The sequence below is a fragment of the Phoenix dactylifera genome, chromosome 17 (assembly GCF_009389715.1).
Source record: "Phoenix dactylifera cultivar Barhee BC4 chromosome 17, palm_55x_up_171113_PBpolish2nd_filt_p, whole genome shotgun sequence".
NCBI classification, from domain to species: Eukaryota; Viridiplantae; Streptophyta; class Magnoliopsida; order Arecales; family Arecaceae; genus Phoenix; species Phoenix dactylifera.
Genome location: NC_052408.1, coordinates 7,614,429 through 7,686,517, shown reverse-complemented (window position 1 = coordinate 7,686,517; position 72,089 = coordinate 7,614,429). Strand labels below are relative to the sequence as shown.

General features: G+C 41.5%; 3 long non-coding RNA genes and 2 pseudogenes across 6 annotated transcripts in view; 2 read left to right on the top strand and 3 right to left on the bottom strand.

The window, feature by feature from the left end:
• Nucleotides 1–23,130: 23,130 nt before the first annotated feature.
• LOC103720876 lies at nucleotides 23,131–25,261 on the bottom strand (annotated as a pseudogene).
• A 2,480-nt stretch (nucleotides 25,262–27,741) lies between these two features.
• Nucleotides 27,742–30,925, top strand: LOC120104196. 3 transcript variants are annotated; one of them, XR_005506656.1, is made up of 5 exons: nucleotides 27,742–28,122; nucleotides 28,203–28,374; nucleotides 28,460–29,321; nucleotides 30,428–30,512; nucleotides 30,626–30,925. It is a non-coding gene; the product is annotated as an uncharacterized LOC120104196 (long non-coding RNA). The 3 variants fall into 3 exon arrangements; XR_005506655.1 differs by having other exon boundaries at nucleotides 27,744–28,374; nucleotides 30,439–30,512; XR_005506654.1 differs by having other exon boundaries at nucleotides 27,744–28,374.
• A 6,398-nt stretch (nucleotides 30,926–37,323) lies between these two features.
• Nucleotides 37,324–50,536, bottom strand: LOC103697853 (annotated as a pseudogene).
• An 18,894-nt stretch (nucleotides 50,537–69,430) lies between these two features.
• Nucleotides 69,431–72,089, bottom strand: part of LOC120104195 — a 6,077-nt gene continuing 3,418 nt past the window's right edge. The window contains exons 2-3 of one of the 2 annotated variants that reach the window (XR_005506652.1): nucleotides 69,895–69,974; nucleotides 69,431–69,796 (exon numbers count right to left, since the gene is read on the bottom strand). This is a non-coding gene — a long non-coding RNA (uncharacterized LOC120104195). Of the gene's footprint in view, nucleotides 69,797–69,894; nucleotides 69,975–70,076; nucleotides 70,237–72,089 lie in introns of those variants that run through there. The other variant, XR_005506653.1, reaches the window with a different exon arrangement.
• LOC103699139 overlaps nucleotides 70,232–72,089 on the top strand; it is a 2,712-nt gene continuing 854 nt past the window's right edge. Inside the window, exon 1 of the long non-coding RNA XR_602827.4 lies at nucleotides 70,232–72,089. This exon is cut by the window's right edge and continues 272 nt beyond it. This is a non-coding gene — a long non-coding RNA (uncharacterized LOC103699139).

Below are 72,089 nucleotides of genomic sequence, written 5' to 3'. Positions count from 1 at the left end.
CCGCTTGGAGCCCGCCAGGCGAAGGGATCGGATAGCCGATCCTCCGGTAGGCCGGGTCGGAGTGCATCTGGAATCGCTCTGGGCCGGCCTCCGATTTCCTCTTCACGGCTTCGTGAATGAGTTGCTGACGGTGTGCCAGTTGGTTCCGGCGCAACTCACTCCGAACGCCTGGAGGACAGTGGTCGGTTTCCTATCGCTGTGCTTACTGCAGGGGATTCCGACCTCTGTCAACGTTTTCCGGCAACTTTTTATCTTTAAGTCGAATCCGGGAGATGGAGAGTGGCTGTATATCGCCCTTCGGGCGGGTCGGCAACTTTTCCATGGTGCCCCCTCATCCATTCATGGCTGGAAGGAGAAATTCTTCTTCCTTGGTTCTGCACAGTCCTAGGGGTTTGACCCCAGGTGGGGGCCGGCTCAGCTCAAGTCCATCAACAAACCCCCCAGACTTTCTCCACGTGAGCAGGGGATCTTCGACGCCATCCGCAGCCTCGGGGACGGCATCTTACTGAACGGCCTCATATGTGAGGACGCTTTGGTGAATGTGGGCTTGAGCTCGGCGCGTCCCCACGGTAAGAATAATTACAAGGTGTATTTATTTCCTTACTATTCTAATGTTCTAATCCTTTTTGCCTTTGCAGATATCGCAAAGATGGTGACGAAAAGCGAAGTCCTCTACGCCCGCTTCCAGAAGAGGGCAGCCGAGCTCTCGGGCGAGCCCACTGAGCCGAGAAAGAAGCAGAAGGTCTCGGCGACCTCAGCGACCCCGGTGACAACAGTGGCCGAGGCGGGTTCTTCTCGCCCCGCGCATTCCGAGGCGGGGCCTTCTCGCCCCGCGCACCCCGATGCTGGTCAGAGGGAGGGCGCGGATTCCAGGGGCTCGGGCTCCCGGGGAGCTTCGGCGGCGCTCCCATGCCCGACGCCCTTGGCGCAAATTCCTGGTCGGCAGGACGCTCCAGTTGCCGACCAGGAGAGGAGTTCCGCAGGTCCCGCGCTTGCGCGTCCTGCTCCAGTCGTGCGGCAGTCAGATCGGCCGCTTGCCCGACCCCAGCCCCCTAGCTCCGAGCCAGGGAGCAGTCAGGGAGCCTCGGGGTCGGCTCCGCCGAGGCCAGCCGATGCTGGCCTTCCGGGCCCATCAGGCTCAAGAGAGCGAGTGCCTCTTGCACTCACCTGGTCGGTATTCGAGGGCGATTCAGCCCTCGAAAACCCTCGAGTGGCGCGCGAAGTATTTCGAGTCGCGCTGCTCCCGGCCGACCGGGCCCTGATACAGTCCATGAGCTACAATGCTTTCATGGACTCTACCCGCTGCAGCGCCGTCCGGGTATGTAAAATTTTTCATCTGTGTAATTTGTAAAATTTTTACTCGCAGCGCCTTATGTTTTTCTTTTCATCTCTTTTACAGCATTTGCACGAGACGGAGATGCTGATGCACATCACCCACGACTACCGGGAGCGGGCCCGGAGGTATCAGCGTGGGTATGACGAGGCCCAAGCGAGGTACCTGGCCGCCGAGGCGAGGTACCAGGCCTCCGAGGCCGAACGTCAGGTGCTCCAGGAAAAAGTAAGAGCATCTGAGGAAAGGGTTCGAGCTCTCACCGCCGAGCTCGACGAAGAAAAGGGCGCGCATACGTTGGCGAGGTCCGAACTGCGCGCCGCGGAAGCTCGTCTGGCTGCCGCCGAGCTGGCGCTGGCCTCCCGCGAGCAGGAGGTGGAGAACGCCCGCCTTCGCCACTTAGAGCTCGAGCGGGGATTGAATAACCTCGAGCGGAAGGCCGCATATCATGAGGCTCGGGAGCTCGAGGCCCGGGAGCAAGCTCAGAACGCAGTGAGGCTCTTCCGCGAGTCGGAGGAGTTTCACGACCTCCTAGCAGAGGAGGGCGTGAATGGGCTAATCCAAGGCTTCCGGGATTTCCGCAATCAATTGCAGCGGCTCCTCCCGGATTTTGACGTGAACCTGCTCCAACCGGGAGCAGGGGTCGAGAGGTGATGCGGCCGAGGCGATCCCCGAAGTCACCGAGGTCGCCTCCGAGGTCGCTCCTGCTGCTGCCGAGGCCGCCGAAGAGGCCCCGACTGGTGAGCCAGCTACTCCTGGTGCTGTTGGAGCCGAAGTAGTCGAGCTCGAGACTTGATGTAATTTTTGTTATTTTTTGTGAAGTCGGGATGGCCCCCCATACTTGTAAGAGCCAAACCCGAATTTTTGTACTTAGCCTACGGGCCTTTTTTGAAATGAATATACTTTCTTGGAAGCTCGTCTGTTGTAGTCCAAGTTTCTCTGCTCGGATCCATTTTAGGTTCCGAGGATATGGGCTCTAGGGCCTCAGCTTTACCCGCCACAGGGTTTGGTTTTAGGTTCGTCTTGCCGAGCTCCATTGCTCGGCCCTTCGACCAGTGGTATAGCAACGCTTGTGCTTAAGGGATTTGGGCTCGGAGAGTCTTTCCGAGCCTAGCCCAGAATTCGACCAAGCTCTAAAGCGGTCACTGGGACTTAAACTTTTTAGCAAAGTTAGTAAACTTTGGGTCCGAGCCCCACATCGCCGGGGCGGGTCGGATTCTTTTCCAATGAATGGATTGAATACTCGTCAGCTCGTGACGGGGATTCACCGGGCTTAGTATAATTGTGCTGGTGTCGTGAGCACCCCTTCACCGAGGTGATTGAAAATGCTCCTCTGCTCGGTGTCCGTTCTTTTGAGGACGTCGGCAGAGAGAAATCCAAAAGCAGAATAGATAATGTAAAAATATTAAATAAATGGGTACCTTGTACCGTGTGCGTCCTTGCGCCGAGGCGACTGAAGACGCTTCTCTGCTCGGACTCCGTTCTTTGGGGACGTCGGCAGAGAAATCCAAGAATAGAATAGACAATATAGAGACATTAATGTAGAAACATTAAGTAAATGGGTACCTTGTACCGTGTGCGTCCTGGCGCCGAGGCGACTGAAGACGCTTCTCTGCTCGGACTCCGTTTTTTGGGGACGTCGGCAGAGAAATCCAATAATAGAATAGACAATATAGAGACATTAACGTAGAAACATTAAGTAAATGGGTACCTTGTACCGTGTGCGTCCTGGCGCCGAGGCGACTGAAGACGCTTCTCTGCTCGGACTCCGTTTTTTGGGGACGTCGGCAGAGAAATCCAGCGATGGAGAGCGAGCCGAGCTCGTTGGCTGAAGCCGGCGGACAACGAGCCGAGCTCGTCTTGGTCAATGAAGACCGCATCCCAACGCATCGGGGCATCCGATAAATCGGGGCATCTCGACGTCTCGAGGCATCCCGGCCGAGGTCGGGGTAGGAGAACGAGCCGAGCTCGTTGGCCGATGGAGCACGAGCCGAGCTCGTCGGTGGAAGTCGATGGAGAACGAGCCGAGCTCGTCTGGTCAGAGAGGACCGCAACTCATATCTCGACGTCTCGAGCTTCCCTATAGCCGGGGCATCCCGACGTCTCGGGGCATCCTGACCGTGGCCAGGGTAGGAGAACGAGCCGAGCTCGTTGGCTGATGGAGCACGAGCCGAGCTCGTCGGTGGAAGTCGATGGAGAACGAGCCGAGCTCGTCTGGTCAGAGAGGACCGCAACTCATATCTCGACGTCTCGAGCTTCCCTATAGCCGGGGCATCCCGACGTCTCGGGGCATCCCGACGGATCGGGGCATCTCGACGTCTCGAGGCGTCCTGACCGTGGTCAGGGTAGGAGAACGAGCCGAGCTCGTCTGGTCAGAGAGGACCACAACTCATAGTCGATGGAGCACGAGCCGAGCTCGTCGGTGGAAGTCGATGGAGAACGAGCCGAGCTCGTCTGGTCACTTAAGACCGCACCCCGACGTCTCGGGCCATCCCGACGGATCGGGGCATCCCGTTGTGGCAGGGCATCCCAATATATTGGGGCATCCTGACGTCTCAGGGCATCCGAAGTTCGGGGCGTCCCGACGTCTCGGGGCATCCTGACCGTGGTCAGGGTAGGAGAACGAGCCGAGCTCGTCTGGTCAGAGAGGACCGCAACTCATAGTCGGTGGAGCACGAGCCGAGCTCGTCGGTTGGAAGTCGATGGAGAACGAGCCGAGCTCGTCTGGTCACTTAAGACCGCACCCCGACGTCTCGGGCCATCCCGACGGATCGGGGCATCCCGTTGTGGCGGGGCATCCTGACCGTGGTCAGGGTAGGAGAACGAGCCGAGCTCGTTGGTCGATGGAGAGCGCACCACGAACTCACGAACATCTTCAGGGAGTCCACGCAGGTACTCCATCATCCCGAGGCATCGGGGCATCCCAACCGTGGTCAGGGGAGGAGAAATAAACCTGACACCATAAGATAATCAGGAGTGTCGGTGAGCTCAAAATAAGTATGCAGACCATCATAAAATGAAATTCACAGAATGAAATTCATAGTTGAACAATGGGGGACCCCTTGGGGTTTTATTGATGGTACACGCGGAGATTTTCAGAGTTCCAGCTCCGCGGAATGGGAGTCCCATCTAGAGACTCCAATTGATAAGTTCCGGATCGGCGGATGCGCGTGACTCGGTATGGTCCTTCCCAGTTCGGGGCCAGCTTTCCTTGCTCAGTTGGTCGGAAGGCTTCAGCTCTTCTGAGGACAAGGTCCCCCGGTCTGAAAGATTTGACTTTGACCCTGGCGTTGTAGTACTGAGCTGTCCTTTGCTGGTACCTCGCCATACGAACTCGGGCGGCCTCCCTTGTTTCTTCGATCAGGTCGAGGTTGCTTCTGAGCCGCGAAGAGTTGGAGCTGGCGTCGTGGTGCTCGACTCTTGGAGAGGGAAGCCCAATCTCTAGTGGAATGACGGCCTCCGTCCCATATATTGGTTGAAGGGAGTCTCGCCAGTGGGGACGCGGAACATGGTCCGGTAAGCCCACAGAACATTGTATAGGTCTTCGACCCATTGTCCTTTGGATTTGTCGAGCCTGGCTTTGAGACCCTGCAAAATAGTACGATTTGTTACCTCGGTTTCTCTGTTCGTCTGAGGGTGCGCGACTGAGGTGAAGCGATGGTCAATGCCAAGCTCGGAGCAGAACTCTCTGAAGTGGATGTTGTCGAACTGGCGACCGTTGTCAGAGATAAGGATGCGGGGAAGCCCGAATCTGCAGATAATGGACTTCCAGACGAAATCCCGCATCTTCTGCTCGGTGATCCGGGCGAGGGGCTCGGCTTCTACCCACTTTGTGAAGTAGTCGATGGAGACGACCAGGAACTTTCTTTGCCCGGTGGCCAGTGGAAATGGCCCGAGGATGTCAATTCTCCACTGGGCAAAAGGCCAAGGGGAGCTGATAGAAGTCAAAGGAGCCGAGGGCCGGCGCTGAACATTGGCGTTCCTTTGGCACCGGTCACATCTTTGGACGAAGTCCATAGCATCCTTCTGGAGTGTCGGCCAATAGTATCCTTGGCGTAGAATTTTGTGGGCCAACGCTCGTCCTCCCAGATGATTTCCACAGATCCCTTCATGGACTTCGCGCATGGCGTAATCAACCTCCGTTGGGCGGAGGCATCTAAGGAGGGGAGAAGTGAAGGATCTTCGGTAGAGCTTTCCCTCGTATAGTACGTACCGGGTGGCGAGGCGCTTGATTCGGCGAGCCTCTTGTTCATCAGTGGGGAGGACTTCGTCTTGCAGATAGCTGATGAGTTCGTCCATCCAGCTTGGCTCGAACTCAGTGCAGAGGGTCTGCTCGGACTCGTCTGTGCTGGGCTTTTGGAGATATTCCAGTACTGCCTCTTTGGAAAGCTCGCTCATGCGAGAGGACGCCAGCTTTGATAGCTGGTCGGCCCTGAGATTCTCCGACCTGGCAACATGTTGAATGTAAAAAGAGTCCAAGGTCGAGGCGAGATTCCGTACCTTCTGAAGATACTTCTGCATGGTCGGGTCTCTGACTTCGAAGTCGCCCACAATTTGGTTGACGACGAGCTGAGAATCACTGAAGGCCTTCAAGTCCTTCACTCCTAGCTCCTTGGCTAGCTTGAGCCCGGCGACGAGCGCTTCATACTCCGCCATATTATTGGAAGCAGGAAACTCGAGGCGTAAGGCTTGCTCGGCGACCACCCCCTCTGGGCTGGTGAGGATGAGCCCTGCTCCGCTACCCCCCGAGTATGAAGATCCATCGACATGCAGAGTCCATGTCAAACTCGGGGTCTGCTCCACCGGTGGCTCAGGTTCGGGTTCGACCTCATCCGGTATGGTGCACTCGACTATAAAGTCTGCGAGTGCTTGTGCTTTGATCGCCGGTCTGGGCCGGTACTCAATGTCGAATTTCCCGAGCTCAATGGCCCATTTGGTGATCCGACCCGCACGATCTGATCTCTGCAGGATCTGCTTGACCGGCTGGTCGGTCAGCACAGCCACTGTATGAGCTTGGAAGTAGGGTCGGAGCCTCCGAGCCGAGATGACCAAAGCATAGGCAGTCTTCTCAAGCTTGGAGTATCGGGTCTCGGCGTCCCTCAAGACCCGGCTGGTGTAGTATACTGGCTTTTGGAGTTTGCCCTCCTCTCGGACCAGGACCGAGCTTACTGCTACAGGGGAGACAACTAGATACAAGTAGAGGAGCTCACCCTATTGAGGTCTTACGAGCAGGGGAGGGGAAGCCAGGAGATGCTTTAGTTCTTCAAAAAATTGCTGGCACTCGTTCGACCACAAAAAGTTCTTCGGCTTCTTGAGGGCTGCAAAGAATGGAAGGCAGCGCTCGGCCGAGCGGGAGATGAATCTCCCGAGGGCTGCGACTCGGCCTGTGAGCCATTGTACCTCCTTGACCGTCCTGGGAGGCGTCATCTCTTGGAGGGCTCGGATCTTCTCTGGATTGGCCTCAATTCCTCGTTGTGTAATGATGAAGCCGAGAAATTTGCCGAAGGTGACCCCGAATGCACATTTAGCTGGATTGAGCTTCATCTGGTACTTTCGGAGTGTGGAGAATGCTTCATTGAGGTCGGCTATGTGGTCTTGCGCCACCTTGCTTTTCACCAGCATGTCATCCATGTAGACCTCCATGTTTCGGCCTATTTGGTCTTTGAAGATTCGGCTGACCAGCCTTTGATAAGTTGCCCCGGCATTTTTCAAGCCGAATGGCATTACCTTGTAGCAGTAGGTTCCCCCGTCGGTGATGAAGGCTGTCTTATCCTCATCTTCTGGCGCCATGCGGATCTGGTTGTATCCGGAAAAGGCGTCCATGAATGCCAGCAGCTCGTGACCCGAGGTGGAGTCCACGAGCTGGTCGATGCTGGAGAGTGGGAAGCTGTCCTTCGGGCAGGCTTTATTCAGGTCGGTGTAGTCCACGCACATACGCCACTTTCCGCTGGCTTTCTTGACGAGGACCACATTGGCGAGCCATTCCGGGTAGGATATCTCCCGGATGAAGCCGGCTTCAAGGAGCTTGCCGACCTCCTCGGCTGCTGCTCGTTGTCGTTCAGGGGCGGCGCCTCGCTTCTTTTGTCGCACGGGCTTGCAGGTCGGCTTCACCTGAAGCCGGTGGACCATGACCTCCGGATCTATCCCCGGCATGTCTGCAGGCGACCACGCGAAGACATCCATATTGTCCCGTAGGAAGTTGACGAGGCGACTCCTCTCATGTTCGCCAAGGCCAGAGCCGACCTGCACGGTTAGCTCGGGAAAGTTCTCTCGTAAGGGAACTTGAATTAACAACTCACCAGGCTCTACCCGCTCTTTCTGGGGGTTGACCCGTGCCTCCATAACTTCAGTTGAGGGCTGGTCAGTTGTTGGGGCAGGCACCTCGGCTGGTCGTCTTGCCTCGTGGGTCGCTAGGTAGCATCGCCTTGCCACCATTTGGTCCCCTCGAACTTCACCGACTCCCTGGCTGGTGGGGAATCGCATCAGCAGGTGGTGAGTCGAGACCACTGCTCGGAGGGCGTTGAGTCCTGGCCTTCCGAGGATGGCGTTGTAAACCGAGGGCAGGCGTATTACAAGAAAGCTCATACCCACGGTACTTTCACGAGGGGCGAGCCCGGCTGTGACCAGAAGGTCGATCTCGCCCTCTACTGAGACTGAATCCCCAGTGAATCCAACTAACGGAGCATTCATCCTCCGTAGTTGCTCTTTTGTCATCCCCATTTTACAATAAGCACCAAAATACAAAACATTCGCCGAGCTTCCATTATCAACCAGGATGCGTTTTACATCAAATTTATTTATGATCATGGAGATGACCACGGCATCATCATGGGGAGTTTCGACTCCCTCTAGATCATCATCTGAGAAGGAGACGGCTTCAGAGGTGCGCGGGCGCTTCGAGGAGGCTTCTTCCCCTGAGGCTTCCCCAGCCGAGGTCCCGCCTCGGATAGTGTTGATGACGCCGGCGATGGGCCTGTTGGCATTTGAACCTTCAGGCGGTGCTGCTCCTTCGGCTAGCTTCTTCCCTTCACGCCGGCCTTGCACAAACCGATCGAGCACCCCTCGGCGGATGAGTGCTTCGATCTCATTTCGGAGCTGGTAACACTCCTCGGTATCATGGCCGTGATCCCAGTGGAAACGGCAATACTTCCGGAGATCACGCCGGATTCTGGTGTCTGGCTTCGGAGGTGGGAGCCGGATGCAATCCCGACTCTCAATCTCCATGAGGATTTCAGCCCGAGGAGCGTTAAGGGGAGTGTATCTTTCATACCTCCCTTCGGGCGTGTGGGCCCGCTGTGGGAACCTCTGCTGTGGTGGTCCCCTCAACCGGGGTGGACTCTTCGGGCGGGGCGGATTCTTAGCTCGTCGCGGAGATGAGCTTCTGGGCTGGCCGCGCTCCTCGCGGCGTCTCTTCTTGGGGTTCTGCTCGGCCCCGCCCCGCCTAACGGCCACGGCTTCCTCAGCCTTGGCGTACTTCCGCGCCCGGGCGAACATCTCGGTGAGGTCCGCAGGGAAATTCTTCTCAATCGAGAAGAAGAATCTGTAAGACCGGGCTCCAGTCTTCAACGCCGACATGGCGATTGACTGGTCAAGCTCCCGGACCTCCCATGTTGCGGCGGTGAACCGATCCAAATACTCTTTGAAGGACTCTCCCTCCTTCTGCTTAATGTCCAAGAGGGAGTCAGACGTCCGTCGCTGGGGCTGGCTGGCGGCGAAGTTGCCAGCAAATTGTCTGCCGAGCTGCTCAAAGGATGAGACAGTACTCGGCTTCAGCCCGGCAAACCACAGCCGGGCTGGTCCTCGGAGTGTCGCCGGAAAAAGCTTTGCACATCATGGCCTCCGAGGCTCCTTGTAGGGCCATTAAGATCCGGTAACTCTCCAGGTGGTCAAGGGGATCAGCGTTGCCGTTGTAAGGCTCCACCTGGAGCATCTTGAACCGTAGTGGAAACCGGTTCATCTTCAATCTCCGGGGAGAAGGGCGACTTCGTATTGAACTCGAAGTCGCCGTCACGTCCTGATTTCCTCCCGTGGAGTGCCTGGATTTGGCGCTCCAGCTTCTCGACCTTCTTGTCGAGTTCGCCATTCTGGAGGATCGCTGCAGCGGTTCGTTCGAGCGCAGGTTGCCCTGGAACCGACTCAGCTTCTGAAGGCTGTGGCCAGCCTCCGTGGCCTCTGGCTGGGTGCTCTCTCCAGAGGGAGGCCTGGACTTGGGAGTCCTGACCTCGAAGGGGAAGTCCGCTTGTAGGGGGCTCCGGTTGAACTGGAGCCGGAGGAGGCGTGCCGTTGGGATGCCCCTGGGCCTGCAGGCTTTGGACAGCGGTAGCCAGGGCCTGCACCTGTTGCACCAGGGCATCAAACTGCTCCGGCCGAACTTGATGAACTGACTCAGCCGGAGGTGGTGAGTTTCGGACGGAATGCTCAGGACTGGGTGGAGGACGTCGAGAGGCGTTGGAAGCCCCTTTGCTTCTTAGCTTCATGGCAGCGAACTCGGGCCCTTCCTCTAGCGCCAACTGTTGCTGGAAATTGGACCCGGGGGCCGCCACGAAGCCGGGGAGGAGGAGCTCCGCTGCCGGAAGGGCGGACGGCGGTAAGCCGGCCGGCCGCGTCCTCCTGGAGGTGAGCGGGAGTGGGGTCGTGAGCGACGAAGAGGGCGTCCTGTCCTGTCCTGCAAAAAGAAGCCGGTGGCCGGCTCCCCGGCGCCGGCCCTCCGATGCTTATGTCAGAGGGAGCCAATATGTGGAGAGAGCAAGAAAGAGAGTATATTGGAGAAAGCAGCAAGAATATTTGGATAAGATGAAGAGGATGATGTCCTCAATTGTGTCTGTGTTTGTTTTCTCTTATCCCGGTCCCGTCCCGTCCCCCCTCCCTTTTCCCCCAGGTTTCTTTTATAAAAGGATTTTTGTTACCTGGAAGGTGACAGGAGGTTTGTCCTGTTTTGTAATAATTGGGCACGATTTGGCCCATTAATGCGTAGTGAGAGAATAAGGCCGAATCGGACCGGAGTCAGGGAGTTGTCAAGGTCGATCGGACCTGTTGGAGTGGTTAACCGCCGGCCGTGGTGGGCCTGGGGTCCGTGGATGTAAGTGCATTTATTACCGAGTGAACCGGCGTCAGGGAGAGCCATACGCTCTGATGGTTCAGTGATCCGGAGATCGTCTTGGGCTGTGTTCATTAAATGACTGAGTGCATCGGAGACTTGAGGGGGTCTCATGCATTAATGGCAGGTCGTGCCGAATACCTGCGGAGATCTTATGCCTTGATGGCTTGGAGATAGTGGCAGGTCGTAGTGGAGTCGCGTGTATAGCCGCCAGACCTTTCGAGAAGGTTAGGCAAGGCAGGGGTGCCGAGCCGAGCTGGTCGCCCAGAGGGGCGCCCTGTGGCGGGGTTGCTTCTAGTACTTCTGCTCGGGGCCCTTTGGCGAGCGTCTTGCGCTCTTCGGTTGGTTTCCTGGTCGGCGCTTTCTGGTCGACTCTTTCTAGCCGAGCATCCTTACTTGGTCATTTTGGTTGGGCGCCTTGTTGCCCAGATAGACAACCCAAGAGGGGGGGTGAATTGGGTTTTAAAATAATCTTACAATTTAAAACGATGTGGATGACTAATTAAAGCTATTGCAAGTTGTTCGAATTAATTGCTATGTGCTGTGAGTGATGATGAGAGTAAGAGAAAGAGACAATCAATCACAAACACAAGTTTTATAGTGGTTCGGAGCTAACCCTTGCTCCTACGTCCACTCCCCAAGTCTCACTTGGGAATTCACTATAACCCCTTGGATTACAGCCGGTTGTTTTCCAAGCTCACAACCAAACTTGTTGTTTTACGAGCTCACAACGAACTCGGTCGGTTTTCCCAGGCTCACCGACTAGAACCAACCCCGATTGTTTTCCGGGATCACAATCGAACCCTTACACGTTGGTTTTACACTCGGCTCACCAACCAACCTCTATACCCTTGATTCAATCCCCCGATTGAACCAAGCAAAGACAATGTGTAGATGAAAAGAACAAACAGAAAAATACAGCTTCTCAAAAGCAGATAAATGGCAATATGAACAATAACGAAGTTAAGAGCCCTCAAACGCTTTTAAGTTGGAGAAGAGGAAGGCTTCTTGAACTTCGGTCTCCTCTTGAATGTGTAGTCGACTTGAATGCAGGAGGAGGCTCTTTCAATGTTGGGAAGAAGTAGGTGGATGCAGTTAATGCTGCTCTTCCCTCTTTTTCGTTGAAGAACAAGTTGCAGAGATTGAAAGCTTGATTACTTGGAGTGGAATGGTTGTTCTCCTTGCTACAGTCCTCTGTGGCTATTTAAGCCAACCCCCACGGAAACTAGCCGTTAGAGCTTTTTCTGCCCGTTCTGCACACTCTGCACCTGACAATATGTCCGTTGGTGGGTTGGAGTCGACTCGCGCGACTCAGCGGGAGTCGACTCAAGCTTTTCCGGAGTCGACTCGGCAACTGTTCCAAATTTGAATTAAAGTTGCCTCAGACTGGGAGTCGACTCGTCTTGACCTGGAGTCGACTCGCCAACTTCTGGAGCTGACTTGGCTTTTCGGAGTCGGCTCATCCATGAAGTCCGTGGATCCATTTTGAATTTGTCCACTCGAGTCGACTCGACTGTCCTGGGAGTCGACTCGGCTCAGAGCCCGAACTCCCATCTTCTGTCTTTTGCTCGTCCAGTCTTGGAGTCGACTCGAACTTCCCGGAGTCGACTCGGCTCTCAGTTTCCGAAACACTGTCTTCTGCTTTTTGATGTGAGCTGCTTGGAGTCGACTCGAGCTGTCTGGGAGTCGACTCGAATCTCAGAGGCAGTAAATTGGTCTTCTGTCTTCTTTGTGGTCGCGGAGTCTCGGAGTCGACTCGCGTATTGCGGGAGTCGACTCGAATCTCAGAGTCGAAAAACGTCTCTGACTTTTTCTTGTGTTCCTCTGAGAGTCGACTCTCTTTCTTTGGAGTCGACTTGCCAACCATCGGAGTCGACTCGCGTTCCACTGGAGTCGACTCGAATCTCAGACCCGAAAACTGCTCTCTGACTTTTCTGCCTGTGGCTCCTTGGAGTCGACTCTTGCTACCCTGGAGTCGACTCGGTGAACATCGGAGTCGACTCGCGCACTTCAGGAGTCGACTCGTTGACAGGTTTGAGTTGATGCTTTCTGTTCTTCTGTCTGTTCTAGTCGGAGTCGACTCGTACTATCTGGAGTCGACTCGAGCTCGTGCCAGTGAACTTGATACGCTTGGAGTCGACTCGTGATACTCTGGAGTCGACTCGAGTCTCAGACTTTGGTTCAGGCTGACTTCTTAACTTATCCAAAATATTATGAACCAAGTCTAGAGACACTTAGACAGATTTTCACTGAAACACTTAATTGAATTCATTAGTAAACAAGAGATATACTCAAATGCTTTGAGCTCATCAAAATCAAATGGGTTTTAATCAATCACTCCACAATCTCCCCCTTTTTGATGATGACAAAACATTGAGTATATGTAAAATGAATTGCTCAATAAACAATGAAATAAAATCCATAAATGAATTCAAATGTCTGGTAATTCAATTTATCCAAGCTTGAAAGGAGTGAAACAATAAATTTCGGAGTTAAAGCTCCCCCTTTCATTTGGAATTATATAAGCCTTCATATTATGCAATCAATTGTTTGGCTTATATATTAATGATTTAGCTTGATTAAAATTCAGATTCTCCCCCTCAACATATGCATTCAACTATGTTTTGATTCTCTGAATTTCCTTTTAATGCTTTGAAGTTTTTGAACTGAATTTTTTGTTTTTAGAGGGAAAATCTGTCAATTTGTTCTTGAGTAGGATTCAGCTAATCTCCGAATATCCCTTGAATAGATTCTGGAGATTACTCCATTAGGAGCCCCAAAAGAGAGATAATGAGCCTCGAGGTACCGAATCCACTTAGAACAAATTTTGTGTGTTTTAACAGTTTTCTTTTGATTTTCATTGATTCCTTTTACATATTTTATACATATTTCTCCCCCTTTTTGTCATCATATCAAAAAAGGTAATCACACACAATCAATGGCACAACCAATCAATCATCAAATGGCACAGAATTGAAGAAAATATGGCTACTCATTGTATTGATTTGATGTAAATACATTTGAGATACAAAAAATAAGCAAAACAATACAGTCAAAACAAACACAAAAAGTAGCTATGGTCTCCTCGAGGATGAGCTCCCTCTCGAGGATGTATCTCCTCCTCTCGAGGAGTGGCTCCTCCTCTCGAGGATGTCTCCTCCTCTGAGGACGTGGCTCCTCCTCTCGAGGATGTGCTCCTCCTCTCAATCGCTCTGCTCCATGAGGAGGGTGACTGCATCTGTAACATGCCCGAGCTGAGTGATAATGGACGAGTGGCTCTGCTATGTGTAGTGAGAGCTCAGTCACCGACGTCTGAAGTGCGTCCAGCTTGTCGATGAGCACATTCGACAAGCGCTCGGCCCCCGGTGTGGTGTGCATGTCACGACCGATGTCCTCCCTCATCTGTCGAGTGGTGCTCGTGACCTCACTCATGCTGGAACTGGGCCTGGACAAACTCCTCATTGTAGATCTCTTCCCGCACATGAGCCGTCATGTCAGTCACGGCTGTCAGGAAGGGACCAACTGAAGATACGGGAGAGGGAGCAGGCACCGACCTCGGAGCTCCCGAAGCAACTCATCCCTCAGATCTCGGACTATCTCCTGCCGCAGCTCCCGGAGCTGCTCAGGATCAATGCGGACCTCCATGGATGGTGGAGCCGAGGAGGAGGTCCGGCGGAGGTGGTAGGAGCAGGAAGTGGATGGAAGTCTGGTAAGGTCTGGAAGGTCAGAGTCTGGCTCAGGACTGGGGAAGGTCTGGTGGTCTGTGTGGTGAGGAGACTTCCTAACCCATGTCCCCTCTCTCTTCCGAAACCCCATCCTGTGTAGGGTCCCTGCACGCGTGCGATCAGTCCATCGCAATGCGCGAAAGGGTTCCCCCTCAGGAATGGAATCTCGTACTCCCTAAAAGAAAGGTGAAGACATGCCGTAGGGAGGGTGAGCCTAGGTCTATCTAGGGGCTCACACATGTATCGATATATGAGTTTGGGAAGTTGATTGGGGTGTCATGAAGCATATAGAACATAGAGCTAGGTCTCTCTCATTTACAAAATCAAATCTCCCGTCTTAGGGAAGATGGACCTAGACAATATACTCAGAGGATCCGCATCTCAATCGGAAGTGAGCTAGCGGATACCTCGTCTAAGGGTGACTGGGGTGGATGCCCTAGAACGGCCGTAAGGGCCTCAACCCTGTCCTCGGGATGTGTGGGAGCCACCCCTACTAGTGGAAGGTGGAGGATGTGGGCAATAAGATCCTCCGTAATGAACAGAGGGACACCGGCTACTGTGCCCTCGATACCCCCATCTCCCCGATGGACGGTACCGTAAAACTCTCTAATGAGCCCTGGATATGTGGGGAGATCTAAGTGAGGAACTCTAAGCCCTGGGCCCTAAGTCTATCACCTATGGTGAACCCTTCCCGGGAGAGATAGTCGAAGTCGACATATCTCCCGGTGGTGACGGCCTTCCCGGCCAATGGCCTCGCGGGAACCGCCCTAGGCGGGGAACGAGCCGGAGGTTGTGCCTCGCGGGATCGTGCCGCGCCTTGGAGCGCCGCTCGGGACCGGCCTCGGGTCGGGACCTCTTCCGGACTACGGTCTTACGCGGCATAATGACCTAAACGGATGAAAACCTAAAGGACGGTGAAAGGTCGACGGAGAAGCTTGGGACGACCGGGACGACCTAGGAAGGAGAAAACCCTAAGGCGGTGAAAAATCGACGGAAAAAGGTTGGGACGATCGGGGACGACCTAGGAGTCGGCTCTAGGGCTTTGAACAGTGGCGGCTTGAGAAAGAAGTGTTTTCGAAACGACAAATTAGGGTTAAAAAGTCGGATCCCGACTGCGAGTCGACTCCACTGAGTCGCGAGTCGACTCGACCTCGAGTCGACTCCAGAATATGCGCGAGTCGACTCTCCTTATGCGCCTGTAGACCTCGAGTCGACTCCCGACTATATGCGAGTCGACTCCCCCTCTGCTGCCATCTTTGCGAGTCGACTCCCGCAAATGCGCGAGTCGACTCCCCCTTAGGAGCCGACTCTGAAACTTACTCGAGTCGTCTCTAACTTTGGCACGCACCTAAAAATCATGCTATAATCGTGCCAAATGAGGGAAAATCACTAATTATGATCTGATTTGATGATCATTGAAAAGAAACTCTATTTTAACCACAATCTAATCATCAAAATCAATGAATCTAGTGGAAACTACCACTAGGATGGATCAATCACTCCTAATCCCCTCCTAAGCACACTAAACCTCTCTTCACTTAGGGGTTTTGTAAAAATGTCTGCTAATTGATTATCAGTACAAACAAATTGGAGTGTCACATCACCATTCAATACATGATCTCTTATGAAGTGATGTCTTATCTCAATGTGTTTAGTTCTTGAATGTGAATTGGATTTTTAGTTAGATTAATGGCACTTGTATTATCACAATTAATGGAATTTTATCTTGTTTAATGCCATAATCTTCTAATTGTTGTTTAATCCACAAGATTTGAGCACAACAACTCCCGGCTGCAACATATTCAGCTTCAGCAGTAGATAATGCAACCGAGTTTTGTTTCTTGCTAAACCATGAGATAAGGTTTTCTCCTAGAAATTGACACAAGACCCGCTGGTACTTTTTCTATCAAGCTTACATCCAGCGAAGTCTGAATCTGTGTATCCTATTAAGTTTAGGCTAGATTCTTTAGAGTACCATAGCCCTATATTCTTAGTTCCTATTAAGTATTTAAAAATTCTCTTAACTGCAACTAGATGTGATTCTTTAGGATTAGCCTGATATCTAGCACACATGCACACACTAAACATAATATCAGGTCTACTTGCAGTAAGATACAATAAAGATCCTATCATACCTCTATAAGTTTTGATCTACAGATTTACCTGATTCATCTTGGTCTAATTTGCATGATGAGCTCATGGGGGTGCTGATTGACTTGTTTCCCTCCATATCAAACTTCTTGAGCATCTCCTTGATATATTTGGCTTGATTGATGAAGATGCCTCCTTCAGACTGTTTGATTTGAAGCCCGAGGAAGTAGTTCAGCTCTCCCATCATGCTCATCTCAAATCACTCTGCATCAAATCAGCAAATTCTTCGCAGAGGCGATTGTTAGTAGCACCGAAAATGATATCATCAACATAAATCTGTACTAATAACATATCTTGTTTTTCTTTTTCAGAAATAATGTTGTATCTACATTACCCCTAGAGAATTCATGTTCTAATAGGAATTTGCTAAGCCTCTCATACCATGCTCTAGGTGCTTGTTTTAAACCATAAAGTGCTTTGTTCAGTTTATATACATGATTAGGGTATTGATGATTTTCAAAACCAGGAGGTTGTTCTACATATACCTCCTCATTATATACCCATTTAAAAATGCACTTTTTACATCCATTTGAAATAGTTTGAAGTCCTTAGAGCATGCATATGCTAATAATAATCTAATAGCCTCAAGTCTAGCTACGGAGCAAAGGTTTCATCAAAATCTATACCTTCTTCTTGATTATAACCCTTTGCTACTAGTCTAGCCTTATTCCTTATAACAATTCCATTTTCATCAAGTTTATTTTTATAATCCATTTAGTACCTATAATTGGATATTCAGAAGGTCTCTCTACTAGATTCCACACTTTGTTTCTAGTAAATTGGTTTAGTTCTTCTTGCATTGCATTTATCCAATTTACATCATTTTCGGCTTCTTCTATATGTTTGGGCTCAAAGTGTGAGACAAAAGCTAGATGGTTATTTAAATTCCTAAGGATGCTCTAGTCCTAACCGGTTGAGATGGATCATCTAGAATTAGTTCCTTAGGATGCCCGTGAGCATACCTCCAAGCTTTAGTTAGCCCATGATCCACAATAGCCTCTTGGCTTGATGATGCTCCTTCAATCAATTTTTGATTATCATCTTGTAATGTCATCTCATCTATCTTTTTCTTCAAGAATTTCAGCATCATCATCAAAGTTAACTTTCTTACTAGAGGAGATGTCACTAGAATCATCAAATACAACATGTATAGATTCTTCTATAACTAAGGTTCTTTTATTAAAGACTCTATAGGCTTTACTAGTTGTAGAGTAACCTAAGAATATTCCCTCATCAGATTTAGAGTCAATTACCTAGATTATCTTTTCCATTATTATGAACAAAACACCTACATCCAAAAACATGAAAGTAATTAACTTTTGGTTTTCTGTTTTTCCAAAGTTCATAAGGTGTTTTCTTTATGATGGGTCTCAATAGAACTCTATTTAATATATGACAAGAAGTATTAATGGCTTCTCCCCAAAAGTACTTAGGGAGGTTACTTTCACATAACATAGTTCTAGCCATTTCCTCTAGAGTTCTATTTTTCCTCTCCACAACTCCATTTTGTTGTGGTGTCCTAGGTGCAGAAAATTATGGGTTATCCCCTTTTACTACAAAACTCATCAAATGACTGATTTTCGAATTCGGTACCATGGTCACTTCTAATGGCTATTACTGAAGTATCTCTAGCATTGGTTACTTCCTTATGAAACTTTTTAAATACTGAAAAAGCTTGATCTTTATGTGCTAAGAACATAACCCAAGTGTATCTAGAATAGTCATCTACAATACTAGACCATATTTATTTCCACCTAGGCTAGTGGTTCTAGTTGGTCCGAATAGGTCCATGTGTAATAATTCTAGAGGTCTAGATGTAGAGACACATTTTATGGATTTAAATGAGTTCCTAGATTGTTTGCCAAATTGACATGCTTCACATATTTTGTTCTTCTCAAATTTTAATTTTGGCAAACCTATCACGGAATCTCTTTTAACTAGTTTAGTTATTGTGTCCATGCTTGCATGACCTAACTTACGGTGCCATAACCAGCTAGCATCATTATCCTTAGTTTCATTAACAACTAGACATTGGTTATGTTTGGCAAGATCTTCAAGGTCTACAACATACACATTCCCACGTCTAATTTCTTTAAAAACTAAACTATTGTCATTAGGGTTTGTTATAATGCATAGTGATGGTTTAAACATAACATCATACCCTTTATCACATAATTGACTAATGCTTAATAAGTTATGCTTAGACCATCAACATATCTAACATTATCAATAAAAGTAGAAGGGGTAATTTGAACTTTACCAATACCAATGATGTGACCTTGATTGTTGTCTCCAAAAGTCACAGCACCTCCCTTCTTAGGCTTCAAGGGTGAAAAAATTGATCCTTGTCACCCGTCATGTGTCTTGAGCAGCCACTATCCAAATACCAGCAGTTTTGTTGACCTTGGCTGCAAGACACTCCTACACAAGCAAATCATATCATCTTAGGTACCCAAGTTTTCTTGGGTCCTTCATGGTTAGTCAAGTTGGTTCCTTTTGGAACCCATACCCTTTTAATTTTCCTTTTTGTTTTACCTTTCCTAAAATTACACACATTTGCTTTATGACCTATAGTTCCACAACAAAAGCAGGTTATTTTCTTAGTTTTACTTTCCCCAGCTTTAACAAAGAAGTTACTAAGAAGTTTTTGTTTATTTCTTGGTTTATATCCTAAACCCGCTTTATTAAATACTGCTCGTTGACTATTTAGTATCATATTTAACTTTTCAGAACTATATGTAAATTTTTCAACCAAAGATTTGTATTTGTTAAGTTCTTTAGTTAGTGTTTGATTTTCTGGCTTTTAGATCATTTAGTTCTTTTGTGAGATCCTTGTTTAAGATTTGTTTTATGGTTTTTAAGTTCTGAAAATTCCTTAGTTAGTTCTTCGTTATCTTTACTTAAGGTGTTAGTTTTCTTAATTAAGAGTTGGTTGCTTGTCTTAAGTTCTAGATTTTCTATGGTGATACCAGTCCTTATCCTTAACTAGTTTATCGCATTTAAGTATGTATGATTGTTTAGCTATTTTTAGTTCTTTATTCTTAAGATTTATGGCCTTATATTCTATCATTAATTCATTAAATGCATGCATAAAGTTCATCAAAAGAAAAATTCGAGATGTGATTCAGATGTTACCTCATTTTCATTGGCCATGAAGCACAAATTGGCCTTTTCTTCTTGTTCTTCATCCGATGATGAAAGATGATGCGTCGGAGTCCGATAAGGTGGTGACGAGGGCTTTCTTCTTCTTGTACTTGTTGCCCTTCTTTAGTAAGGGACACTCAGCTCTGATGTGTCCCGGTTTTTTACACTCATAGCAGCCAATCCCCTCATTTTCCCTTTCCTTACCTTTGTCCTTGCGGTAGGAATTTGAGGGGCCTCTCCTTTGATGATAGGACTTCTTGTGGTTGATGAATTTTCTGAATTTGCGCACAAGAAGAGCCTCACCATCATCTTCCTCATGTTCTTCTTCTTCACTGCTGCTACTGCAAGACAAGTCCTTGTTTAGATGAAGTAGATTTAAGGAGCTATTACCTTTTTCTTATGGGAGGACTCTTCCTCGTTGTGTTGCTCATGGTTGCTCGTGCGTCATTAGGATCCAGAAGCTCCTCAAGTGGTAACTTGTTCAAGTCCTTGGCTTACTTGGATTGCCGTCACTTTAGCTTCCCATGACCTTGGTAGACAACGAAGGATTTTCCTGACAAGCTCACTGTTAGTATAGTTCTTGCCAAGGCTTTTTAGGCCATTGACAATGTCAGTAAACTAGTGAACATGCATGTGATTGTTTCATTAGAATCCATTTTAAATAGTTCATACTTATGAACAAATATTTATTTTGGATTCTTTGACTTGATTCGTGCCCTCATGGTCACTTCAAGTCTGTCCCAAATCTCTTTTGCAGAATTGCAAGTTGAGACCCTATTGAATTCATTTCTATCTAAGGCACAATAAAGCACATTCATAGCTTTAGAGTTTAGTTGTGCCTTTCTCATGTCATGTTCATCCCAATCCTTTCTAGTTTGGGTACCGTGACACCCTCTATATATATGGATGGGATGTATGGCCCATTTACTACAATGGTCCACATCTCATAGTCTTGGGCTTTGGATGAATATTCTCATCCTAGTCTTCCAATATGAGTAGTCGGATCCATTAAAGAATGGGGGTCTTTGGGTGGACTGACCCTCAATGTGGGAAGATCCAAATGGGGTTGTCATTTCGATCTTTTACTCTTGGGTGGAAGAGTTTAGGCTCTGATACCACTTGTTGCCCAGATAGACAACCCAAGAGGGGGGGGTGAATTGGGTTTTAAAATAATCTTACAATTTAAAACGATGTGGATGACTAATTAAAGCTATTGCAAGTTGTTCGATTAATTGCTATGTGCTGTGAGTGATATGAGAGTAAGAGAAAGAGAGGACAATCATCACAAACACCAAGTTTTATAGTGGTTCGGAGCTAACCTTGCTCTACGTCCACTTCCCAAGTCCTCACTTGGGAATTCACTATAACCCCTTGGATTACAGCCGGTTGTTTTCCAAGCTCACAACCAAACTTGTTGTTTTACGAGCTCACAACGAACTCGTCGGTTTTCCCAGGCTCACCGACTAGAACCACCCCCGATTGTTTTCCGGGATCACAATCGAACCCTTACACGTTGGTTTTACACTCGGCTCACCAACCAACCTCTATACCCTTGATTCAATCCCCCGATTGAGCCAAGCAAGACAATGTGGTAGATGAAAAGAAACAAACAAAAAAAAATACAGCTTCTCAAAAGCAGATAAATGGCAATATGAACAATAACGAAGTTAAGAGCCCTCAAACGCTTTTAAGTTGGAGAAGAGGAAGGGCTTCTTGAACTTCGGGTCTCCTCTTGAATGTGTGTCGACCTTGAATGCAGGAGGAGGCTCTTTCAATGTTGGAAGAAGTAGGTGGATGCAGTTAATGCTGCTCTTCCTCTTTTTCGTTGAAGAACAAGTTGCAGAGATTGAAAGCTTGATTACTTGGAGTGGAATGGTTGATCTCTGTCTTGCTACAGTCTTCTGTGGCTATTTAAGCCTCCCCCATGAAACTAGCCGTTAGAGACCTTTTTCTGCCCGTTCTGCCACACTCTGCACACCCTGACAATATGTCCGTTGGTGGGTTGGAGTCGACTCGCGCGATCAGGAGTCGACTCGGCTGTAGCAGGAGTCGACTCAAGCTTTTCTGGAGTCGACTCGCAACTGTTTCCGGATTTGAATTAAAGTGCCTCTTAGACTGGGAGTCGACTCGTCTTGACCTGGAGTTCGACTCGCCAACTTCTGGAGCTGACTTGGCTTTCTCGGAGTCGGCTCATCCCATGGAGTCCGTGGATCTATTTTTGAATTTGTCCACACTCGAGTCGACTCGACAATCCTGGGAGTCGACTCGGCGCTCAGAGCCCGAACTCCCTATCTTCTGTCTTTTGCCTCGTCCAGTCTTGGAGTCGACTCGAACTTCCCCGGAGTCGACCGGCTCTCAGTTTCCGAAACACTGTCTTCTGTCTTTTTGATGTAGAGCTGCCTTGGAGTCGACTCTAGCTGTCTGGGAGTCGACTCGAATCTCAGAGACAGTAAATTAGTCTTCTGTCTTCTTTGTGGTCGCGGAGTCTCGGAGTCGACTCGCGTATTGCGGGAGTCGACTCGAATCTTAGAGTTCGAAAAAACGTTCTCTGACTTTTTTCCTTGTGTTCCTCTGAAGAGTCGACTCTCACTTTCTTTGAAGTCGACTTGCCAACCATCGGAGTCGACTCGCGTTCCACTGGAGTCGACTCGAATCTCAGACCCGAAAACTGCTCTCTTGACTTTTCTGCCTGTGGCTCCTTGGAGTCGACTCTTGCTACGCCTAGAGTCGACTCGGTGAACGTCGGAGTCGACTCGCGCACTTCAGGAGTCGACTCGGCTGACGAGGTTTGAGTTGATGCTTTCTGTTCGTCTGTCTGTTCTAAGTCGGAGTCGACTCGTACTTATCCGGAGTCGACTCGAGCCCGTGCTAGTGAACTTGATACGCTTGGAGTCGACTCGTGATACTCTGGAGTCGACTCGAGTCTCAGACTTTGGTTCAGGCTGACTTCTTAACTTATCCAAAAATATTATGAACTAAGTCTAGAGACACTTAGACAAGATTTTCACTGAAACACTTAAATTGAATTCATTAGTAAAACAAGAGATATACTCAAATGCTTTGAGCCTCATCAAAATTCAAATAGGGTTTTAATCAATCACTCCACACGCCTCTTCTTGGCGCTCTCTCTGGTCGGCGCTCTCTAGCCGAGCACCCTGCTGGTCGGCACTCTTCGGTCGAGCGCCTTTCCGGTCGGCACTCTTTGGCCGAGCATCTTCCTGGTCGGGCGCTCTTTGGCCGAGCGCTTTCCGGTCGGCGCTCTTTGGCCGAGCGCCTCCGTGGCGGTATGACTTGGGGTTTTTCCCCCAACAGCTTTGATGGTCAGAATGCGGGTTAAAAAACAAAAAAAACAATTCTTCTACGATGAAGACCGAAGAGATCAACAAATAAACCCAACAACAAATCTAAACATGATCACGGAGGATGCAGTAGCGTTGTAGAAATTTCAGCAAAGCATTGACCTTCAGAGTAGCTCAATCCAAACTACTTGTACACGTACATATCTAGCATACGTAGATACACATATCCGATATGACAAGGTGAGGAAAAAGAGTCAAAAGCCAAAAGAAAAGAAAAGAAAATCAAACATAAAATTAACCAACCAACAAGACGTACCATACCTCAGATGCATCTACTACCATCAGATACATAAAGATGCAGAACCAATTAGCCTGAAAGAACGTCTAGAAGCACTTCCTGTGAACAATAGCTGGTCCAGATTCATCATACTCTGCTTCGATATCCACATCTGCAATGCATTCAAAAAAAAAGCCGCAAGCAAATAGAATCATCAGAGGAGAAAGAAAATAAGGCACCAAGGCAGATCTAAAATTGGGGGAGAGAAGACAAATGATGATGGCTTACCTCCTGGAATGTGCTTAGAGAAGCCAAGATGGAACCTCCAACCCAGCCACTATACTTATATTCAGGTGGTGCCACCACCTTGATCTTCATGCTGCTAGGAGCAAGCGCAGTGGTCTCTTTGCTCATATGGTCGGCAATGCCTAGGAACATGATGGACCCTCCACTAAGCACAATGTTCCCATACAAGTCTTTCCTGATATCCACGTCGCACTTCATTATAGAATTGTAGGTAGTCTCGTGGATACCAGGGGTTTCCATACCAACGAGAGCAGGCTGGAAGGGCATCTCAGGGCACCTGAAGCGCTCGGCCCCAATGGTGATGACCTGGCCATCAGGTAGCTCATAGCTTTTCTCAACCGCCGAGCTGCTTTTGGCAGTCTTGTGAGGATCCATGCAGGCATGTGTTTAGTCCCACATCGGTTATTCGCTGGGTAGATCTTGGATATTTATACAGGATCAAGGAACCCAAATAGTAACTTCTGGCTAGTTATTTTGGGTGAGGTCCTAAGTTGTTACAAATGGTGTCAGAGCGGATCCGGCCCATAATTTATGTGGACTAGGGGACACTGCAGCATGGATCCATTGGGGCTAACCATGAGCCAATCGTGGTGTTTGTGATTAGATTTGAATGGATTTGAACCCTTAGCCTGACGAGGACGTCAGGGCTTGAACGGGGGAAGTATGTGAGGATCCGTGCGGGCGTGTATTTAGTCTCACATCGGTTATTCACTGGGTAGATCTTGGGTATTTATACAGGATCAGGGAACCCAAATAGTAACTTCCGGCTAGCCATTTTGAGTGAAATCCTGGGTTGTCACAAGTCTCGAGCTCTTGCTCGTAATCAAGAGCTACATAAGCAAGCTCCTCTTTAATGTCACGAAACAATTTCCCGCTCGGCTGTGGTAATGAAGGAGTACCCCCTCTCAGTCAAAATTTTCATCAGAGCGTACCATGCCATACCAATTCGGTATGGTACATAATATGGATGGTATACCGACATTTGGTACGTCGAAAAAATTTCGTACCATATTGTATCGATAATGTGCTAGCGTGGAACTGGTATGGGTCTAGTACCGATACGATTAAGTCTTGGTGACAAAGGTAGCAACAACAAAAGAGAGGAAAAAATGTTGATGCTTAGGGCTTTTTCTTTTTTTGTTTTGGTAAACAATCTTGACCAGTTCTTGGGTAAAAGCATATACAGATGCTCAAAAGACTTTGATAATCCACATAATCATATATCACAACTAAACAGAATAAATTAAAATTGGCAGACACAAAAAAGAAACCTACGTCCAAGTACCTTAACAGAGGAGATTCAATAACATAACATTCAAATAAAGCATATGACTAAACATACCTGTGGTACGTCCACTGGCGTAAAGGGAGAGGACAGCTTGAATGGCAACATACATGGCAGGAGCATTAAACGTCTCAAACATTATTTGTGTCATCTTTTCCCTGTTGGCCTTCGGGTTCAGAGGGGCTTCTGTGAGAACAACTGGATGTTCTTCAGGTGCTACGCGGAGCTCATTGTAGAAGGTATGATGCCAGATCTTCTCCATATCATCCCAATTACTGACAATTTCAAAGTCAGAATACCTCTCTTGGACTGGGCCTCGTCACCAACATAGGCATATTTCTGTCCCCTCCCAACCATGACATCAGTGTGGCGGGGCCGACCAACAATACTTGGAAAAACAGCTCGGGGGGCATCATCTCCAGCAAATCCAGCCTATTGCAATGAAGGATTCAAGGTATTTACACTACGTGAGAACATTAGATGCAACTTCCTCCATTCTTTCCTAAATGTCAGCCCTACAATATGATATCAAACATATTTCTCACCTTCACCATCCCTGTTCCATTGTCACAGACAAGGGGTTGAATGTCCTCGGCATCAGCCATACTTTACGTTAAACCTGCACACATGACGCAGGCGTCCCCTCCAAATCTCCTACCTACGATCTTATCCGCATCTAGTTTGGAGAATCCAGCCAAAGAAGGAAAGGCCAACCAAGGCATCCACTCCAAATCTCCTACCCGTGATCTCAATCCCACCTAGTTTGGAGAATCCAGCCAAAGAAGGAAAGGCCAACCAAGGCGTCCACTCCAAATCTCCTACCTGCGATCTTAGCCGCACCTAGTTTGGAGAATTCAGCCAAAGAAGGAAAAACCAATTAACCCATTGAATCTTTTTAGTATTTTTTAGAATTATTGCCCTAAAATTTTGCTTTATTTTTTTGTCTTTCTACTTATGTGTGGCTCGCCCTTATAATATAAAGGCCACACTCCCTTGTATTGGATTCGTTGAAGTTTTGAGTAAAAAAAATTGTTCCACAAGTTCCCTTTTGGCGCGATCACAAGAGAGTAACGAGCTTGCTCTTCCCCTTCCATCCTTCTTCGAAGGCGACGTGCTCGCCTCAACCCGCTTCCCTACGTCAAGTGGCAAGGCGCTCTCCCTCCAATGCCCGGTGCCACCAACGGGTCGGGGGGCTCTAACTCCGCGGACGGTGCTCCAGGAGTGCTAACCGTTGATTCCTTAGTGTGGCTCAATGAAAGATGCAACAAGACTTGGAGAAGTTCCAGAAAGCTTTGGTGATGATAACCCAAGCCCTTAGACTTGCCCAAACCCATGACGATAGCTGTACTCCAGCACCTACTCCTAACACCGGAAGACAAGTTCATCACGAGGATCCAACTCCTAATGTTGGACGCAGAGAACGAGATGAACCTCCCCTTCCTCCTCTTGGCCTACTTCGCCCTAGGCTCGCGGCTCGTCCTCTTCCGCGCACACCCTACGACGACTCCTCTAGCGATGAGGAACCCCTACACAATCCCTACAGTGGTGAAAACCACTTTGGGGATGGAGGCAACCACTATGGTGATGGTAATCGCTATGGTGGCGGCAACCCTTACGGAGGTGGTGACCGCTATGGAGGCCGCAATGAGAGGAACTACTGCATGAAGGTAGATCTCCCACCCTTCAATGGCCATCTACTCATCGAGGACTTCCTCGATTGGCTTGCCGAGGTCGAATGCTTCTTCGACTACATGGAGACCCCGAAGAAAAAGAAGGTCAAGCTTGTAGTTTACAAGCTTAAAGGAGGTGCTTCGGCATGGTGGGAGCAACTACAAATCTCCCACACGTGACAAGGCAAAGGATCCATACGTTCCTGGCCACGAATGAAAAAGATGCCGCGAGCCTGATTTCTTCCCCTTGACTATGACCAAGTCCTTTTCTAGAAATATCAAAATTGCCAACAAGGATCAGGATCTGTCAATGACTACACCGCCGAGTTCTACAGGCTCTCTACTCGTAACAACTTGGAGGAGACAGAAGCACAACAAGTTGCTCGGTTCGTGGGTGGACTACGACTTCCTATCTAGGATAGGGTCTACCTCCAATCGGTCTACAGTCTCCACGACGCAATCCAACTAGTTACAAGGGCCGAAAAGCAGTTGGAGCGAGCTACTCAAAAGGGCCCCACCTACGGACGAGGCGCCCCAACCACTTCAACAAGCGAGCTCACCCCGAACAAAGGAAAATCTCCTCTTCGAGAGGCTTCACCCGTTGTGAACAAAGAGGCTGGCAATTACCAATCCAAGTTGACCGGAGGAAACAACGCGATATGGGTTCCTTCCACCAACATGTATGCTCTATCGCGAGGAACCAAATGCTACCGGTGCAATCAATCAGGGCACCTATCCAACCAATGCCCAAAACGAGTGAAGATCAATCTCACCGAAGCCGACGACATTGACGAGGGACATGACGATGCATTAGATAAGGAAGGCTATGACAATGAGGCCATCACCTACGAGGATGAAGGGGAAGCTCTCTCCCTCGTGGTGCAACAATTGATGTACGCACCATGCTAGGAACTTGACTCCCAGCGGCATCGCATCTTCCGAATCAGGTGCACCATCAACCAGAAGGTGTACGACCTCATCATCGATGGCGGAAGCAGTGAAAACATTGATCCCAAGTCCATGGTGGAGAAGCTCCAACTCCCTACAGAGACGCACCCGACACCCTACAAAATCGGGTGGCTTAAAGATATTGGTGAAATCAAGGTAACTTTGCGCTGTAGAGTTTCCCTTTCTATTGGGAAACATTATGAAGATGAGATATTATGTGATATAGTGGATATGAATGCCTGCCATATTCTACTAGGTAGACCTTGGCAGTTCGATATGAACGCCATACATAGGGGTCGAGACAATACTTATGCCTTCACCAAAAATGGGCATAAGATTGTCCTTGGACTTATGCAAGAAGGAACTCGTCCCAAGCCTTCCAAAGTGGAGGGACGATCCTTCCTAGTTACAAGGCCGGCCCAAGCCTTAGGCGACCTAGGCGGTCGCCTAAGGCCCCGGCCTAAAGGAAGGCCCCCGCCCAAACTCGTATCTACAATCTACAGTGAGTGAAGCGCAGTCGCAGAGCAACGGCTACCTCAACAAGACGTGGGAAAATGAGGGTCAGAGGGCGCCGTTCGCCCATCCCAATCCCATCGCCACAGTGAAAAGCTATAAACCTACGCCTCTGGCTCCTCTGGCTCTACCTCTTCAACTCTCATGTATCTTCCTTCTCCGCTCCTTGTCTCCTCATCGTCCTCCTCTTCTGCAGTTCTGCTTCACCATCTTCGCCTTCGTCGGGATCAACAAGGGCGCCAGCGAGCAGGCGAGGTCATCTCCGGCCGGCCGCCGGGGTTCCAACTTACAAGAAGTACTGCCGACCGTGGCTAGTCCTCACCTCATCGTCCTCCTCTTCTACTTCTGTGCTTCACCGCACTGTGTTCACCTTCATCGTGAGTCCACTCTATACCATAAATCCTAAATCCCTAATCCTATTACATATTGGAAATGGAAGATCTCTCCGTGGATTTAGATCTGGTCTCGTTGGAAAATGGAAAGCTGATGTGTTCGGAGTATAGCTCAGAGCCTCAGATCGTTCGAGCTTTAGCTTTCTTGATAGTTTTGTTCGGAAATATTTTTTTGCTTTGGAGAGCCCATGTGGGGCATTTTAATACTCGTTCTCCCGGGAGAGAGAGCTCAGAGAGGTGGGTAGCTGCTGGGAAAGTTTATTCATAGAAAAATAAATGGGTTGAACATCTATATTTGGGTTTTAATTCTTTGACTGTACAGTGACGAAGACTCTGAACAGGGGCATCTCCGAGTTTGTTGTGATGGCGGCGGATACAGAGCCACTTGAAATTCTTCTACATCTTCCTCAGCTTTCAGAGGATAAGGTATGCATTTTCTCTGATAGCTTATTAATTGAAGATTATCGTCCTTGCTACTGCTGTTATTTTTCCGTTTTGTGCCTGTATGTGGGAGTTGAGGTGTGATTCGTGTGAAGTGAGGATGGCGCCAACACTAGTGACGGCATAAGCTTTTATCAGAAAACTAAGTTTCTACCCTAGCTTCAAATGGTTGGTAAATAGGTGGTTCTATTTTGCATTTATTAAAAAATTTTTATTATTTTTTAAAAAAGGCCTTTTTTAATGAGTTCGCCTTAGGCCCCTAAATGCATTGGGCCACCCCTGCCTAGTTACTAATAATTTTGAAAATGATCTAAAAAACACTGGAGAAATCTATGCCCTTGTGATCAAAGGAGGGGAGGCCAAACCGGTGGAGTTTCCAAGAGATGTGCACCCCCTACTCCAAGACCTCAAGGACATGATGCCCGAGGAGTTACCTAACGGCCTTCCTCCCATGCGAGACATTCAGCACCAAATCGATCTCATACTTAGTGCTAGCCTCCCAAACCTTCGACACTACCAGATGAGCCCCAAGGAGCACGAGATCCTGCAGAACCAAGTGGAGGATTTGATCCACAAAGGACTAGTTCGCGAAAGCATGAGCCCTTGCGTGGTACCAGCGCTGCTGACCCCCAAAAAGGATGGAAGCTAGAGGATGTGCATCGACAGCCACGCTATCAACAAAATCACCATCAAGTACCACTACCCTATCCCCCGCCTGGACAACATGCTCGATATGCTAGAAGGTGCCAAGATCTTCTTTTATCCTTCTTTTATTAGCCTTCTTTTATCTTCCCTGCTATGTGATCCTCCATGTAAAACTTGTATATCTTAATCAAAAATACCTCGGAAGCTTAAAATTTTCACCCAAACATTTGATCGGTGTGTTACCGTCATGTGATCTGTCATTGATAAGCTCATTGAGTGTAAATAGGCGTGCTGCATTGTAGCATCGTGCATCGGCCAATATAAGGCTACAATTTTGTTCTATCAATTAGGATTCTTGTGGTACTTGTATCTCTACCTATTTCCTCACTTCATTAGCAAAATGTTGCAAAAAGGAAAATGCAGAGTCGTCCAGTGAGCATGTTTTTAATCCAAAATAACACAATGACCTCACTATTCCTAGTAATTCTGGATTTTAATCTAGATGTGCAAAGATGCACTCTTTTGAAGTTGCTGTTTCCATTTTTTTTGTTGTCATTCGAGCTTTGCGTGTTCTGATCTAAAAAATAAAATAAGATAACATAGCTCTGAATGTTTTGTCAACTTCCGTTTGGTTCGCATGAGCATGATCTGCTTCTGGGTGGTGTTTGAAAAGTTCGGTAGCTGTTTTCTTTATGTAATTCATCATTATTCATGCATAGTTCCAAAGTGGCATGCCTTTATGCTTGATAAGAGCTGGTACATTATTTGAATATCGAAGAAATGAAAAACTTAATTCTCAGCTTAATATAAAGCTTGATAACAATTGTGAAATGTATATTATCCAGCTTGTGTCACTCGCAATGTTCATTTGTTGTTCTTTGGATTTCTGTGTCATATTCCTATTATCTTGCAAAGATGGAATATTGAGAAAATGGTGAAGGTTCATTCCCATTCATTTGATTCAGACAAAATAACTGCTGCTCAAAGATAAGTATCATAATGATTGCACAACATCTGGAAATGATTCTTGGAGTTTTATTTTATTCATATGAATTTATGATATTCTTCTACTTCATAATTTCCTGTCGTCCAGTATCAAGAACTTTCTTTGCATCCCACTTTCTTGGCGCTAGCTTTCCACCTTTCCACCATACCAGCTCTGAGTGTTCCAGCATTATATAACTTCTAACCTTCTAATGAATAGGCCGTGTGCAGGTTTAACGTAAAGTATGGCTGATGCCGAGGACATTCAACCCCTTGTCTATAACAATGGAACAGGGATGGTGAAGGTGAGAAATATGTTTGCTGTCATATTGTAGGGCTGACATTTAGGAAAGAATGGAGGAAGATGCATCTATTGTTTTCACATAGTGTAAATACCTTGAATCCTTCTTTGCAATAGGCTGGATTTGCTGGAGATGATGCCCCCCGAGCTGTTTTTCCAAGTATTGTTGGCCGGCCCGATGGTTGGGATGAGACAAAAAGATGCTTATGTTGGTGATGAGGTATAACGACCCAGGACCTCACCCAAAATGACTAGCCGGAAGGTATTATTTGGGTTTCTTGATTCTGTATAAATACCCAAGATCTATCAAGCGAATAACCGATGTGGGACTAAACACACGCTCGCACGAGTCCTCACATATTCCTCCCGTTCAAGCCCTAATGTCCTTATTAGGCTAAGGTTTCAAATCCATTCAAATCTAATTTTAAAAACCACGATCGGCCCGTGATCGGCCCTAATGGATCCATGCTGCAGTATCCCCTAGTCCACATAGGCTATGGACCGGGTCCGCTCTGATACCATTTATAACGATCCAAATCCTCACCCAAAATGGCTAGCCGGAAGGTATTATTTGGATTGCTTGATTCTGTATAAGTACTCAAGATCTACCGAACGAATAACCGATGTGGGACTAAACATACGTCCGCACGGATCCTCACATGAGGCCCAGTCTAAGAGAGGTATTCTGACTTTGAAATGCCCTATTGAGCATGGAATTGTCAGTAATTGAGATAATAATGTATTAATTTATTTTTAGATTCCCTGGTTGCTGCTTTTGTGCCTCTTATTTGGACTAAATCTAAGAAGGCTAGAGCTGACCAGACATGTAGTCATCATACTTTCTCATCTGTCATTTTCTCTTGGATGTTCATGAAAGAGTACCATTCACGTACCAATGGAAATTCTAACCTCTTCTTATTCTCAGAATTTTTTTTCCTCTGGAAAGCTTACCTTGTTCTCAGTTGCCCTTTGGCTTTCAACATCAGCTGTCACTACAAAAAAAGTGATCTTTCCCAGCGTTTTTTGTATCCTTTACCGACGCTTATAAGCGTCGGTAAAGATACATCCGACGCCATTAAAAGCGTCGTCGAAGCGTCGGTGATACCTGAGTAGGAAAAGTTTTTTCCGATGCTTTTTGGAAGCGTCGTAAAAGGTAAGTTTTTAACGACGCTTTTTAGCGACGCTTAAAAACGTCGCTAAAAGACTCAAAGCCGACGCTTATAAGCGTCGGCATTAGCCACCTATTTTTTTAAAAAAAATTAAAAAAGGAAAGAGAGGGGAACCAGGGCATGGCGCTCGCCGGCCTGGAAGGAGAGCTGATAGTTCATGGGAACGGTCTAAAGGAACCATAAAGCAAAGATGATGAGGAACCAGTAACGATCTAAAGGAACCATAAAGCAGGAACCAGTAACGATCTAAAGGGACCATAAAGCAAAGATGAACCTGGAAACGGTCGATTGATGAGGATGAGAGAGAGAGGAACTAGGGCATGGCGATCGCCGACCTAGAAGGAGAGTTGGCCACGCTGCAGATGGAGTAGAGCGTCCGATCGACCTCGTCGAGGCGCGTCGCGTCCGATTTCCACTTCCGCGCCATGGATTCGATTCCGAGGAGAAGAAATAGAAATGATCGCGAACGATCCGTAAAGGAGGAGGAGGAATTATAGAAGAAGAACTCCTCTATGTCCTCTCTAAATCCCTAAGCTGCTTCAGAAACGAGAAAGGAAATGCCTATAATTTTTAAGGCCCGGAAGCACCTGCAATCACCAAGAAAGGAAAGGGATCTGCAAAAACCCCCAAAAATCAACACAAAATACTAGAAGCACCAAAAGCAAAAAATGCAAGAAACGAGAGAAGAAGAAGGGCACCGAAGAGGACGAGGTGTTCTAAACGAGAGAAGAAGAAGGGCACCGAAGAGGACGAGGTGTTCTTTTTTTTCCTGTAGATTGTTCTTTTTTTTTTTTGCGGATTGAACCATCAACTACGCCATTACAAGGCTCCCAAGTTATCTCTATATCTCTTCTTGGATGCAGCAGACAAAATCAGCAGAGAAATATTAAGTAGTTTTACATTCACCAGAAAGACTTGATGTATAGAGAACGCACCATGGACTTCTAGGACTCGATACAAAACCATGATTACACCCCCAGAAAAAATGAAAGGGTAAAACCAATATGTGTATTTGAAATTAGAAATCATCTGAGGTGGAGATGAACCCAATATACATTATAACAGTATGTTTTGCAAGTCTGAGGCACTTTAAAAAAAAAAAAGGAAGCACCACTATTCTCTTAAAGCTAAACATGGAAGCAGTTTCTGCCTCACAAAACTACAAATGAAGGGGAAAAAAAAAAAGCAAGCTCTGTGGATGAAGGTTAATCCTTCTTTCGCGCGAAAGATGCGCCCTCAACCCATGTGGAAGAAGGTTTGAGTCATTCCTATGAGAAATATATCTAATAAAACTTGGCTCTTTTTCCAGCTGCTGAGAAAAAAAGGATGCTTTTTAAGCCTGCAACCTGGCAGAGGGCAGGCGCAGCTACTAACATAACGCTCAAGAAGGATGGTCATTGACCCAGTTTCATCTTCGAGTTGCAATAGATCGAAAAGCTTCTTGATGCCCTTCTCTTATACCTCTTGCACCCTTTTGTTCTCCCCTATTTCATTTAGACGAGCAGCATGGCTGTGTTCTATGACAATATTGTTAAGACTCCAATCAAGTTTTCTAGCTAGCTAAAAAGAAAAGGGCTTTTTTTGGGCTCGGGGACCGAGGTGTATTTAGTCTGAGTCAAGACTAGAGCAGTCGATGTACGTTTGGCTTCGATTCCAAGTCCAGTCAGAAAGGGGAGAGCCCGCAGTCTAGACTGCATCTCGGGAGTTTGAAGACCATCCCATTTCAACCAAAAATACAAGCAGGTATCTAACCTTCCTTCCGGAAATCCAATCCCGTTTTGTCTTTTTTGCATCAAAAGCTGCCAGCCGGAAATCGAATTGAAACCCGGTGCATTTTTTCCGACCATTTTCAAAAAGCGCATAGTTTCTCCTCCAAAAAGAACCTCTCCAGTCGGGAAAGGCATGAGATATTTACCTAAACCAGTAGGTCCTTGAGCAGATCCCACGTTAGCCCCAAGACGTTGGTCTCTAACTAGAAAAGTAAATGCTTGAGCTTGAGAAGCTTCTGGCCCGGTGGGCCCGTAAAACGCATTCCGGTAAATCAAATAAGGCTCTCAGGGACTTCGGGATTTTAGACCATCTCGTTCGTACTTTGGATACCCGTATAACCATCAAAGATCGTTGAAGTGACTAATTCCTGAAAATAGGAGGCGTTGAGGACAAAGAAATTGTTGGAGTTACCATTTCCATCTAGCACTAATATGATTGATTGGTGTTAAAAAAACCTCTTGCGGGAAGGCTGGCTAGAGATTTCTTGTAAAAATACCAGCTCCTGTCAGTTCATAATGACTTGTAAAGATTAAATTCCTCCTTGTGGAGACTCATGCATATTATAACACATCTTCTTCGGACTTGAGAAGGCCAGACCTGTCCAGATAACCACTCATCATACAGTTTCTTTTTAACCTTTTCCATTTGATATTAATGAAAAAGATTCGTTCGCGCAGCCAATAGAATATTACCAACCTTTTCCTGTTCTCAGTTAGTTGAAGCAAACTAATCTTGTTCTCAGTTACTCTCTCTGGCTTATGAAATTAATTCTCTCTCTTTTTTTAAATGAAATAATAAACTATCCTGTTACAAGGTTCAAAGGTTATCTGCATGTACACTTGGCTGCAGCAGAAAAAATCAACAAAAATATTAAATAGTTTTTCATTCTCCCCATAATCATCAACAATGATTATTTTAATTCATGTCAGCCCTGGATTTAAGCATAGGTAAAGCCAATTCATTTGTTTTGTTATTGAATGATCGTTTAGCTTTTAGTCCCTACATTTTGTGGACGTTAGACACTCGATTTTGAGGCCTTTTTTGCTGAGTGATGTAGATCATGATGAATGTTACATATCAACTTGTTGGAAGGCCCACCATGCACTTTAAAACGGTAATTCACCCCAAGAAAAGAATAAAACAAAAACAATATGTTCTGGTTTTAGGTGTCACGCCCCGAATTCGGATCATGACACGGCCGTGCTATTGCCAAGTTAAGCATACAATAACACGCAGCCTCTTTAAAACTTCAATTACTAAATAACTATATTCATGAAAGTCATTAAATGTTCAGGTATTAAAATCCATACATAGCTTATAAAAACAATATCATCATTTAATATTTTATTATTTCCATAACCCTGAGGTATGTCACGCTCCTTGTTCCTAGCATCTCCTATTCATCTGTAAGAACATAAATAAATGGGTGTGAGCTATAAAGCTCAGTAAGTAACAATGCATAATCTTATCAGATCAAGCATAATATTTTTGTATGCCAATGCACTATTTGAAGAACAAACAGTTGTAATAAAGAAAGCATTTTCCAAATCAAACCAGACGTAAACCTTTTGTCTTTATTTCCTGCTTTAAAATCCGTACTCATCATTATTCTTGCTTTGAAATCCATACTTATCATTATTCATGCTTTGAAATATGTACTATTATTATTCATGCTTTGAAATCTGTGCTTGTAATAAAGTAAACATTTCATATAATCAAATCTTTGCCATAATCAAACTAGTTATAAAACCATGCCTGTCCATTCATGCAACTTCATAAATATGATTATGCATCATAAAACTTTTGCCATTTATGCAACATAAAACTTTTGTCATTATTCCATACTTTGAAATTCATACTCTCAGATGGTAGTGTAGCTATGGCCGCTATTATTCCCACGGTAAGGCCTTTACCACTGCAGGATCATCTTCCAGTTACTATTACCCACTGGCGGGGGTCGTAAAGCCAAGTTACTTTTACCCACTGGCGGGGATCATATGCCTAGTTACTGTTACCCACTGGCGGGGGTCATACATAGCGATCTGAGAGTTCTTAAAACATATCATGTTTTTCATAAATCTTTTCTCATAGATCCATTGGAAAGTGAATAATGGCATCATGCTAATAAAACTCATGATCATGCTGAAAACTTTATTTTTCCATGCAACTTTCTACATCATCATAATCATGTGTACATAATATAATAATAATAATAATGATGGATGCTATGTATCCAAAATCATGTAATCATTTGCTAACACATGCTTGATCCTAATTTTGTGAAAACATAAATAATCATATACAATTTCATAATCGAGTAATTACAAGTATTTGATAAAACATAAGATTACATCATGTACTTTTCCACAATTCTTATACATAATTCCAATTGCATAAATAATACTTTTTCATCTTATAAAACGTGATACATGATCCATAATAAGATTAAGACATGTTACTTACATTAATTTGCCTATCAAATGCCAATTCTCCAATACCTAGCAAGATCATTAAATTACATGTCACTTACATATTTAATTTCTATTTATTTATAATCTTAAAGTCATTTACAACCCATCCATAGGACTCAATTTCATTTTCGGGTCCATAGCCCAATTTAATTTATGGTTCAGGCCCATGGCCCAATTCAATTTCTGGTTCCGGTCTAATCTACTTCCTGGTTCGGATTTGATTAAATTTCTGGTTCAGGTCTGGTTCACCTTCTGGTTCGGGTTTGACCCAATTGCTCTCTGGTTCAGATCAGGGCCCATCTGCATTCAGACCCAAAGTTTAATTAGTTTCTGGATCAGGCCCGTGGCCTGATTCAATTACTGAGCCCATTTGTATTCAGGCCCAGAAACACAATTAGTTAATTTATAATTAATCCTTATCAGTTCTAATTAATTTAAAAGGGAGCCTAGTCTCAAACTATATTCAATTTAGTCCCTATATTAAAATTTGAGCTCTTCAAGCCCAGTTAGTTTTTGTTTTAAGAACACTAGGCTTGAATCAGGGCCCAGCCCGGCTTCAGGCTTCTAAAGCCAAGTTTATTTGAAGCCCACTCCGGAATCAGGCCCATTTCGGCCCACAGCCATTTTTTATTTATTTTTCTTTCTTCTTTTCTTTTCCTTCTTTCCTTCTTTTCTTTTCTTTTCTTTTCTTTTTCTTGTCTTTTCCTTTTTTTCTTTCTTTTTCTTCTCTTCTCCCTTCCCGAAGCTTCCTCCCTCTTCTTTCTTTTCTTCTTCTCTTCTCTTCTTTCTTCTTCCCTTCCCGATCTCCTCCTCCTCTTCTCCTCTTCTCGCATGAAACTAGGAGGCGAGCTCGAAAGGGCGCTCGGGAGGGAGACGGTCCGAGGTAGGGGGTGCCGACGGCCGGCCAACATCACCCGCGGCTCAGCTTGTAGCGGCCGATTCCCCCTTTCTTCTTCATCCTTCTTCACTTCAGAAGGGAGGAGGACGGCTCCCCCTCACGGAAGAGGTCTGTCGCGACCAGCGGCGCCCACGGCCGAACCCGTGGTCGCGCCCGCAGCGGCCGCCCCCCTCTCTGTTCTTTGGGGTCGGAACCAACCCCTTTGAGAAGAAGGGGCCTCCGGCCCACCGCAGCTCCGGCCGAAGGCCAGCGGAGCCTGCAGTCGGAGCCGGCGGCTCCTTCGTTCTCACTGTAGTGGGGGAGAAACCCACCACTGTAGCTATGGCTGCGACCGAACTCACTGCAGCCAAAGGAGAGTTGTAGACGATCTCCCCGCGATTGGAAGAGGGGAGTAAGAGCCTCCGGCCATCGACGGCTGCAGCCGAGCTCATCGTGCCGGATCCGTGACCGAGGACATCCGATAAGCTCTTCTCCCTTCCTTCCCTCTTCTTCTTCTTCTTCCTTTTTTTTTCATTTCATTCTTTCCTTTTCTTCTTTTGATCTCTTCTATTACGTTGTCTCTCTGTTTTGTTGTTCCATGATTAAACTAGATCTACTTGCATAATACAAGGGAAGAAGAAGTCAGGGACTTACCTAGCTCCGGGACAACTCCGTGATGTTCCCTCCGGTGGTTCAATTGCGGTGACGAGCTGGATTGTCTCCTCCTCCGTCGCTCCCGATCCAGCTCCTTTGGACAGAAGGAGAAGGGAATGAGAGGCAATGAGAGGGTGATGGATGAAGCATCTCTGAGAAGACTCCTAGGTTCTTATAGCTCTAGTGTGGGGGAGTGGGGGAGAAGAATGGTGGTGATCGCGGCTGTCAGGCGGTTGTAACCGCCTCAGCTGGCGATGATCATTTCTGGGTCTCCAAATGGGCCGGTCATGTTGGGCTTGACCCATTAGCTCACTGTCTTATGGACTGGTTTTCACATTCTTCCCGCCTTAAAATAATTTCGTCCTCGAAATTTACATTCCTTAATTCTTAAACAAATGAAGTTACTTAGTCTTTTATCTAACATTCTACCACGTTTCCGCTGCGCACTCTGATTCAAAACACTAAAATCTTTGGATTCACTAATAACTTTTGATCAAAATACTACTTGTATTATGAACTAAAGAGATCTATATTTTCAATTTTCCAAGTAAAGCCAAAAAAAAATTGATTCTTGTCCCCTAATTTACCTCGAATATATCTAAGATAGATTAACTCTCAAGTCAATTGTTCCATTTAAAATCATCATATGGGCTTGTTACTATAATTCCAAAATGTATTGAATCTTAATTCTTTTATCAATTCAACTGGACAATTCCAAGTCAAATTCTTATAACTAGATTTTTTTTTTTTTTAATGCTCCACCAAATTACAAGACTTTAATTCAACACAAATGAGTCAAACCTCAAAGAACTTCCATCATAACCATCTAAGTCTTTAAAATTTAAATTTTTCATGCAAATTTAGGTTTCAACAATAACCTCAACAATATTGACAAAAGACCCTAGATTAACTTATAATTCCAAACTTTGAATTGAAATTCCATATACATCATACAATCCCCGATAAACATGAATAAGATCTATTATTTGGATCCAAAGACGATAATTAAAATTATTAGTAATTCCACCAAGATGAATACAATAACATCAATTCTTAAATAAGAAAATAGACCTATTTGCAATAACTCACAATATATTTTTCTTCAACATAAGAGTTTCATTCATACTCCCCAAACATGTTCAAACCTCGAAGAGTATTAGGCAGCATAAAAATCCTTTATAGCTTAAATCTTAAACAATTTCTTATGAAGAGATCCTAACTTGCCACAAAATGATTAACTTCAAGCTAGAAGTAATATTACAGTATACCCCCATATCAAAATGAACTTCCAAATCGACTAATAAACAAATAATTACATTGTATGATAATATTCCATGATCAGTCCTCTTTCATTAAATTTTGGTCAAAATCCAATTAATCATAACCTAAAATATCCACCGAGAGGACTCCCAACATAGTTGATCCACACTTTGGCTACGAGCCCAGTTAGCAAGCATTTCAATTTCAATAAGTATCTCCAAAATCAAAGTCTCCACTCAATAACAAAGATCCCTTGTCAAATCATAAACTTAAACTTGAGGTTAAACTAACACATCAAATAGTATCCAATAATTATGAGAAAGATCTAATAGCCCAATCCAACATGGAAATTCGAATAGCTAGAATTCCCCACTCAATATGCACTTAAGAATTTAATCCACTAATAAAATACAACTATTTGCAATATCCAAGTGTGCCAATACCAATTATAATCCACATACGGATTTAACCTTGAAGAACAATCCTTTATAATACTATATAAAATAAAATCCTTCTTGACTCATTCCAATTCTATGACCAATCCATGTACAAATCACACTCTAATAATCACATCCAAATCTATATCAATTTAAACTTTTGAGTCATTTATACAATATCCGAACATAGTATAACCGCTATGCCATATTTAACCTTCCTACACTTATCTTAGATCAAACATCTCTCATCATGATCAAAAACATCTTATCCAGTACTTCCGTACTCATCGAATACCAAACCCGGTATTTACAATGCTTAGTGATCTTTCACTTAAGCACTGAATGTAATTTTACTACTTTTATCATGTCCCAAGTGATTATAACCTTAAGCTATGATACATTTCTGTTGCAAATCCTAGTGATCTTAAACTTATTCTCTGATTCTAATTTTGTCACAATTCTATGTGATCTTAACCTAAGCTCTGGTAGTTTTCCATTCACAATTCACAATGATCTTAACCTAGGCTTTGATAGCTTTTCTGTCACAATCACATCTCTAGAATGGCTGATATTAGCCCTACATTTCTTCTTTTTGATGCTCATTGTCACCTAAGACAATATAACCCAAAATTATTATTTTATTATTTATTATTGTTATTCCAATTATGTGAAAGCTAACTTAACTATCCATTCCAATGATTAGTCTTAAAGTTTTTAATCATGGTTAAATTATTGCTCTGATACCACTTAATGTCACGCCCCGAATTCGGATCATGACACGGCCGTGCTATTGCCAAGTTAAGCATACAATAATACGCAGCCTCTTTAAAACTTCAATTACTAAACAACTATATTCATGAAAGTCATTAAATGTTCAGGTATTAAAATTCATACATAGCTTATAAAAATAATATCATCATTTAATATTTTATTATTCCCATAACCCTGAGGCATGTCACGCTCCTTGTTCCTAGCATCTCCTATTCATCTGTAAGAACATAAATAAATGGGTGTGAGCTATAAAGCTCAGTAAGTAACAATGCATAATTTTATCAGATCAAGCATAATATTTTTGTATGCCAATGCACTATTTGAAGAACAAATAGTTGTAATAAAGAAAGCATTTTCCAAATCAAACCAGACGTAAACATTTTGTCTTTATTCCCTGCTTTAAAATCCGTACTCATCATTATTCTTGCTTTGAAATCCATACTTATCATTATTCATGCTTTGAAATATGTACTATTATTATTCATGCTTTGAAATCTGTGCTTGTAATAAAGTAAACATTTCATATAATCAAATCTTTGCCATAATCAAACTAGTTATAAAACTATGCCTGTCCATTCATGCAACTTCATAAATATGATTATGCATCATAAAACTTTTGCCATTTATGCAACATAAAACTTTTGCCATTATTCCATACCTTGAAATTCATACTCTCAGATGGTAGTGTAGCTATGGCCGCTCTTATTCCCACGGCAAGGCCTTTACCACTGCAGGGTCATCTTCCAGTTACTATTACCCACTGGCGGGGGTCGTAAAGCTAAGTTACTTTTACCCACTGGCGGGGGTCATATGCCTAGTTACTGTTACCCACTGGCGGGTGTCATACATAGCGATCTGAGAGTTCTTAAAACATATCATGCTTTTCATAAATCTTTTCTCATAGATCCATTGGAAAGTGAATAATGGCATCATGCTAATAAAACTCATGATCTTGCTGAAAACTTTATTTTTCCATGCATCTTTCTACATCATCATAATCATGTGTACATAATATAATAATAATAATAATAATGATGGATGCTATGTATCCAAAATCATGTAATCATTTGCTAACACATGCTTGATCCTAATTTTGTGAAAACATAAATAATCATATACAATTTCATAATCGAGTAATCACAAGTATTTGATAAAACATAAGATTACATCATGTACTTTTCCACAATTCTTATACATAATTCCAATTGCATAAATAATACTTTTTCATCTTATAAAACGTGATACATGATCCATAATAAGATTAAGACATGTTACTTACATTAATTTGCCCATCAAATGCCAATTCTCCAATACCTAGCAAGATCATTAAATTACATGTCACTTACATATTTAATTTCTATTTATTTATAATCTTAAAGTCATTTACAACCCATCCATAGGACTCAATTTCATTTTCAGGTCCATAGCCCAATTTAATTTATGGTTCAAGCCCATGGCCCAATTCAATTTCTGGTTCCGGTCTAATCTACTTCCTGGTTTGGATTTGATTAAATTCCTGGTTCAGGTCTGGTTCACCTTCTGGTTCGGGTTTGACCCAATTGCTCTCTGGTTTAGATCAGGGCCCATTTGCATTCAGACCTAAAGTTTAATTGGTTTCTGGATCAGGCCCGTGGCCTGATTCAATTACTGGGCCCATTTGTATTCAGGCCCAGAAACACAATTAGTTAATTTATAATTAATCCTTATCAGTTCTAATTAATTTAAAAGGGAGCCTAGTCTCAAACTATATTCAATTTAGTCCCTATATTAAAATTTGAGCTCTTCAAGCCCAGTTAGTTTTGATTTTAAGAATACTAGGCTTGAATCGGGGCCCAGCCCGGCTTCAGGCTTCTAAAGCCAAGTTTATTTGAAGCCCACTCCGGAATCAGGCCCATTTCGGCCCACAGCCATTTTTTTTATTTATTTTTCTTTCTTCTTTTCTTTTCCTTCTTTTCTTTTCTTTTCTTTTCTTTTTCTTTTCTTTTCCTTTTTTTCTTTTTTTTTCTTCTCTTCTCCCTTCCCGAAGCTTCCTCCCTCTTCTTTCTTTTCTTCTTCTCTTCTCCTTCTTTCTTCTTCCCTTCCCGATCTCCTCCTCCTCTTCTCCTCTTCTCCCATGAAACTAGGAGGCGAGCTCGGAAGGGCGCTCGGGAGGGAGACAGTCCGAGGTAGGGGGTGCCGACGGCCGGCCAACATCACCCGCGGCTCAGCTTGTAGCGGCCGATTCCCCCTTTCTTCTTCATCCTTCTTCACTTCAGAAGGGAGGAGGGCGGCTCTCCCTCACGGAAGAGGTCTGTCGCGACCAGCGGCGCCCACGGCCGAACCCGTGGTCGCGCCCGCAGCGGCCGGCCCCCTCTCTGTTCTTTGGGGTCGGAATCAACCCCCTTGAGAAGAAGGGGCCTCCGGCCCACCGCGGCTCCGGCCGAAGGCCAGCGGAGCCTGCAGTCGGAGCCGGCGGCTCCTTCGTTCTCACTGTAGTGGGGGAGAAACCCACCACTGTGGCTATGGCTGCGACCGAACTCACTGCAGCCAAAGGAGAGTTGTAGACGATCTCCCCGCGATTGGAAGAGGGGAGTAAGAGCCTCCGGCCATCGCCGGCTGCAACCGAGCTCATCGTGCCGGATCCGCGACCGAGGACATCCGATAAGCTCTTCTCCCTTCCTTCCCTCTTCTTCTTCTTCCTTTTTTTTTTTCTTTTCATTTCATTCTTTCCTTTTCTTCTTTTGATCTCTTCTATTACGTTGTCTCTCTGTTTTGTTGTTCCATGATTAAACTAGATCTACTTGCATAATACAAGGGAAGAAGAAGTCAGGGACTTACCTAGCTCCGGGACAACTCCGTGATGTTCCCTCCGGTGGTTCCATTGCGGTGATGGGCTGGATTGTCTCCTCCTCCATCGCTCCCGATCCAGCTCCTTTGGACAGAAGGAGAAGGGAATGAGAGGCAGTGAGAGGGTGATGGATGAAGCATCTCTGAGAAGACTCCTAGGTTCTTATAGCCCTGGTGTGGGGGAGTGGGGGAGAAGAATGGTGGTGATCGCAGCTGTTAGGCGGTTGTAACCGCCTCAGCTGGCGATCACCATTTCTGGGTCTCCAAATGGGCCGGTCATGTTGGGCTTGGCCCATTAGCTCACTGTCTTATGGACTGGTTTTCACATTAGGGACCTTGGTTAGCCCCTCCTTTCAGCTGTTTCAATCTCTCCTTTTCCACAAATTATATGCTAGATAGCTTGAATAGGGAAAGATGGTGATGGAAGAGGCAAACAACAGCTCCTTGTGGAGCCGAGAGCAGGAAAAGGCATATGAGAATACCCTGGTGACTCATCCTGAGGATTGCAGTGATCGGTGGTCGAAAATTGCGGCTGATGTGCCTGGAAAAATTCTTGAGGATATCAAGCACCACCATGAGCTTTTAGTGGAAGACGTCAATGCTATCGAATCTGGACGAGTTCCTGTACCTTGCTACCCCTCTTCCTCTATATATATATCTCTCTCTCTATCTCACTTCCTCCTCCCTCTCTCTCCCTCTCCAAGGTTAGGGTTAGGGAGGGTTTCCCTTGGCTCTCTCGTGAACACCCCCTTCCTCGCTCTATCTCTCTTGCTTCGGCTTGGGGTTTCCCTCAGCGCCCCCCTCCCCCCCTCTCTCTCTCTCTCTCTCCCCCCCTCCCTCCCTCTCTCTTTTTTCCCTCTCTCCGTCTCTCTTCGGCTCTCCCTATTTCGGTATGCCCCGGAACGGCACATTACAAACCCATACCATGCCGAATTGATTGCTTGCCGGTACACCCTCCAATATCGGTTGGATAAACCTTTTCAACTATGTAAAAATTGATCACAAACGATCAATACAATAATAATATCATAAGAGAATTAGTAACATGAAAGCTCAGCAATAAAGAAGATATATTAATAGAAAAGTGTGCACGACAAAACATAGAAGATAAGAAGATTGCAAGTTACATGAAGTATGAGGCATATGTTGTTTAACCACAAAAGCGAAAAGAGGAAATAGCATGTACTGACTTGAAAAACTAGGGTCGAGTCAATTCAATAAATTAGCTTTCAATATTCTCAAGAGAAAATTCAACATAGAATAACAGGATTAGAGCAAAGGGGCAAATTTCCCCTATTGATGTTCAAATTCTATTTACTTTATCATTAAAAAACAAAAGACGTTCAAATTCCATTTAGTTCATTTCTTACACATTAAGGCAATTGTTTATGTTAATGTAATTGAGTGAATTTATGCCTTCCATTTAAACTTGTAAAACCTTAAAGACTGATAGCTAAATTGGAAAACAGAAATCTTGAGCATATAATTTTAACAAAATATATGATTAGACATGGAGGATACATTAATGATGCATTTTGTTAAATTGTATAGCACTTAAAATAATCATTAACATAGACTAGAACAGTAACAGAGCCACAAGGAGAGTATGGTGCGAGGGGATGAAATGAATATAGCAACAATAATGAAGCACATTGTAGCCAGTGAAGCTAAATGAAAAGAAATTGCAAGGGCATAAAGGCATTATGAATGCAACTAATGCTGCATTCTTAGATTGGAAGGCAAAAAGGAAAGCAGTACATAAACTTCCTGAAATTTATCACCATGAAGAAAAGCATTCTCCAATCCATAGACAAAAAGGCGAAACATAAAGAGATAAAGTTAAGTTCATGCACAAATGCCATACTCCTATTGTTTTCCGAGAAAAACATCAGCGAACCACCAGTCCACCACTGATTTCATTGAAATAATGAAATTGGATCAAAGGATGATATCATCCTTCAAAATTGTAACTTGCTCATTTATAATTGATGCCATGTGCCTAAATCATCTGCAAGGAACTAGCCAGTTCTCAAACCATGTAACCAATCTATCAGAGTGAGTCTAGATTTTATAATCCCCCTGCAGTAATGAGGACAGTTACAAGGAGGAGAACAAGGACCAAAAAGATGCTTGTGGTCACTGATGTGTATGCTTTTTAAATCATCTTAATAATTATGTACTGATGGATTAAACGTTCATAATAACAACAACATGCAGAGGAAGAGGAAATGCTTAGAAACTATAAATCTGGATGTCAATTTAAATAGAAATGGCAGGCTAACTTCACAAGTTGTAGAGAAATTCAAAAGGTGGGACTCCACAATTAAAAAAAGGTGGCAACTTCACAAGTTAAATGAACTGGTTGACAAGTAGCATATGAATCTTGGTAGAAGCTGATCCTGAAGTGGTGGTAGATTACATAACCAGTGGTACTTCTGGCAAAAAGAAATTTACTTCATTTCCCAGGACATATGTGGCAAACAGCAAGATTTCAAAATAACCAAGGAGTTAGGTAGGAGGCATTAATTAAATGAATATAGTAGATGTGATATAGTGTAACTTAGCCTATCAGACTTATTAATGAAGCGGAAGAAAAAGAAGAAAAAGAGATAAAAGCAAGGTAGTAGTGACAATTTTACCTGGACATTTGGCATGTGCCAAGCGTCCAGCATCCCTAATGTGCCCTATACTTCAATTTCCTAAAAACCCAAGATGAGACACAAAACAATTTGAAAGCATTGCATGCACGCATAGATATGTTAACAACCATACAAGGTTGACGAGCCAACATCACTGTAAGTAAATAAGACCTACTTAGTGCCATAATAGTATTAAATAAAAAGAAGAACAAGGTATAACACCTCATAGACAAGCTCGGATGCTTGGGATTAGTATCATTTAGCACTTAGCTGAAATTCAGCTATCATTATTTGTCCTAAGGTGTTCATTGACAGGACAGTCTTCAAAAAAAAAAAGCCAAGCGCCCACACTTTGGGCTGATGTAAGCAACATACCCCATCTTTGAAATGCCAAACGTTGCCATGACATGCATGAGTGTCCACAAGTGATAGAACTCCAACATTCTAAATATTTGTTTAACATTGTCGTAGCAAGGGCAGTTGTGCAGGTGCAAGTCTCATAAGAAATTTGTTCATCGGGGTGGGGGGAGAACTAAGATGTATACTGATGTCATTAGAGTTCTAAAGAAAGATGAATCATGATCAAAAGGACTAACCATAACCATCAAGCAAGCCTTATCTCAACTACTTAGGGTTGGCTTTGCAAATCTTTTTCCATGAACTGACATCTTTGCCATCACATGACTTTTACCTCCTTTCTGGCCCTTCAAAACATACCCAAGCATCTCCTATGGTAAGGTCCATGTCCATACCATCTTAGTTCACCACAATTTTGCCCTCCAGTTGTCCCTAACACACACTAAAACACCCAAAAGGACGATATCTTGCTTTCATATAATTGACGAGCAAGCTATCAAGACACAGCAACAAAAAGAATCAACTAACAAGGGGAAAATTCCGAGTACATATACCTATATAAGAAATAATTCAAATATTCAACACATATGCTGACAGGTGGTTATAGACCATCATAAAGTCCACAATAACCTACAGCACATAATTCTTATATAACTATATATGGAAGTCATCAAGAATAAGTAATCGAATCTCGTAAAAACTTTACGTGACTAAATATATAATATGGACACAAATTCACTTAATAGAAGGTTATGACATAAAAGTGACATACGCATACACCTTCTAGGATATTAATGAGAACTAAGTTGGACATATAATTAAATGGGCAGAATTTCATGAAGTTGAGAATTTAATCTTTGTTATCAATTTCTATGTCATCAAGCTACAAACATACCATTGATATCAAAGATAAGATACAAGGCATATTCAAAGTGCGATCTTTGCATGCATTTTGTATATTCATAAGCTAGATCCAAGGTACATATCAAGCTAGAAACATACAATTCATGTCAAAGATGGAATGCAAGAAAAGTTCTGATTATGATTTTACCATCTTCCCATATTCATAAGCTTGATCCAAGAGATATGAATATTCCAAGTCCTCAAAACACTTCTGAAGGGATGATAATGGCTCATTAAAGTAAACTGGCAGACATACTCGTGTCAGATCCTTTCCAACATTATCTTTAATCATTGACCAAAGGCTAACGCCTTTCTCCTTCTCAATAGGTTCTGGCAATTTCTTCCTTCTTTCAACATGAGGCAATGCATGATGAACATTATGTTCTATTTCAGCATGCATCATCTCCGCATCACCTGTGCTATTATCACTTCTGCAATTCTGACTTGTATGGTTTGTATCCCTTGTCACAGAAGCGCAGGTATCAAATGAGTCACTAAAATACTCCATTGTATCAAAAAAGGAAGGCTCATCTTCATCTGACAACTCATCAAATTCTTCTTGCTTTTCCACATCCTCAGATGATTCTGTTGTACTGTACTCTGAACAAAATTAGGAAGCATGAGAACATAGAATAAACATCTTAAATATAATCAAGAAAAATAAGCAGTATATCAATTTTCAAGTGAGACATTAGCAGCAAGTTCCATAGCTACTAGAGACAACATTGCAGCAAATGATTTAATGGGCACAGACTATACACTTACAGTGAGGTAACCATGAATATTAATTGAAGAAAATCTCATGCATGCAGAGTAAAATCAATAATGAACATATGCCCTTATAAGACCTGGTGCTGATAATTAATAAAAACAAAGATCAAAGCATCAGAAAAAGGGTCATTATATGCAGGCAGTTGAGGTACTATATAGTGCCTAAGCGGTATGCAGATCCTCAGGCAGGTGTGCTTTGCCAGTTCATGGTTAATACACACACACACACACACACATATGTAATTTCATAAAACTACATAAAAAAGCAAGTTGGCCTAATTATGAACAATGTTTCACATCATCATGCATTCACGAATCAATTAAGTTGGTCTAATTGCACATGAAACATCCAGATATCTTCTAGCATCATTAGTTCAGTTCACATGAATGCCTATATAGAAAATCACCTCTTCTATTCATACTCAAGCACTAAACAAATAGTGTGAATGGGTGACAACAATATTTATCCGCCCACACAAAATGTTGTGATCATCCATGCACATAGATTTTGTGTTATTGGTTTAAAATATTCAAAAAAAAAAAAAGCTACACTGACCTTACACACATTAGGCCCATTGAGCTCCAATGAAACTATTTTTTCGCCATCATTCCAATATAAATTCTGTTTGAAAAGATTCTTAATAAAAGCATTGCCAAATAACATAACTAATATCCATTTACCACTTTTCTAACTGTAGCATTTCAATCACCATGACTAGTATTCATTTTTTTTTGCATCATTTGAAAAGGTGAATCTGATGGAATTATAGATTGTAAGAAAACAATCGAACTACAGGACCTCTCTATTTTTTGACAAATTGAAGCTTAAAACAATTTTCAAAAAAAAAACTTAAAGAGGATCAATCAGAAGACAAGTGTGCTATACAAGACATAAATTGCTATTTTATGAACATGCTCACACTTGAGAAAATCAAATATAAAAGATTTGATGAACATATACCATACCACTGTATTTTCCATGTCCAGAGCTAGAAAATTCAGTTTCCATTAACTTCAATTGGCCCCCATGGATTGTTGGTTCATCTTCCACATTAACTTCCTGAGAAAACATATATATATATTGCAGTAAGCATAAAATTTCAACATATGAAACAATAGAATGATCTTTCAACCTTAAAAAAAAAGAAGGAAAGGCCCATAACCCATACAAAAGAAGACAAGCAAGATTAATAAAGAAATCATTTGATTATCAACGGAATGAGACTAAGGATCTATAGTTCCCCTGCTGCACAGGTCTCAAGAAGATATTTTCAGAGAAAGGGAGGGGTCAGACCCACAAGCTTCATAGATGGAATGAAGAAAACACAACAAAGCATGAATAGCAGCTCAAGTCTAGAACTAAATCTTCCAACCTAAAAAAGCACATCATAGGTCTCAACAGAACATTGTGGCAGGCATGTCAAAAATTGGGTATAGCAAGCTTATTTCGATAAAAAAAAAAATAGTTGATATTGTGGAAACCTTTCATCCCTTCATATGTGAAAGTGTGAAACCTTCAATAGAAAGCATACATCATGTACAAAAAAAAAAATGCAAGAGTTTACATATTAGACATCCACCTCACTAATACACCTTTTAGAACTTGTGGATGATAATATAGCTGAGTTCGTCGAGGAGATGGTTGAATGAAAAAATGAAGAAAAAATTATAAAAATCAGCATTTGAAAATGTACTCCAGGAGGCAATGTATAATGGAGAAGCTATTCAGCTAGTCCTCAACCTTAATCAACAAGCATTATTCCATCTAGATTAGTTGGCTTTGTGGGAATAAACTTTCAAGATATTTTCAAACCAGCTTCCAACTTGATAATAACCTGCTAAACTGGAACCTAATACCTCAACAAAGCAATTAGAAGGGGCTACCACGCAGGGGCAGAGACAGAAATGTAACCTAGGCATTGGCCTAAGCACCTCCCTCTACCTAAGTTTTATGCAATCCCCCTGGTTACTCATTCACAAATATTGCCTTTTAAATTACTTGCAATAAAGCAAGAGCTTACAACAAAATTATCTCAAATATTTATCAAATGGAAATGCATTATAAGTTGGTAGATTTACACTTCGGGGGATTCCACAAATATTTACACTTTTAAGCATTATATTGTCCATGCACTGAACCATGTCAGAATTGAATTTTAATAGCTAGAACCTGCAGAGTTTCAGACAAGTGTTTACAGTATAAAAGAGTGAAATGAATAGCAAAGCATTACTAAGACCAAGTCAATAAGGAAAAAGGAGCACTTAGACAAGACCCTACAGAAGATACTAGATCTTAATTGCTCAACCTTGATGAATGGCAAACCAGAGAAACCATATTAAAAAGCTATGTTATCCCATATAATCAACTCGCATGCAAATTTATCTAGAATAATCAACAAACACAAAACCATAGTCCTTTGTGTAAATAATAATTTCTACATGCTGAGCTATAAGACTAGATGCAACCTTTCTCCAATATGACCAAAGCATAAGGTTACATCAGTTACCAATAAGTCTAAGCATGATTGCGGCAAAAATCCATCGTTTAAGTAAAGAATGCACCTAAATAAGCATATGGATACCTCGAACTGTGGCTGAAATGTTCCAAACAAGTTTAAATGTTCTTCGTATCGAAGCCTTAATTACTTTTGATACTCTGAAAATTCTGACAGCATGATCTTCTCACAGTCCTTTATAAGTTCCTCGCTGAGGCCCTCCACATGCATACGATCTCTAAGCCTTGCAGTTGAAAAGGATATGTCACTGGGGGTAAATGAAATCTTTTCACTCAATGATCTCAGGGAATATACACTTCTTGCTCAGACCAAAGCCTCAATCCATGCCACGCGATCTTTCTTTGGACCAGTTCTCAGATGAAGTGTCTTTGTTGGAGAAAATATGTAGAATCATCTATCATCAGACTTGCTCTCACGAAATGATGAGATCTGTGGAGAATAAACAAGTAAATAAGATAATTCACTATCAAATCTAGCCAAATATACAACAAAGCAGACTTTAAAATGCAGAGCAATTTCTCTTAGAAGTGTTCTATTGAAATGATGCAGCACAAAGAGATGGCATCTCAGATGCACCTGTGGTATCATCCAGAGAACAACTATATTATCATCTTGTATCTCGCAGGCACAGATCCGAACTCACCTTTTCTTTATTTATTTTTAAGATAATGGTGGGGCACTACCAGTCACTTCCTTGAAAGAAATAACATGAACAAACAGGTCTAAACCTTGGGGAAAAAATAACCTCCCAAGGTTCCAAATGGAGGAGGGTGCATGGCTGGGCTATGCAACAAGCATTCATGTATGAGAGAAGTCAGTAGCCACTTATATTGATCAATCTATTATAACTGCCATTATTTTGGGTTTTAACTTTCAACATAAAAGAACCAAGAAAATAATGATGTTTTCCTTTCTATAGAAAATGTATCAAGGACTAAGGGAAGCACAGAGAAAATGAAAAGGAAATTGCAGTAATGCATACAAAATTGAAGACAGGTGACATTTTTAATCCTAAAAAACTGAATAACCAATATACGCAACTGCATTGCCAACTCAAGAGACCCAGGAGATTATTTTCAATTGTCTTATTTCCTATGAACAATATCTCTACACCAAGAACTTAAGAAACAGAGAAGTAACTTAAGAAACAGAGAAGTAAAACAAAAAGGATATAGTGCATATGAAACTTCACAAAGCAATACTCCATAAAGTCCACCGGCCATTGAGTAAATTTTTACAGAAAAGTAATATTTTTGCAAGATATAGAGGCTTCTAATGAAAACAAACCAGTGATGCACTATAAAGAATGCTTCTCACTATGCTTCTGACATACTTTGGTGGATCAGTTTAAGTAGTCCCCCCAAAACGGAAAGAACTAGACTTGAGCATTTAGATGCATAACATCAACAGCTTTTTTGACAATCCTCTCCACCTTCTTTTGCACAAAAGAAATTTATTAGCTAGATCTACCATTAAACCTGAGATCCAATCTCACTCTTGCCAGTGATAATTTCAACTAGCATGTCACTTGAAGTGAAGATGCTAGCATGAGTCAACATATGGATAAAACTCCTTTGTACTCATAGAAATGTAGAGCATTTACAGATTTTAGAGATATTAAAACTGTCGAAACTCAACTCCATTTACATCAGTTTGAATCTTCTTCAGGACCATATGGAAAGCCTTCTTGCGAAGCTAGTTATTTTCCCCGAAAGAAAATCTTTCTTTATGATCATCGGGCATTTCCTTCTTGCTAATTAATGTATAATCAAATATTGTGCACGGTCACAGGGTCAGCACTTCAAGGCTAATTTTCAAGCTTAGAAGATTTAACATTTGAACTTTAGCATCAATTAAAAACATGAACAAGAAAATTCAGTAGTAATAACAAATTTAAGAGGGGCAATAATGACAAGTAATGGCGAATGATATCTTTCCCTACATACAATATGCTAGAGATAAATCACTAGCAGAGATTTTTATGACTGCTATAAAACGAAACTTCTTCCCTACCAGAGATTTTTTTCCTCAGAAAGACGTAATGCACGTGAGAAACTAGCATGCACGTGACCTCGGCACAGAAGTGGAAAGGTTGCCGGGATCCAGCCTAAACGTTATTAAAACCGAATTCAAATTCCTAGGAGACGTCTTTCCGAAAGGAAAAGGTTGCGTCTCTTGTAACGAATAGGAGTCCCCGTCGCTTCTTATATCTCTCTCGCAACCACCCCAGCCCCAGAACTCCTTCACAAAACAGTGAGAACAGGAGGAAGGAGAAGAGAAGCAATGGCCCGAGGGAACGCCGCGTTGCAGAAGAAGCTCGCAGAACTCGAATCGGAGATTGGAAGGCTACTGGAGCGCCCCTCGTCGTACATCCATGACGACATCAACGGCAAGGTTGGTCTCTACCAGATTGCCCGAAAGATTACTTTCATCAAGAATCTCCTGACGGCCGAGATGGATTCACAATGTGGAGGCGGGGCCGAGCACCTGAACGACATGGCCATGAGGTTGTCCATCCTGGAGAAGACCTTTGTCAACTGGGCGATCGCCGCAAGGTTCTCCATCCTTGACGAGCCCCTCGTCAACCGGGTGGAATCAGGGGATGGCAATGGGTCTGTCAACAAGAGTTCTGATACGTCTGCCTCATGCTCATGCACTGAGTCCTGCGTTCTTGATGAAGAGTTTGTAGAGGAAGACAATGTGAACCAAGAAGCCAAAGGATTCGGTGCGTCGGAGACAGGAACTATCCTTTCGCAGGTTTCGCAGGTCGCAGAGAGAGGATGGGCGGAGACTAAGGAGGAGGGAATTGATGATGAGGAAGAAAACGAAAGAATTCAAGAGGAAGAGAAGGAAGGGGAAAGAGAAGTAGTAGCAACAAAGGATGAGAAGAGAAAGGACAGGAAACAAGGAGAGGTAACTGAGGATGAGGAAGAGAGAAGAGAGAGGATACAAGGAGGGAAGGCAAGTGAGAGCAAAGTAGAGGTAAATGAGGATGAGAAGGCCGGAGAGCAGCAGCAGGAGGCAGAGATGGTAGAGGAAAGAAAACTAGCGGTAAAAGAGGATGCTCAGGAAAGAGACAGGGATCGCAAGGGAAAGACAGTTGAGAAGGTCGAAGTAGAGGCAACAGAAGAAAAAGGAAGATGGAAACAAGAGGGAGAGATGGCAGGAGAAAGGAAGTTCAAGGCGGCAGAAGATAAGGGAAGTGAGAGGAAAGGAAGGGCAGACCTGGCAGGGGAGAGAAGGGCGAAGGAAATAGAGGAAGCGATGGCAGAGGAGAAATCGGCAGGGGTAAAAGATGAGAAGGAAATAGAGAGAAATCCAGAAAGACAGATGGTAGGGCAGTGTGTAGCAGAGGTAATTCTTGATAAGCAAGAAGAGAGGAAAGAGGAAGGAGAGATGATGAGGGCCACAATGAGAGGAAGAGTGAGGAAACGAGAGGCAGAGATGGTAGAGACGCAGAAAATAGAGATAAAAGAGGATGAGAAAGGAAGAGAAAGGAAACAAGAGTCCTCCTGTAGGGTCAAGAACTGCATGGCTATGGGCTTTGCAGCAGCAGCAGGATTCACAATTGCATTGATCGGGGTAGCGGTCGCAAACATCTGCTGGGCGGAGGAGATGGTTTACCTTGTCCCAACCTGAGATGAATGCCCTTCTCTTTATTTTCTAATCACAATAAATCCTTCTCTTTTTTTTTGGCTTAGTTTCATTAAGTACCAGTTTGGTGATATACATTGACTGAATAGTCTGAAAACAAACTTGAATAGTTCTACTATGAGAGTCTGTTCTTTCTTTTTTGTTCTCCATGAAATATGTGGATAATTTTTGTGGTTCATTTCTTTTCCATTTGTTCACCATATATCTACCTTTATGTTCTCAACACTGCTACGTTCTTCAGTGCTTGCATCATATTTACTTCCCAACAATACAGACCAGGCAAAATTAATTTTCTTATTTTTTTTCTGGAATCTTTCCCTAAAGTCTTACTCTCACTGCTATTTATACCACACTACTTCCTGATCTCCACTTCATATGTATTTGCACAAGCCAATCCAACCATCATGATCTTTTCTGCTCATTGGCGAATTTTGCACAAAAAAAGGGAAAGATTGACAAACTTTTAAAGTATAATAACATCTTTTGATTTATTTTGATCCTCAAAATTCTCCTTTTAGAAGAAGTTCATGCCAATAGTTCTACCAACCTGTGATAGAAATTTTATCTCCACAGCCTTTCGGCAAATTTTCATGAACATATATAACTTATTTAAATTTTTTGAGATGTATTCATAATCTTTTTGTTTCATGTCTATAAAATACTATATGGGGATATTGGCACTTTGACTGCGCCCACTTCCTCCTCGGTCTATTTGACAAAGTGTTATTAGTCGATTTGGATGTTCACCTTTGATGAACGAAAAATTTGGCATTTAGTTGTTAATAGTCTTCAAATACTTTATTTTCCTCTCGTCTCTCATACTCTGGACATCCGAGCCAAAAAAAGTATATAACTACGCCTACTGTTTCAGGCTCGGATCACCTAAGTTTGATGGATTTGGCCCTAGTCAAGCTTTGGCGCAAGCAAGGTTTTATGTTGTGCTGAAACTGATCTATTTTGGTTGAAATGGATCAGTTTTAGATGAGACTGAACCTAAATTGGCCGGTCTTGGTCCAATTTTTGGTGGTTGAGCCAGTTTCAGCAGAAACCACCAAAGCTAGCTATAGATGCTCTTTTAAAGTTTTGATTTACGCCTTGCTATCAAACTGAGACAGCTCTTTATTTTTTTAGTATATAGGATATATATTACCAATTTTCAACGAATTTTCTTTCTTTTCGTCAAGTTAAATGAGGGAGATACATAATAAACAGTCCTTAATGGGCCAAGGCCTCTAAAATGATCCTTAATATGGTACTTTACAAAAGTACTTGTAAACAACAACATTACATTTCACGAAAATAATCTTTTTACATAAACTAAATGCAACATTCCATAACTACATGGATTAGTAGTGAGCTATCTCATTATTACTCATTCCCATCAGCATTCCTACCCATATCGTGATGATTGTAATGATGATGACTGCTGTCATTTGCATGACTGACCTTGAAATATTACATGGTACTAAATAGGTAAATGTAATTTATTTTGTACTCTTCAGTATTTGTCTTGTTACCTTGTGCTTGAGTGATATTTGGTATTTATTAAGAAGAGCACATTCATGTGATATATTCAATGTATTAAGCTTCATTACAATTTAGCTTCAGCCTATATAAACTATGATTTTAGATAACTTAAAGAACCATCAAATGATTAAAAGCAATGCGCCTCGAATTTTTTACAATTTTATTGAAACTCTGAAAGTCGGAGCAAAATTGCTGGAAAAAAACTCTATCTAAGGGATCAAAACTGAAACTAAATTTTAAAGCGCTGGTGCAACCATCTCGAACCCAGGTTGAGCTTGGGTTTGCCAAACCCGGGCCTGACATAACATGTTGACATCTCCAGACATGGTTCTAGGTTACAAGGGTTTAGATAAAACCAATTTACTACACAAGCATGCATAAGAATTACATTTATTTTTTACTTTTGTACCATAGACTATTTACACATCTATCAACCCATGATCTATGTAAGTTTTGGTTCCAATTTTAATTTGTTTCATAGAGATTCAAAAATTGGGAAACAATCAAAAACCACTGGGTTCTTAGTTAGCTATCAACCAAAACTAGCCAGAATAATGTGCACCCCTAGTATCAATTGCACAAGTTAGGCAATATTTGTACAGTAAAAGGTTTAACATCTCTAAAGCAAACTCAATGAATCTTTTTGTGCTTGGGAGTGTTTCTGAAGACCCACTCAATTATTCCACATTTTTTTCACTAAACTAGTTTATTAATTAGAGGAACAACATTGTTACCCACTAACAAAATATAATTTTGATCAGACAAGGTAGGGAATATGTATGTACCTCAAAGCAATCCGTTCACGATAAAGACTAAAGAGAACCAACACGATATTCAGTCAGAAAGTGGAAAAGCTTATAAAAGCACCATAAGCACGAAGCAAATTCAAGCACAAACGTTATAATTAAGCATCTATTTAAGAATATATCATATTACAAATTTTGACCTGATCCATATCCGACCTGATTACCACTTCTATTGTTGACGCTAAAATAAATTAAATGCTAAATGTTGCCCAAGGTGACAACCCAAGAGGGGGGGGTGAATTGGGTTTTCTAAAAATTATGTTCCCTAATTTTTACTTTGAATAGAATGCAGCGGAATAATAGGATGTTATTTACTTAAGCTCTAGGCAATTACAAGTAAAGCAGTGGAAGATTAAGCTAGAGCAATTATACTATGGCTTTAGGGTGCAATTGATCTAAAATTAACTTATAGTTGTATGATCAATCTTAATCTATGTGTATGGTAAGAATGGAGTGGAAGCTAAGCAAATCACTTATAACTCTATAGAAAACAAAGCTAGAGATATTACACAATCAAGCATGAATGGAAGGCATGAAATACAAGAGATAAGGCATCACAAACACAAAGATGTATAGTGGTTCGGTGCACCCCAGCACCTACATCCACTCCCCAAGACCTCTTGGGAATTTCACTATAATCCCTTAGATTACAGTCGGTTGTTTTACAAGCTCACAACCCAACTTGTTGTTTTGCGAGATCACAACGAACTCGGTCGGTTTTCACAGGCTCACCGACTAGAACCAACCGATTGTTTTCACGGGCTCACAATCCAACCCAGTTGGTTTTCCCAAAGGCTCACCAACCACAACCTTACAATGATTGTTTTCCGGGTTCACAATCAACCCAGTTGGTTTTCCCCAAAGGCTCACCAACCACAACCTTACAACGTTGGTTTTTCCCTTTGGCTCACCAACAAACCTTAATCCCTTGATTCAATCCCTTGATTGAATCAAGTTACAAGATATTAGAACAAGAGTTTAAATCAAATACAAGCTTCTCAAATAAGCAAATATAGCAAATGTAAATAAGTAAAGAAAAGAGAAGAAGCCCTCAAACTAATTTGTAGATGGAGGAACTCGGCTTCTTCTTCACTTGCCCCTCTTCTGATTTTGCACGAAGTAGAGGATCTCCGAGGCAGCACACGGATGGAGAGGAAGCTTTGGGATTCACTTGGATGCTCTTCTTCTCTCTATTTTACTTTGAATGGCCCTTTTGTGCTTATGGGAGATTTTCCTTGTAATCTCTTTCAAATCTCTTCCCTAAATGTTTTCTCCCACTTCCATGCCCTCTTCCCTAGCTCTCCTCTTGATTTTATAGCTTTAGAGGGAGTGGAAACAAAAATCTAGCCATTAGAGACAAAAATAGAGCCGTTGGAATCAAGAAAAAACTAGCCGTTATGCCTCCCAGCGTGCTAGAGTCGACTCGGCTGAAGCAGGAGTCGACTCGGCTGAAATAGGAGTCGACTCGTGAATAGTAGTCTGCCGGCACTGTAGCTGGGAGTCGACTCCGCACTGTAGCACTGAAGTTGGAGTCGACTCGAGATCACTGTAGCGCTGAAAATCAACTCTCTGTCTTTTTGTTTGTTCTCAGTCGGAGTCGACTCGTAGAGTATCGGAGTCGACTCGAGCACTGTTTCTTGAAACTCTAGAGTGCCAGAGTCGACTCTAAACTTCCCGGAGTCGACTCGAGGACTATTCTTTTGAATTTTTCTTTAAATTTGCTCCTCCAACTTGAATTCTTTAAACTTGAAGCTTGGGCCATAAATTGTAGCTTTCTTCCAACTTTTCTTGAGAGCTTTTGAGGCCTTCTTGTATTTTTCCAACTTGCTATGTTCCTTGCAAAATAAATTATCTTTTCTTCTTGCAACATAAATATTAGTAATTATACTTCAAGGTTTTGTGATCATCAAAATCAATCTTTAACTCAATCTTTGGGTCATCAGTCTCCCCCTTTTTGATGATGACAAAACTTGTAGTATGTGCAATAAAATATATTGTATTCTAGGACTAATGCATAGCTAAGTTGCATGAAGTAGAAAACATATATATTTAAAACATACTTCATGATAATGCTTTAGATTTAATCAGCGTAATACAATCAACATATTTCAATTTAAGCTGATTTGTATTCAATTCAAAACATAAAGCATTATGAGCATATACTTAGATATTTCTCCCCCTTTTTGACAACATTAAAAAGGTTGCAAGATAATGAAACATTAAGCACAAAGATAAGAATACTCAAATATTTCTTTTTCTTTTTGTACTCTGATTTGTATGTCAAATTATTGCAAGAATATGAATCATATAACTCAAGGCAATAATGTTAGAAAAAGATAAATGAGCATAGATCAGAGCCATTTTGGATAATTTCAGAGCAAATTATGATGAAAGCACATCTAATGTGATTCCAAGGATAGTTTTCAACTCAAGTATAGATGGAATCTTTCTTAAGTTAAATCAAGAAGTACCACAAATGATATTCAAGGAAAGCACGAATGAAAATCTAACCTCTCTTCAATAATAAGTATGAAAGCTTGTTCATTTAAGATCTTTTGCCCAATATATTAAGTATTTTATCCACATGAGAGCAATTTAATTAATTTTCAGAGTATAAGATCAAAACTTATATACTTGAAAAACATATCATCATGTTGGATCATTAATTCTTAATGACTTCAAAGTTCTTTTATGATAATAAGAGCATTGGGGCACAAATACCAAAATATGGATCCATGCAATTTTTGATACATCTTAGAGCTCTTTTAAAGATTTTCTTTTATTCCTTTAGAAAATAAGCACAATTTGGTACATATAATAATGAATTGGCATAAAAATTGAAGTTCTAAAGAACAAGCCAATAAGAACTCATTAGTAAATTCCAAAAATAGGTTTTCTAAGAGATACTCAAGAACATTCAACACATTATTCTCTCCTTTTGTCATTAAGTTAGAGGCTCTTAAGATCAACTGTTTGAATTGCAATTTGGTTCATGATTTATGCATAAGATATATTAACCAAATAACAAGCCTCAAGGTGTATCATAAAGATTTTCAGATTTAAATTTCAGATGATACATATTGGAGAGTATTAGGATCACTTTTCATTTAGTATTCTTTCTCTCTCCTTTAGTTATAGATTTATGCGATTAAGTTCCATAAGACCTCTCCTTCTGAAATTTTCTTTCTCCCCCTCAATTGATCATTCTATTTAAGAGTTTAGAATTTGAAGATAATGTTCAATAAAATTGTCAATCTCAACAAAAATATATTTTCTATAAGTTTCAGCGTATTTTCATAAGACTCAAGGTTTGAGATAAGACAACCTTTATAGAACTCATCTCAAGGTATAAACTTATAATTAAAGCAAGTCTTGCCATATAAGGAGGTTCATCAAAAGCAATCCATAAAAATTCAAGGTATGCATCAAATTAAAGTAATTTTTAGGATAAGATACTGAATATCTAAAGCTCCCCCTCAAAAGATGCATTCCTCTTTAATCATTCTTTTCTTTTGTTGAATTTCAGATTGTAATGACAAGTGTGAATAAAACTGAAATTCTATGATATCGAGAATGTAGAGTGATCTAGAATTATTCAAGATTTATAGCAATCACTCTTTTTAATCTTTCAAGAACAAGTTATGCTTCCTCTTAATTTTTGAGAAAATGTACTGAAATATTAATTAGAAAATGATTCATTTGAAGCTCAAATTCTTTCAAAAGCATTTATACATTTTTTTAAGAATCATTTGAGTGAGCTGAAATGTTTCTAGACTTAAGATCATTCACTCTTTTAATAATATATATATATATATATATATTTTGATGGAAGTCTTTAATAATGTAGGAGAGAGAAAAACATATAGATGATCATTGAAGTATATATAGTTATAGAACTCAATTTCTTAATCATAGTTTTTCAGCAATGTATACATGAAGCACAATAAATCTTTTTAATATCAAAATAAAATCATATATTTAAAAATATTTGTTTGCAATTAAGATCATTGAAAGACACATCATTTGGACCAATATTAGTACACTTTAAAGATAAGAGATGATATGTTTCGGATGCGTATCGGAGCAATCAACCAAGGCATCAAAATTAATTCTGTTTTTCTTACATTAAGAATTTATTTAGAAATCATATTGAGTTTAAGCTTTTATACAAAATCAGATTCTGAATTACATAAGGATTTTCAATAGAGGCTTTCAAAATCATAATTTGAGATATGTATCTTCCACATTGTAGCTCATCTTAAATCATTACGATTGAAAACACATATTTCAAGCATATAAGCGCATATTCAGAATATTTGTATTTATGTTGAGTTTTGGTATGAATTAGAACATTATATACCAAAATTAGGCAAGTTGAAAGATAAAACAAAATCAATTCATTTTGTCTAAATAGAGATATACTTCTCTTCTTCTTTTTACAAATTTATTCAACTTTCAGATTTCAAAAATGATTGTGAACGACAAATCTAAAATTTCTTTTCAATAATACCATAAAATAACTTCATACAGTATTTCAAACATTCAATCAAATTATCCAAGCATGGAACATTACAAAATATTGAGAATCCATAATTCAGAACATCATGCCATATGCAAAATGTATCATGTGTTAAGTCATGCATTAAAATATTAAGAAAAAGTATGTCAAGGATCAAAATCAATTCTTTTCAAATAAACTCCCCCTATTTAAATATAATTTTGCACTGATTTCATCCTTAAAATGTGTTTTCAAGTGATTAAAAATTTGACTTGATTCTTCTTATATACTTTCATTTACTTTGTCTTTCATTTTTACTTTCTTATGCTCTATACTCTATTTGCTCCCTATCCGGTGGAGTTGGAAGGGGCACGAGGTACTACCACTAGCCTCCCTCTTGTGCCGTCCCTAATATACCCTACACCGAATAGTTGGGTCAAATAGTGCCGGGTACTACCACTAGCCTCCCCATTGGCACCATCCCTATGATGAGCAATATAGAAAGGTTAAAATATTCACTTCAAATTCTCTCTATTTAAGTGTAATTCATTACGGATTTTATCCTTCCAAAAGAATGCTCACACAAGTCTCACAAATGTGCCGAATATATTATGCTTGTTTTGTTTTTCCTTAAGATTGGAGTATTTGCCTTTACTTAGATTTTACTTCTCTTGAATAATATCCATTTTCTTTCTTTATCTCTCTCTCTTTTTGTTATTCTCAAGTAATTTACATGAAAGAGCAGAATAAAGAAATAATCTTATGTATCATATAGATGTATATCATGCAAACAGCATTTTCATTATGCTCAAGAATTCATAGCTTCTCACAAGTCATTTTAAATCAACATTTTAAGCATATACTTGTGTATTTCATGGTTATGATATAGTTAAAGAAATATTTTAGTTTGAGCAAACCATGAAACAATTTCTAAAAGCATAAATCAATTAATACATATATGGACATGATATCAAAAGATTAATAATTAAAGATTTCAATCATACCATAATAAGATTTAAGTTATTGACTTTGCTCAGCTAATTTATGAGAGGGATATCTAAAATTACCGATACATTCTGCATTCTTCAAGTCAAATACCTACTAGATTTCTTATGTGTAAACTTTTGGCTGAAGAAGGTCCTCTCTCTTATTTGCATGTGAATGTATATTGTATCTTACGTGGAGGTGTCCTTCAAGTTGAAATCTCTCATTTTCTTGCTCAAGGATCCTGCAAACTCCTTTTCTTTTTTTGAAAGAAAGTCATTAGTTTCTTCAAGATACAAAACATTCATCCAACATATTTTTAACTAGATGACTCAATATAAGATATGACAATAGTTGAATGTTGAGTCACTTTACTCAAGAGATTGCCTAAATATAAGCAAGTACATATCACTTGAACTAAAGAGATAGTTTCATTAACCAAGATGGTTCAAGGACAAGCATGTTGAAAGATTCATCAAGATCAAATCAATTTCTTATTTTCAAAATCAATTTAGCTTAGATTCTATTTGCTTAAGATAATTATCAATAAGGCATGCTAGCTAAGTTTTGATCAAATTGCCTTAAACAATTATTTCTATCAAAATTCAGATTATGATTCATTTGTTATCAATAAAATATGATTTATTAGAGTTAGATAGAAGTCTTGCACAAGGGCACATAATGAGCATACAATCTGGTCTACTAGCTGTATGATAATACAGTTATTCTATCATGCTTCAATACAGCTTTAAAACAATAGATCTACATTGCTCATCCTTTTCAAATTCTACAAGATGGGGTCATAGACATACCTTCTTCATGCCAATCTTCTATTAAGAGTTTTCTTGTGGACTAACTTTGGTCAATGAAGATCCCCTTTCTTGTTTGGCTTAATTTGGAGTTCGAGAGAAAATGTTAATTCATTCATCATACATATTTCAAACTCACCTTGCATGAGCTTAGTAAAATCTTCATATAAATCTCCATTAGTAGAACCAAGAATGATGTCATCAATGTATACTTTGAGCAAGTAAGATATCACAAATTCTTCTTTTTGATGCAAAGATTTATCACTATTACTTTCTATCAAAAGGTTGCTTAAGCTTTTATATCATGCTTTTGATGCTTGTTTCAAATCATATATTGCTTTATCATATTTGTAATGAGTGTTTTCAAATATGGTGGTTATTTAACATATATCTTCTTTAATAAAGTAAGCACATAGGAGTCCATTCTACACACTCATTTGATAGAATATAAAGCTCATAAAGCAAGCAAATGATAATGGTGATCTTTACTTCTAATCATACAAGAATCTCATCAAGATCTATTTCATCTTTTCTTGATTTAGTCTTTTAGTAGTCATCAATTTTTCTTCATTAAGTGCATTTCTGAAAAACTCAATTTGGTTCTAATTATTAACATGTTTTCATATTGTTATATGTAAAAGATTAACCATATACATATATAATTTGATTTTAGTATCTTGATAATAAATCATTAGTCTCATAAAGAATAAAATGACTTGATATTTCTGCAACTAAAATCTTTTCATTGAATATTCTATATGCATTGCTTGATGAATGATATCCAAGGATAGACATATCTCTATCAGATTTGGCATTATTTTCATAAGAACATATCAAGCATAACATGTACGACTGAAAAATATGAAAGATATGCAATAGTTTATTTTCTATTTTTCAGAAGATCAAAAGGAGTTTTCATCAAAAATAGATATAATAGAAATTATATGTATGACAAGCAGTGATGATAGCTTTTAACAAAAATCATTTAAGTAGACTATTATACACCATTGTCTTTTTCATTTCTTCAAGAGTTCCATTAACACTATTTTACTTATGGTGTCCTTAGTGCTGAAATAATTGGATTTAATATTATTTTCTGTATAAGCTTTATCAGGATTTTGGTTTTCAACACTGTGCCTTGAACTCTTTATCTTCACAGTTTGGAAACCTTTTTCATTTGAAATACTTTTACAAGATTTAGCAAATACAGAAAATACTTTAATTTTATTTGCCAAGAACAAATCCAATATAAGCTTTTGAAAACTTAGTGATGGAAATAACATCTTTAGATTTAGAAATTGATTCTTGTTTGTTTCCTTAGTTAGCATGCATAGCAAATTTTGACCTTTCAGAAGATAATCTAAGTAAGTCAATGACAAGGTCTTTTGAGATTAAGTACATACTAGCATGAGTTGATTTTATATGCCAAGGATGGTTTCTTTAATCTTGGTATTCATAGTGCATATATTCAAAATCACACCAAGTACACATTATCATATCTATGATCAATAAACAATAATACCATGGATAAAAACTCTCAATCAAGCATATAGAGAATTCATAGAGTTATTCTTAATAAATTGATTAGCAACTTATCTAATAGTGAGTAAAGTATACTATAAAATGAAATGATTTGATTATATTTCCAAAAGTATTTTCTATATCATAAAATTGATCAATACTTGCAATTCATATCAAATACTAAAGCAAAAATAATGATGAGATGCAAGGATTATTGATTTCATTATTATTATTTTTGTTAATTACTTTTCATAAGTATATTTTAAGTTTCTTTTGTTCCATGGGTATCTTGGCACACCTATGTCTACATCCTCATATTTTCATTTTGGGTACCCAAGCTTGCTTGGGTCCTTGAGAGTTAGGACATATGGTTCCTTTTGGAACCCAAATCTGTTTAATAGTAATAACTTTACCATTTGATTTAATTGTGTTAGAACGATGGGAAAAGTTGTTATGCCCATTCTTTTCATGTTTGAAATAAGTTATCTTATTTAATGGTTTGCTTGGTGAATTGATACCCTTTTTCTCTAGAGATTTATTATTAAGTAAAGGAGTCAAGCCAAGTTTTGATTTATCATAAGCAACATATTGGCTTTCAAACATCATTTTTAATCGTTCTGAACTTACGGTGAATTTGTTAATAAAAGATTTTAATTGATTAATTTCTTTACTTAAGTTTTGATTTTCTTTAATTAAACTCTGATTTTTTTGAATCAATTGTTCTAAATTTAACCTTAAGCTTTCATTTTCAGAATTTAGTTTATCTTGTATCTCATCACTAGAATTTCTTTCTTTTAAAATTTTCAGATTTAGTTTCTTAAGATTTTTATTCTTTATAGCTAATTTTCTACATTCACCATACAAATCATGAAAAGCATTTAATAATTCATCATAAGGGAATTCTTCTTGAGAATCATTTGATGTAAAAGTAGATTCAGATTTTACCTTATCTTCTTGTGCCATAAAGCACAAGTTAGTTACCTTTTGTAGTTTTTTGGAGCTGAACTGCCTCGGAGTCGACTCGGATCGTTTTGGAGTCGACTCGGCTGACTTGGGAGTCGACTCTAGAGCGCTTGGAGTCGACTTGGCAAACTTCGGAGTCGACTCGTAACCTTCTGGAGTCGACTCGGTTGCAGGGTCTGAAATACATCGTTCTGTCTTTCTTCTGTTACCCTTAGAAGTCGACTTGAAAACGTCGGGAGTCGACTCGGCAACCATCGGAGTCGACTCGAACCTTTCTGGAGTCGACTCGCTGACAGGGTCTGAAAATCTGAGTCTCTGCCTTTCAGACTGTTTTCCTCTAGGAGTCGACTCGGACAAACTGGGAGTCGACTTGGCTGATAAGGGAGATTCTGCAGTTTCACTGTTAGTATGTAATTGAAGCACATGTGAGCTAATTTGAGATTTATCATAAATATTTTTTAAAGTATCCTAGATTTCTTTAGCAGATAAGCATGCAGAAATCTTATTAAATATTAGTTTCATGGATAGCACAATATAGTATGTTCATAGCATTATCATTCAATTGTGCTAAGTCTTTTTCATTAACAGTTTGAGAGAGTGTGTGAAGGTCATTTATTATGATATTCCATAAATAATAGTTTTGTGATTGAATAAAAATGCGCATGCGTGCTTTCCAATATGTGTAGTCTATGCCATTAAATAGTGGAGGTCTATCAATTAATTGTCCCTCTTCTAGAAAACTATCTATTTGAGTTGTCATGATCTTTGGCTCTGGATCGTGAGATCAACAATTAACTTTAGAGCACCTGCTCTGATACCACTTGTTGCCCAAGGTGACAACCCAAGAGGGGGGGGTGAATTGGGTTTTCTAAAAATTATGTTCCCTAATTTTTACTTTGAATAGAATGCAGCGGAATAATAGGATGTTATTTACTTAAGCTCTAGGCAATTACAAGTAAAGCAGTGGAAGATTAAGCTAGAGCAATTATACTATGGCTTTAGGGTTGCAATTGATCTAAAATTAACTTATAGTTGTATGATCAATCTTAATCTATGTGTATGGTAAGAATGGAGTGGAAGCTAAGCAAATCACTTATAACTCTATAGAAACAAAGCTAGAGATATTACACAATCAAGCATGAATGGAAGGCATGAAATACAAGAGATAAGGCATCACAACACCAAAGATGTATAGTGGTTCGGTGCACCCCAGCACCTACATCCACTCCCCAAGACCTCTTGGGAATTTCACTATAATCCCTTAGATTACAGTCGGTTGTTTTACAAGCTCACAACCCAACTTGTTGTTTTGGCGAGATCACAACGAACTCGGTCGGTTTTCACAGGCTCACCGACTAGAACCAACCGATTGTTTTCACCGGGCTCACAATCCAACCCAGTTGGTTTTCCCAAAGGGCTCACCAACCACAACCTTACAATGATTGTTTCCGGGTTCACAATCAACCCAGTTGGTTTTCCCCAAAGGCTCACCAACCACAACCTTAACAACGTTGGTTTTTCCCTTTGGCTCACCAACAAACCTTAACCCCTTGATTCAATCCCTTGATTGAATCAAGTTACAAGATATTAGAACAAGAGTTTAAATCAAATACAAGCTTCTCAAATAAGCAAATATAGCAAATGTAAATAAGTAAAGAAAAGAGAAGAAGCCCTCAAACTAATTTGTAGATGGAGGAACTCGGCTTCTTCTTCACTTGCCCCTCTTCTGATTTTGCACGAAGTAGAGGATCTCCGAGGCAGCACACGGATGGAGAGGAAGCTTTGGGATTCACTTGGATGCTCTTCTTCTCTCTATTTACTTTGAATGGCCCTTTTGTGCTTATGGAAGATTTTCCTTGTAATCTCTTTCAAATCTCTTCCCTAAATGTTTTCTCCCACTTCCATGCCCTCTTCCCTAGCTCTCCTCTTGATTTTATAGCTTTAGAGGGAGTGGAAACAAAATCTAGCGTTAGAGACAAAAAATAGAGCCATTGGAATCAAGAAAAAACTAGCCGTTATGCCTCCCCAGCGTGCTAGAGTCGACTCGCTGAAGCAGGAGTCGACTCGGCTGAAATAGGAGTCGACTCGTGAATAGTAGTCTGCCGGCACTGTAGCTGGGAGTCGACTCCGCACTGTAGCACTGAAGTTGGAGTCGACTCGAGATCACTGTAGCGCTGAAAATCAACTCTCTGTCTTTTTGTTTGTTCTCAGTCGGAGTCGACTCGTAGAGTATCGGAGTCGACTCGAGCACTGTTCTTGAAACTCTAGAGTGCCAGAGTCGACTCTAAACTTCCCGGAGTCGACTCGAGGACTATTCTTTTGAATTTTTCTTTAAATTTGCTCCTCCAACTTGAATTCTTTAAACTTGAAGCTTGGGCCATAAATTGTAGCTTTCTTCCAACTTTTCTTGAGAGCTTTTGAGGCCTTCTTGTATTTTTCCAACTTGCTATGTTCCTTGCAAAATAAATTATCTTTTCTTCTTGCAACACAAATATTAGTAATTATACTTCAAGGTTTTGTGATCATCAAAATCAATCTTTAACTCAATCTTTGGGTCATCACTAAATGATACAACAAACAAGCAACCAAAAAAAAGAAAAAAATATGACAAGCTAAAGTGCTACAACAAGAAATCTTTATATACATTTGTAGGGTAAAAATAAGATTTTTGAATTTGAATTTATTTCCCTGATTTTTTTCCATCATTTTTATGAGACTGACTGATTTTTATTAAATAAATTTAATTATTATTAGAAGTGTAATAATCAAAATTCTAGTTTTATAAAGGAAATGAAAATAATGAATTGAAACATTACCCCTCTTTTAAGGGCAGGAAACAAAAAAATGAAAATAATGTAATAAAATTTCATATTATTTTTCTTTTAAAAGATACATACCATGTATTAGATTGCTAGAAATGATTGATAAAAATTATAATTTATTTAATATATTTTAGAAGTTATAAATATTACATAAGATCATGCTAAACAATTAGTGATACTGATGGTTATTTTTTTTTATTACACGTGTAAATTGATTGGGGCCAAAGCCATTATCACTTATAACAAGTGTTATTTTTACGGAAAAATGATCTTCTATTTTTTGGCATAAATTTGCAAATACTATTATGCATCTTCGATTGTTGTAATGTCCATCTTACATTGTCTGTTATCCGGCGGCCTCCAAATTAGGGCTAGAGCATGCCTATATAGCAAGTTATTTGGGGTCAGTTGTATGATATGGATTTGTTGGGTTTTTTTTTTAAGGGGGGATGAAATCTAACGTGGAGTTTTTTGAGTCCAAGCACCAAATTACCCATGGGGCATTGGAGTTTCTGAAAAAATCAGTAAAGTACTAATTTCTCTCTCTCTCTCTCTCTCTCTCTCTCTCTCTCTCTATATATATATATATATATATATATATATAATATATATATATATATATATATATGATGGTTTCTCTTTGGCTTTCTCTGTTTCTCTTTCATATGGTAGGCAATTCTTCAAGCCCAATGGGGATGCATCTAGCCTTAGGCCCTGTTTGGAGGAGCTGTTGGAAGTAAAGCTGTTGGAAGTAGAGCTGTCTGAAATAGAGCTGTTATAAAAAGCTGTTTGCTGTTTGGTAACTACATTCGTAAAGTGCTGTGGTACTTTGTTTTGTGTTTGGTAAACAAATTGAGAAAGTACTTTGTATAACAAAATTATCATAAAGGACATTGCATAGTATTATACAACAGAACATAATAAAACATAACATAAATTAATACATAAATATACGATATAGTATAATATTGTTGTAATATAAAATAATATTATGTTAATATAGCATAATAGTAATATAATTATTAGAGTAAATTAATATTTAGTAATATAACATAATATTAAATTATTTAACATAATATATTAATGTATTATGATATAACGTAATATATATTATATTTATAGTATAATACAATAATAAAAGTATAAAATATTATAATTATTAGTATAAATTAATTTCTCATAATATAACATAATATTAAATTATTTAAAATAACATATTAATGTATTATAATGTAATGTAATATAGTATAATATTTATAGTATAATACAATAATAAAGGTATAAAACATTATAATTATTAGTATAAATGAGCAGTACTTTCCATCCAGCACAAAAAAAGTGAAACGCATGTCAAAATCACAACAAATATCTTTTCTAAAATGTGGTTCAAGAGATGCATACAAAAATTGAAAGAAAAATACCTTTCTTACGGAAGGGAGTCTGACGGTTTAGGGTTCTTGGCTCCAGCAGATTTTTAGGTTTATAAAGGGACAAACTATGTAATTATTATATTTTAATATGCGCATTTTTGTTAAAAATACAGCTTTCCGAAAAAGCTGAACAGCTTCCTCCTAAAAGCTCCAAATTGGAGCTTCTTCCCAAAAGTGTTTCCAGCTTTCCGTAAAAGCTGAAACAGCTTTTTGAAAAATTTACCAAACACAGTTTTTCATCTAAAAGTACTTTGGAGGACCAGAAAGTGCTTTCTGGCCCCCCAAAAAGCTCCCCCAAATAGGGCCTTAGTAGTGGAGGACCAAAGTCATATCATTGCCGTCTTAGAGCGAAACATTTGTTCCTACTTCTCCTAAGCAAATTTTGTACCAAATTTAGTATCGTAGAGACGAATTTGATCATTTACCGCTCATAAATCTATCCGCATTGCCTTCCATCTTCATTAAACAAATACAAGCAAAGAATCACAACATAGGCACCGGAAGCAAGCTCTGATCCCAATTAGGAGGTCGTTAGATAATATTGCAACCATTCTAGAAAATAGAAGGTGAACATTACATCAATCAAAGTTGCAGAAAGGTATTTGCAAATTTATGCAAAATGAAGAGGAGTATTTGTAATTTTATGCAAAAATGCCGGAGGTTATTTTTTCTTGCCCTTATTTTTTAACCCGCTTCCCGTTTTGGGCAAACGGAGGGTGTAATGGGAAGAGGCGAGGGGGTTCGGGGTTCACCGACTGTACGCCCGTTTCTGGGCCTTCGGTCCTGGAGCAACACTGCATGCGCTTTGTAAATCGTGCCATCATGTCTTATGATCGAGTTGGACGGCATTGATCTAACAAAAAATCCAACCAAAATATTTATTACCATCTATAAATATTCCTACCTAAGTCGTTGGAAGTATTCGTAATCTTTCAACTGCGGCTGACCTACCCCAACTGTATTTGGATGCAGCTAGAAAGAGGTTGTGGTTCATGGCATCCATTAATAAATATTACATGAGCACATGATTTCTGAAAAAAAAAAAAAAAAATTGTCACGCCCCGAATTCAGATCATGACACGGCCGTGCTATTGCAAAATTAAACATACAATAATACGCAGCCACTTTAAAACTTCAAATCAATTATGAACAATTATATTCTTGAATGTCATCAAATGTTTCATCAGTAAAGATGGATTACAAAGCGTCTAAAAATAGCAAGATTTGATATTTCATTTTTTTCCATAATTCTGAAGCATGTTGCACTCCTTGTTTCTAGCATCTCCTATTCAACTGAGAGAATATAAATAAATTGGTGTGAGCTATAAAACTCAATGAGTAATCATACATAATTTTATCAGATCAAGGATAATATTTTTTATACTAGTGCATTATTTTAAGAAACTAATGGCGGTAACAAAGTAAGCACTTCATACAACATATAATCAAACCAAACGTAAAAACTTTTGTCTTTATTCCATGCTTTGAAATCTGTGCTTGTAATAAAGTAAACATTTCATATAATCCAACCAGTCATAAAACTATGCAAGTCCATTAATGCAACTTTATAAATATGATAATACATTATAAAACTTTTGCCATAATCAAACTAGTTATAAAACTGTGCATGTCCATTCATGCAACTTCATAAATATGATTATGCATCATAAAAGTTTTGCCATTATTCCATACTTTAAAATTCATACTCTCATATGGTAGTATAGCTATGGCTGCTCTTATTCCCACGGTTACCACTGCAGGGTCATCTTCCAATTACTATTACCCACTGGCGGAGGCCGTAAAGCCAAGTTACTTTTACCCACTAGCGGGAGTCGTATGCCTAGTTACTGTTATCCACTGGCGGGGGTCGTGCATAGCAATCTGAGAGTTCTTAAAACATATCATTTTTTTCATAAATCTTTTCTCATAGATACATTGGAAAGCGAATAATGGCATCATGCTAAATAAAACTCATGATCATGCTGAAAACTTTATTTTTCTATGCATCTTTCTATATCATCATAATTATATGTATATAATATAATAATAATCATAATCCAAAATCATGTAATCATTTGCTAACACATGCTTAATCCTAATTTTGTGAAAACATAAATAATCATATATAATTTCATAATCGAGTAGTCACAAGTATTTGATTAAATATAAGATTATATCAGGATTACTTTTTCCACAATTCATATACACAATTCCAATTGCATAAATAATACTTTTTCATCTTATAAAACATGATACATGATTCATAATAAGATTAAGACATGTTACTTACCTTAATTTGCTCACCAAATGCCAATTCTCCAATACTTAGCAAGATCATTAAATTACATGTCACTTACATATTTAATTTCTATTTATTTATAATCTTAAAGTCATTTACAGCCCATCCATAGGACTCAATTTTATTTTCGGGTCCATAGCCTAATTCAATTTCTGGTTCAGGCCCATGGCCCAATTCAATTTCTGGTTCTGGTCTAATCTACTTCCTGGTTCGGATTTGATTCCATTTCTGGTTCAGGTTTGGGTCAATTGCATACTGGTTCAGATCTGACCCAATTTGTGGTTCAGATCTGGGTTAATTGCATTCTGGTTCAAATCTGACCTAATTTTGGTTCAGGTCTGGGTCAATTGCATTTTGGTTCAGATCAGACCCAATTTCTGGTTCAGGCCTGGATTAATTGTATATTGGTTCAGTTAATTCTGAGTTTAAGAATGTTGGGCTCGAACCAGGGCCTAGCCCGGCCTCGGGCTTCTAAAGCCAATTTATTTAAAGCCCACCCCGAAATCAGGCCCAAATCGGCCCACAACCTTTTTTTTCTCTTTTCTTTTCCTTCTTTCTTCCTGAACCTTTCTTTCTCTTTTTTTTCCGTTTCTTCCTCTCTACTCCTTCTTTCTTCTTTCCGTTCCGATCTCCTCCCCCACCGCTTCTCCTCCTCACTTGAAGCGAGGAGGCTCGTGGAGCGCTCGGGAGGAGCTGGGTCCGAGGTCGGCGGTGCCGGCGGCCGGCCAACATCGCACGCTGCTCGATCTGTAGCGGCCGATCCCCCCGTCTTCTTCATCCTTCCTCTCTTGAGAAGGGAGGAGAGCGGCTCCCACTCACGGAAGAGGTCGGGTGCGACCAGCGGCAC